Here is a 72,089-nt window from a genome sequence, read left to right as displayed (position 1 = left end):
GGAGGCTTAGAAGTATTTTAAGAAAATTACGTACCTCTGCTAATTTAACAACTTGTTAATAATGGCTAAAGAATCAACATTTTTTATATTACTTAATGGTTTTATAACATTTGTTTTGGTTCCATTATTTATTTTACCAATGTACGATTTTAAAATTGGGAGTCTTAATGTTGCCGGTTGTAAGAGCCCTCTCAAGATAGCGAAAGTGTGCGACTTCCTGAGAGGGAAGCATCTGACAATGGCTTACCTGCAGGAGACGCACAGCGAAAATGCTCTCGAAATTGAGTGGCAGAAATGCTGGGGAGGAGATGTGTTTTTTAGTCACGGGTCTACACGTAGCGCTGGTGTTGCCATTGGTATATCTAAACAAATGTGTCCGGCATCGGTGTCTGCCTACGAAGTAATAAAAGGGCGGCTGCTTAAAGTAAAGGTTGAAGTGGACAACAGCCGGTTGGTTTTTATTAACGTTTATGCTCCAACAATTGGCAGTGAAAGAGTGCGATTTTTTAAATGTCTTGAGAGTACTTTAGCAGAGTGTGACCCGGATGAATGTGTGTTTTTAGGTGGGGATTTTAACTGCACCCTTACTGACGCATTGGACAGAAACCATGCAGAACCCCACCCGCGATCTGCCAGAGAGCTGAAAGCGCTCATTGAGCGATATGAATTGAAAGATGTGTGGAGGGCACTGAATGAGGGAGACAGGCAGTACACGTGGGCACAGGTGCGAGGTGGCACTCTTTCACTTGCCAGGCTTGATCGGTTTTATACTTTTAACCATCATCTTAACCGTTTTAATTCATGTGTCATTGTGCCTACAAGTCTTTCAGATCATGCATTAGTTACCTGCAATGTTCTTATGTCATCTTTAAAGTCAAAAAGCTCTCATTGGCATTTTAATGAGCTTTTATGTCAGGACTCCCATTTTAAAAATTGTTTTAGGTACTTTTGGACACAGTGGCGGGAAAGGATATGTCAGTTCTCTTCTCTGGGTCAGTGGTGGGATGTTGGTAAAGTGCAGATTCGCCAGTTTTGTCAGCAGTATACTCTGAATGTCACAAGGAGTTTGAATGATTCTATGAAAGAACTGGAGGAAGAGATAACAGCACTCCAGCAGGACTTTGACTCCTCTAAGGGCAGTGAGCACCTGGACATGTTGAAAGTGAGAAAGGCTGCCCTCGCACAACTGACTGATTATAAAGTCCAAGGTGCTTTGGTTAGAGCCCGTTTTCAAGCAGAAACTGAGTGTGATGCTCCAACCAAGTACTTTTTTGGACTGGAAAGAAAACAGGGCCAAAGCAGAATGATTCATTGTTTGCGTGACCCCTCTGGAAGTGAGATGACAAGCTCTTCTCATATTAGGGCATTTGCTGTTGATTTTTATTCTAAACTTTTCTCATCTGAGCTGGTGGAACAGGACACTGCTTGTTCGGGTTTTACTAAGGGGCTGCCGCAGGTGCCAGAGGAGGAGTTACCAGCTTTACAGAGAGGGCTTACCCTTGAAGAACTCTAACGGGCATTGGCAAGTTTAAACACTGGGAAAGCTCCAGGTATTGATGGACTTACTGTCGAATTCTACAGGTTGTTTTGGGAGTTCATCGGACCAGACCTACTTGCGGTTCTTCAAGAGTGCTTAGATAAAGGTCTCCTCCCCTTGAGCTGTAGAAGAGCTGTTGTTGCCCTCATTCCAAAAAAAGGTGATCTCTGTAATATTAAGAACTGGAGGCCAGTAGCCTTGCTTTGTACTGACTATAAAATATTTTCTAAAGTGTTGGCTACAAGAATGAAGGAGGTGTTGGGGCATGTCATTCACCCTGATCAGACTTACTGTGTGCCAAACAGGTCCATATATGATAACATCTTTTTTATCAGGGATACATTTGACATCTGTAAACTATTTGGATTACGTGGTGGTCTAATTTCCTTGGACCAGGAGAAGGCTTTTGATCGGGTGGAGCATCAATACCTTTGGCGAGTACTAATGGGATTTGGTTTCCCTCCCTGCTTTGTTTCCATGGTTCAGGTGCTCTATAGTGACATTCAGGGTGTACTGAAAATCAATGGTGGACTGAGCGCTCCTTTCAAAGTAGATAGAGGGATTAGACAGGGTTGCTCCTTGTCTGGCATGTTGTATGCCCTGGCTATAGAACCCCTGCTGATCAAATTAAGGGAAGTGGTGGGTGGACTGACTGTCCCTGAGTGTTCAGTGCCTTTGAAGGTCTCAGCATATGCAGATGATCTCGTAGTATTAGTTGCAAAACAACAAGATGTGGATGGGCTGGTATCCGTGCTGGATGAGTTCCAAAAGGTGTCATCAGCTAAAGTAAATTGGACCAAGAGCTCTGCAGTACTATTGGGTAACTGGATGGGTCCTTTTCCTTCATTGCCATCTGGACTGAAATGGACAAGAGATGGAATTAAATACCTGGGATTACATCTGGGAGGCATAAACAGTGACATTAAGAATTGGGAAGGCGTTGCAGAAAAGGTCAGAAACCGTTTACAACGCTGGAGATGGCTACTTCCCCAACTGTCATATAGAGGAAGGACGCTAATCATAAACAACCTTGTTGCATCTGCTCTGTGGCACAGGTTGGCATGCCTGGAACCCCCACCAGAACTGATTACTGAAGTGCAACGGGAGTTGATTAGTTTTTTTTTGGAATGGGAAGCATTGGCTGTATCAAGGTGTTTTGTACTTGCCCAGGAGTGCAGGAGGACAAGGACTGGTGGACATCTGTAGCAGGAAAAATGCGTTCAGACTACAAACTCTGCAAAAACTGCTCTATGGTCATATGGCTGTGTCTTGGAAGCCACTAGCATGTGCTCTCCTGCGCCAAGTTGGCAACCTGAAATTGGACCGAGCACTTTTCTTAATGGACAGTGATTCCTTCCCCATTGGTAATGTGTCAGACTTTTACCGGAGTTTATTAAGAATCTGGCAACAGTTGAACTGTCGGTTAGAGGAAAAATCGTTGAATTTATATTGGAGTTTAGAGTTGCCAATTGTCTCTACCATGGCAGTAGAGTCAACATCTCTGAAACAACGCCTGATCAGGGCTGGTATTCTACAAATTAAAAATTTGATTCAACCACAGCTACTCAGTTGGCTGAGCCCAGAGACGGTGGCTGCAGCTTTAGGACTGAGCTCTGTGCGCACAGCAGAAAGATTTTTGCAGCAGATCTTTTTGAATATACCTTCAACAGCTAAGGATTTCTTGAAAGACTTTTTCAAAGCTACAGATTATCCAGAGCCTTTGTCTGCATTTCCAAATTTGTTAATTAATGCCAATGAGAACACGATGGAGGAAAACAACAGGAGAAGAACTAAATATCTTCCTTTTGACTCTGCGGAAGGGAAGGAGCTTTATAATGTGTGTGTCCAGGCTCGATACCAGTCCCAACTATGCAGATACCCGGATACACCCTGGAGGGATAAACTGGGAGGGGTGGAGGGTGTCGGCCCCATTTGGGAAAGTCTGTACAGTCCACCATTGAATAAGAGAACTGGCGATCTGCAGTAGAGAATTGTTCATGGGATTGTGGCAGTTAACTCTTTTTTGTCTTTACTTAACTCCAACATCTCAGAGATGTGTCCTTTTTGCCAACAGAGAGAGACTGTTTTTCACTGTTTTCTTTACTGTTTTAGGATTCAACCTCTTTTATCTGTACTTGGCAGTGTTTTTAAGGTTTTGGGTGTTTATTTTACCAATCAGGTTTTTATATATGGTTGTGCTAATGTGAGAGCTAAAAAGAATGTTAGTAGATTAGCGAATTTTTTATTGGGCCAGGCTAAGCTTGCCATTTATATCACCAGGAAGGAAAAAATTAAGAGTGAAGGGGAGTCTGACTTGGTGGGGTTCTTTAAAGCACAATTAAAAATACGAATTTTATTAGATTTCAAGTTTTATAGGATGACCCACAATTTGCAAACATTTATAGAAAAGTGGTGTGCAATGAATGCAATCTGTAAAATTGTTAATGAGGAGTGTGTTTTTGTTTTGTGAATTACTTATTATGAATCTACAACAAATTACTCATTACTAGGTTACATAGGATGTTCTATTTTTTGTTGGTTTGTGGATTTTTGTATTGATTGTTGAATGTTTAATAAAAGGTATATTTAAAACTCAAACTCTTTCTTTCTTTCTTTCTTTCTTTCTTTCTTTCTTTCTTTCTTTCTTTCTTTCTTTCTTTCTTTCTTTCTTTCTTTCTTTCTTTCTTTCTCCCTACCACACTACCCTCCTCCACTCAAGCATTGCTCAACTACCTTCCAGTTTCGATAAGGGAGTGCGGCCCCTTTTATTACAGACACAGGAGCACTTCTAGTGCCAGGACGATTGCCCGATGGAAGCACACGGAAGTCCATTATAACAGAGAGCTTGTCTCCCTGTAGCACCCTCTTGTGGCACCCCTGCAGGGTCTCCATACCGGACTACATTTCCCAGTCTGCCCTGCTGGCTTCCCACTGGGCGTGGATATCTGGGACTGCTGCCATCTAGCATGCTGGGGAAATAAAAACTCCCCAGCGATATCTCTTCTTTTACAGGGGCTGTCCATCCATCTCTTCCTTCTGGGTCTGCTTCATGTTTCCTTCCCAGCCAGAGTGCCCGTCCAGCCCATGTGACATCTACAGTGCCTAAATGTAATCCCAAATAAGTACTCAGAAACATCAATAGATGGAATTTGGCAGAATTTCAATGAATTGAATTCAACTTCCTGAAATTCAGTTCCAGTTCAATTTCATGTAGATGTTGTTGAATTCAAATTCGAATTCAATTTCTTTATTTTAATTGGAATTGTTGAGCCCATTCCTGAATTGACCCCAACCCTGCAACAGACATTACTGCAACTGATGATTTTCTTTCCATGTGAGCACCGTCCAACTATTTTGTGGGTCAGAGTAAATAAATATAACTCAAAACTTCATTTTTCCATTTTAAAATATTTTTAAACAGATATTGTAGGATGGACACACAAGTGAAAATGGAATCAAGTTAGCTGGTCACCTGTTGGCTGGCTTTCCATTTCATTATTGCTTGGCTGCTTATTAATGAAAAAAGAAACAATTAAGGTCTCTGAATCTTAAAAAGCAAGTCAATTAAAAATAAGTTATAAAGAAGTCTGTTGGTTACTGATTTCATTGTCTAATCACATCCAACAGTTTCAATGTGCATGGCTCTTATTGTTAGAGGGGTGTAAAGTATTTCATACTTGATTAAATTTTGCCCTCTTTAGTGAATCTGTCTCCAAGTCTCAACATCCCATCTTGCACAAATGGATCTCCTTTGAAGATTTGACTGTTTTTCATTAACATGAACATTTTTCTATAAAGCTTGTATTTGTTCCGATTATGCATTTAAATGATTGACACAAGTAAGCTCTCTTTAGCTTTAGCTATATCTAAAGCTGCTTTGACTTTATTGTGAACTTATAGTCTTCATTTTCTGTGTGAGAGCACCTCTTGTCTTTCTGGATGAATTACAGATTGTCTGATCTTAAGCTCAAATGCATTTCCTTTATCTTTCAAGATTAGCAGTTCTTCATTTAGTCTGAAAAACTCGGCTACTGTTTTTTTTCAAATGCAATTATTCTGAGTAGTAGGTTATAAGCTCATTTATGGGTATGGCTGTCTCTTTCACATGTGTCAAACTAACTATGCTATTTTCAATTATTAGATTATATTCAGTGAGTGAATTAATCTGATCAGATCTCTTTGGCCACTCATTCTCTGATTTAATAAGGAAAACTAGACCTTGCATTCATGACTTCCTTTGGATGAAGCCCTAAATCCCCTTGATGTTTACAATACAGACATGTCATACTGTACCTCCATTTTGAAGGCTGTGAAAACTCTCTTAATACTGAGGAAACACAAGTACTTTTATTGGAAATGTATCTTAGCATTATGGCACAATAAGTATAAAAAATTGACTGTTGAAGAGACATTTGATGCAACCAAAGCCAATTATGGAATGGTGACATGTTTTAGTGGTGGCTCTCTTGACTTCCCCATTAAGAAAGAACAATGCCATTTGCTTTCTTTGTTAATCAATAGGACATAGGTAACAGTACCATATCTATCTTCACTGACATCTGCTCATTTTTAGAACATTAGAACAATCTAGTGTTCGGCAGCTCAATCCGGTTGGGATGTCCCAGGATGGGAAGAATGGACAAGGGCAGCCTTTCCAGGGCACTGCCTCCCCCAGGATGCTAGGTGGCAGCTCCCCTGGAGGATAAATGTACCCTGGATTCCCGCAGGGCATCATGGGATGTGGAGTCCATTTTCTCAGTCCTGTTGGGTACCGTGGGTGCCGCCAGGGGGAGTTCCTAAAGGACCTGGAGACTCTTATAGGGAGTCACGAGGACGGAAACCCACAGTACCTCCGGGATATTTGAGGACTGATGATGTGGCGTTTGACCCAGAAAAAGAGAAGGAACACTTCCAGGTCAAGGAATATAAAAAGGACTGCTGGAGATCCAGCAAAGGGATCCGGAGTTGGGTGGTTAGGTGACGAAGCTGCTGGGAGTGGAGGATTGTTATTGATTATTGTTATTAATTATTAAGTATTGGATAATTGTGGAGTGTGTGGTGCTTTGTACACTTTATTTGAAGAAAATAAATAAAAATTCTTCTTGGTGCTTTTACAAGTGTGTCCTGGACATCTGTCTGTGGGGTTTCACGGGGCAACAGTGCCCCTAGCATCCACACTAGACAATAACAAGCCATTCAGTCCAACAAAGCTTGCCAGTCCTACCCACTTAATTCCTCCAAAATAACATCAAATCAAGTTTTGAAAGTCCTTAAAATCCTACTGTCAATCACACTACTTGGTAAATCACTCCATGCATCTATGGTTCTCTGTGTCAAGAAAAACTTCCTAATGTTTGTCCAAAATTTACTCTTAACATGTTTCCAACTGTGTTCTCGATGACCTCATTTTAAAGTAACTATCTTGATCTACTGTACTAGTTCCCTTTATAATTTAAACACTTCAATCATGTCTCCTCTTAATTTTCTTTTGCTTAAACTGAAAAGGCTCAGTTCTTTTAACCTTTCTTCATAATTCATTATCTGTAGCCCTGGAATGAGCCTAGTCACTCTTCTCTGGACCTTTTCTAGCGCTGCTATGTCCTTTTTGTAGCCTTGAGACTAAAGCTGTACACAGTACACCAGATGAGGCCTCACCAGTGCGTTATAAAGCTTGAGCAGAACCTCCTTGTACTTGTACTCCACACATCATACTGTATAACCTAACATTCTGTTATCCCTCTTAATGGCTTCTGAACACAGGTAGTTGACAGTCTCGAGTCCACTATGATGACTAAATCCTTCTCATAAGGTATACTCTCGATTTTTGTACCTCCCATTGTGAATTCAGACCTAACATTTTTACTTCCTGTGTGTAATACTTTACATTTTCTTACACTAAATTTCATCTGCCACAAACCTGCTTAAGCCTGTATGCTGTCCAAGTCCCTCTGTTATGATTCAATGGATTCTATATTATTCACCTAGCTTGGTATCATCTGCAAATGTAAAAAGCTTATCATTTATATATATTAAAATAGCAGTTGCCATAGTACTGACCCCTCTGAATAATGTATCTGTATCCTGCATGTTTAATGCTTTTGCTTTCATTATAACCTGCATGTACATTCAGAGTTACATTTCTTCCTCTTCTTCAACCCATCTGTGTTTGTCTTTGACCAGTTCTTTGTTGGGTGCATTTGTGGCTTAAGTCTTGTCCTTTTGCTCAGTAGATATGTACTATTTTTCAATACATCAACACATCTACAAGACTGTGCTCCTGTTGCTAACCCAGTTGGTCAGGTGGAAGTCTCTGGAACACAGAACTTGGTTGTCACTTCTCAAATGTATTTTTTCTTCTTCTGTTGTCAATGAATTTAAACAGTCATCTACGTAGATATTGTGAAGCACAGTATTGACTACTCCTAAAGAAATTGTTTCTGTTGCATCTTTGGGTGTTCTTTGTAAAGCATAAGCAGTACCACTGGCAATGATGTAGCACCAATAAGATGTGCTGTTATTTGTAATTCTTCCAATTCTTCATTCAGGTTACCTTCTGGCCACAACAAAAATGATAAAGATAAGTGTTTTAACTGGAGGCCTTTATTTGACAAAAAACATAGATGACATATTTGCCATTAGTGCACTGCGCTCTTCTAAATCTTGAAAGTATGCCAGTGAACGTGTTGGTTAGGTTAGGTTTTTTAAGCAATTTCTCATTGAAAAAAGTCAGTGGAGGGGTGACTAAAAATCACTCAAATCTTTGTTTTATAATTTATGCTGAATATATAGGAATATAGTGTTTACCGCGCTTCAACTCTTCTTTGGGGACATTTTAGGCATAGACCTTCAATACTCTACCATTTATGAAGGTTTTGTAGTCTTTTTACTGCCAATGTAACAATTCTAAGATTTCTGGTAGTGGATTAACTCTATGCTTCTGCTGCTTTCCACTGTCTGCCTCAGAATCCTCTCTGCCCTTAAGAAGCAATGATGGCTCCAGCTTTTTTGCAGCCATGCGCAAAAGTGAAAATGTTGTGCCCAGACCACAGAGTCTTGATGGCAATTGCCATGCATATTATCACAGATCAAAGAGCCAGGAAAGTCCTTCAGGATTTGCGCAACTCTCACACAGATGTTTGATAAAATAGACAGGTGGGTCCCCAGGGATTTTCAATTGAGTCATACATGAATGTCAGATTAAAGAGTAGGGGAGTCCCACTTGCAGATCAATGCAAGTTGTGCATGGATGTCAGGTCAATGGGGGAGTTTTCTTTTGAAGTTTCATGTGAGTTTCATGTGAGTCGTACATGCATCCATCAAATAGTGGGGGGCGGCAGGAAAAATCTTCTCAACACCAATGCCAACTTCTTTTTTAGCTGACAAAATGCTGCCCCTCAAAAACTTGCTATGTTTAATGGATGGGTAATCAATGTTTGAAGGGCCATTGATTAGCAATCTGAAGATGGTTTTCACAGCAGAAGGGTCTTTACCTCTCTGTGTATGACTTGCCATTGCTCCATTGCTTTATAGATGTACTTACCTATTAAAATATACACCTCTGTTTCTATATATGTGTGACCGGTCTCAACTGCATGCACTGTACTGCTGCACCCTGGCCTTGATACCGGTTAACACTCGAAGCTTCTGCATTGTGATTTGTAATGTGCCGTTCAAACCATCACAATGGAGTAATGCAACCACAATGGATTCCTTTGTTTATTGATGTTTTTTATTTTTATTAGCAGGCTTAACTGAAATGTTAAAACAGAGAACATAAAAAGAAATAACCGTTAAAGTGCTGCAATTCCTCCTCCTCCCACAGTAACACAACGAACAGTGGGTGCAATCCTAAATTCCAATAACATACATATTCATGCACCGCTCAGTATACAAATACAACAAAAAAGAAAATAACAAACTGGAAATAGGTGGGATTTCCTAAGAATGGTCTGCAAGGGATTGAGAGAGAGAATTAGTACATTTCGCCACCCCTTGGCCCAGTGTGGAATTACATCTATTCAAGCCCTTTAGCTTGTCTCCTAAACACACGTGTGTGACAGGGCCCCCCTCAGCCCAGACCCGTCGGGTAGGGCGACCTCCACAAAGAGGTCGTGAACGTGAGAGAGAGCATCGGCGTTGGGATGGAGACAGCCATTCTGATGAACAAGCAAGAACTTATAAGGTTGCAGATCAAGGAACCACCTAGTGACTCAAGGGTTGGACTCCTTGTGTAGGGCCATCCACTGTAAAGGTGCATGGTCCGTGACAAGTGTAAACTCCTGACCCAGGAGGTAGTACCTCAACTGTGTAATCACCCACTTGATTGTAAGAGCCTCTCTCTCTGCATACCTGGTCTCTTCGATCCAGCAGTTTCTGGCTCAGGAACATGACGGGGTGTTCAGCACCATCAACGCTTTGGCTCAGCACTGCTCCTAGGCCTATGTCTGAAGCGTCTGTCTGGAGGATAAAAGGAAGCGAAAAGTCAGGTGCTTTTAAAACAGGTGCTGACGTCAGGGCCCTTTTTAAGCCACGCAGCTTCTGTCGTATCGGTCCATACCACAATGTTGGGAGCCCTTTTCTTTGTTAAATCACTCAAGGGTGCAGCTCTCTCCGAAAACCGTGGTACAAACCGGCGGTAGTACCCGGCTAAACTGAGAAATGCTTGGATATGCTGCTTGGTTCGGCGGACAGGGCCATTTCAAAATGGCAGCTACTTTAGACCACTGCGCTTCACAGTACCACAGCCCACCAGGTAGCCCAAATATTTGGCTACTTTCAACCCAAAAAAACATTTTTTTGTATTGATCCGAAGACCGGCCTCACCTAACGTCCGTAATACTGCTCACACTTGTTGTATGTGTTCCTACTAGGTGCTGGAATAGATGACGACGTCATCTAGGTAGTCAGCACTATACTGTACGTGTTATGGGGTCAGAGCACTTTGTCTACCAGACACCGGAAAGTCGCAGGAGCTCCATGTAACATGAATGGAAGGACACAATACTGCCACTGTCCACTAGGAGAGCTAAATGCAGTCTTAACCTTTGCGGAGTCCATTAAAGGAACCTGCCAGTACCCCTTGGTCATGTCAAGTGTGGTCAAATATTCTGCCTGTCCAAGCATCTCAAGGAGGTCGTCCACTCGAGGCATAGGATAAGCATCAAATTGGAAGACCTGATTAAGTCAATGGAAGTCATTGCAAAACCTCCAACTTCTGTTGGGCTTAGTAACCAAGACTACTGGACTGGACCAGGGACTATAACTCTCCTCTATGACTCCTAAGTCCAGCATGCGGTTGATTTCAAGCTCCACTTCAGCATTCTTTGCCTCGGGAAGACGATAGGAGCGCTCTTGGACTATAACCTTGTGTTCAGTCACAATGTCCTTCTGGGTTTTTCATCTACCACCTCCGGGACAGACGAGATAACTGCTTCGAGCCCTCGCCTCTGTCAGAATTCAAGTTAGATCCGAAGTTAAGTGTGTTGGTCTGAGCAAAGAATGAGCGGGGCTGTCCGGAGGAGGGATCAGGGTCCCTTTCCTTCCATGGTTTCAGAAGATTCACATGATAAATACGCTTGCTCAGCCGACGATCGGGCTGTTTCACCAAATAGTCTGTTTTCACCCAAACAGTTAAAAAATCTTCTAGCATTGTTATAAAATGGAAGACCCAAAGAGTGTCTGATTTAAAGAGAACATGCCGTAGAGCTGAGCATAAATGGAGGAAAACTAAACTAATTATCCACTATGAAATATTAAAGGTTAAAATAACAGAATACAATAACACAGTCTGTCTTGAGAGGCGCTGCTATTTCTCTAAGAGTATAAATAACAATGCTAATAATCCCAGAGTCTCATTCTCAACGATTGATCGTCTGCTAAACCCAGGTAACTCAAAGGGATGCCTCCAAAGTACTTCCAGTAAAACCTGTGAGGCTATTGCTGTATTTTTCAAACAAACGTTAATGATATTAGAAATAACATAGTATATCTCCCCAACACAGAGGATCCTCCTAAGCCCAAGTACTCCGTTACAAACAAATTAAATTCTTTCACCCGGATAGATTTACCTGATTTACATAAAATAATTTCTCAACTGAAACCCTCCACCTGCATCCTTGACCCAATACCAACAAGTTTTTTCGTATCGGGCGTGCTAATTGATAATATTCTTGACATAGTAAATTCGTCATTAGATACGGGGGTCTTCCCAGACTGTCTTAAGACTGCTGTAGTTAAACCCCTACTTAAGAAAAATAATCTTGATCCCTCTGCTCTTGAAAATTTTAGACCTATTTCTAACCTGCCTTTCTTAAGTAAAATTCTAGAGAAGGCAGGTCATTATGCAGTTAAATGACCAACTCAATAAACATGCTATTCTTAATAATTTTCAGTCAGGTTTTAGAACAAATCACAGCACAGAAATTGCACTCGTTAAAGTAGTAAATGACTTGCGGGTAAATGCAGACAGAGGCCATTTATCTGTTCTCATCCTTCTAGATCTGAGTGCCGCATTTGACACCATTGATCATAATATTCTTAGAAATCGCCTTAGTCAATGGGTGGGCCTCTCTGGCAGTGTCTTAAATTGGTTTGAATCCTACCTGGCAGGGAGAAAATTCTTTGTTAGTTGTGGTAATTACAACTCAAAGATACATGATATCCTATATGGTGTTCCACAAGGCTCTATCCTGGGTCCGCTGCTCTTCTCAATCTACATGTTTCCGTTAGGTCAGATTATCTCAGGGCACAACGTGAGCTACCACAGCTATGCTGATGTCGCACAGCTGTACCTATCAATAGCACCTGATGACCCCGATTCTCTTGATTCATTAACACAATGTCTGACTTGTATTTCTGAATGGATGAATAGTAATTTTCTAAAGTTAAATAAAGAGAAAACTGAAATTTTAGTGATTGGCAATAATGGATACAATGAGGCTATCAGAAATAAACTGGATACATTAGGATTAAAAGTCAAGACAGAGTTAAAAAGCTTAGGGGTAACTGTTGACTTTAATCTGAATTTTAAATCGCATATTCATCAGACCACTAGGACAGCATTTTTTCACTTAAGAAACATAGCAAAAGTTAGACCTCTTATATCATTGAAAGATGCTGAGAAATTAGTTCACGCATTTGTTTTCAGTCGACTAGATTACTGTAACGCACTCCTCTCAGGACTACCCAAAAAAGACATAAATCGTTTGCAACTAGTGCAGAATGCAGCTGCTAGAATCCTAACTAGGAAAAGAAAATCCGAGCACATTTCTCCAGTTTTGATGTCACTACACTGGTTACCTGTGTCATTCAGGATTGACTTTAAAATTCTGCTTATGGTTTATAAAGCCTTAAATAATCTTGCCCCATCTTATATATCGGAATGTCTGATATCTTATATTCCAAATCGTAACCTTAGATCCTCAAATGAGTGTCTCCTTAGAATTCCAAGAGCAAAACTTAAAAGAAGTGGTGAGGCAGCCTTCTGCTGTTATGCACCTAAAATCTGGAATAGCCTGCCAATAGGAATTCGCCAGGCTAATACAGTGGAGCTCTTTAAAAAACTGCTGAAAACACATTACTTTAACATGGCCTTCTCATAACTTCACTTTAATTTAATCCTGATACTCTGTATATTCAATTCATTATAATAACTATTCACTATAACTATAATAATAACTATAACTAATAACTATAATAACTAATCCTGCCGACTACGCCACTGTCACAAGAATGACAAAAAGACATTGCGAAAGTTTGGGGCAGCCACCTGTATAATATTTCCTGGCTGCAAAAATGATTAGCATGAACAGACATGTTCACACAACTGAGTCCTAAACAAAACTGATATACTGGAAGAAAGATGGCGGCTTTAAAGGCCAGTAAAGGAAGTGATGTCATCAGGTCCGCAACTGGAAGTGATGCTGTTGGCTGCCCCAGAAACAGGCAGGATTTCCTGAGAATGGTCTGCAAGGGATTGAGAGAGAGAATTAGTATGCTTCGCTACCACCTGGCCAGAATAACAGGAGACAATATTTTGTGGAATGTTAACACAAGTTTTACTGTAACCCCATTTGAGTGATGTTTACACTTTGCATTAAATCAGCACTTAGCAATGCTTTCAAAGCATAGAGTTGCAGTAATGCTGCTGTATTCATTGTTAACATGTATCATTCCGTGACTGTATTTCCTATGCTACACCAATTTGAGAATTATTATTATTATTGGCATTGTTATTGGATTACTGTCTAAGTTGTAACCTGTAATTACTGTCCCCCCACATTTATGATGAATCTTTGTTTTATAAACTGCATTCAGAATGGTGCCCCAAAAACAAATCTTTCATACCTCCTCAAAACAACTTGTTGCACTATAAGGAAAGACTATAATTGGTAGCGGGGTGGCATGGTGGCACAGTGGTGGCGCTGCTGCCTCACAGTTAGGAGACCTGGGTTCACTTCCTGGGTCCTCCCTGCATGGAGTTTGCATGTTCTCCCTGTGTCTGCGTGGGTTTCTTCTGGGTGCTCTGGTTTCCTCCCACAGTCCAAAGACATGCAGGTTAGGTGCATTGGCGATCCTAAAATGTCCCTAGTGTTTGCTTGGTGTGTGGGTGTGTGTGCCCTGTGGTGGGCTGGCGTCCTGCCCGGGGTTTGTTCCTGCATTGCGCCCTGTGCTGGCTGGGATTGGCTCCAGCAGACCCCTGTGACCCTGTGTTAGGATATAGCGGGTTGGGAAATGACTGACTGACTGACAATTGGTAGCTGAAACGTATGTGTATCGAGAAAGTGATGTGGAAATAGTTTCCTTTTGTAGCGCTGATCATTCTTCTAAATTAAAGCAGTACTGTATATCCTTGTGGGTGAGAGCAAATTTCAATTCCTAATAACACCCAAATCTGTTTCAATAGACCCAAATGATGCTCCCTACATACTCTTTCAAAGTAAACTGAAACAGTATAGAAGTGATAATATTTCTCACTAAATTTAGAGAAGATTCTGTTCTTTTAAGGAAGAGTTTGCAAGCAAAGACAATAACATCTCTTGATTCTGAGCATAGGATGATGTACATAATCTCAATGTACCATCTCTACTGTAGAGCAGTGTCACATTCCTCGGGCTATGTGGATAATGCAATAATGATATTTTGGTAATCTATTAATAGATGCATAATTTAAATTGACAAGGAGGGTTGAAAGAAACCCTAAAATAGAGAAGAACTGGACCCAGGCACAAGCCCTGAAGAAACACATGGTTAAAATTTACTTAGATTTAAAAAAGGATGTTGAAAGTGCTTTGGTCATTTTTGTGTCCATCCATCTATCAAGGGGTTCAATAGAACTGTTGAGTTGAGCTGAGATTTTAAAAGTCTGAAACAATTCAACACTGCATCAATGACAGTTGAAAATGATGTAACTGTAATTAAGTTTTCCCTTCTATTGTTTCAATTACCAAACTCCAGCGTCTGGTGTGCTTTCCCCACCTTCTATGCTGTGATAAAGACTGTATGCACACCTTCCACAGTTTTAACTTTAGGGAAACTGTTTTCCATTGAAACTTCTCCCTTTTTTAGATCACAGAAATAACTGTTTATATTCAAAAGTTTATTTGCATTTTCAGTATAAATATAACTTGGATTGCGGTACACTACTATCTGGATAATGTACGTATATTGAGACAGTGATGTGGAAATGATTTACTTTTGCAGAGCTGATCATTCCTCTGAATTAAAGCTCTCCTTGTGGGGAGAGCAAATTTCAGTTTTTAATAACACCCAACTCTGCTTCAACAGACCCAAATGACACTCTCTACATACTCTTTCAAAGTAAGCTGAAACAGTATAGAAGTTATTAGAGAGTCAAGGCTGGGGGCTGTCAAAAGGCAGGGCCTGTTAAAGCCTATTGCGGCACTTCTTGTGTGATTTTGGGCTATACAAAAATAAATTGTATTGTATTGTATATTTAGTAAACCACCTCCTATTGTCTTTAATGATGAATGTGTATGTTTAGTGTGTTTTGTTTTTTCGAGTATATATTTTGTTGGCTTATGATTGCCCAATTGGAGTCTGTACATTCTCATTGCGTATGCATGGAATTTTTCCCACCAGGTTAATTGTCAATTCCATATTGGCTCTGTATGAGTGCTGATGGAATGAGCACCATCGCCCTTTTGAATCAAATTAAGTAGACTTGAGAATGCTATTTATAAGATCATTGGCCAATTTATGTATTTCTGTTTTCTAATGTGTTTGTGTGGCTTAATTTCATAGGGAGACAGGTGGGGCCCAACGCATGGTACAATGGTGACCCCTAATAAAATATAATTAAAGCAGTAATATAGTCTAGACTACTGTGTTGGTAGGTTTCCCAGGTGTTGGTGAAGGTAGGGCAGTGCTGCTTGGTTTGTGTGCCTGGCTATACAGTTTGCGCTTCGGGTTGCTGGAATATTTTATTACAACAGCATTTGTTACGGAGCTATAGAAATGATACTAAGTGACATCCTGTAGTTCTTATATGCAAATGATACAACCAACTATTTTGTTTTTTATGTCTTATGTATTAAAGTTGCCATGCCCTAAGTCAGGGGTCGGCAACCCGCGGCTCTGGAGCCGCATGCGGCTCTTCAGCCTCCTTGTAATGGCTCCTTTTGGCCTTGACAAAAAAAACAAAAAAACATGAAAATGAATAACGGCAATTTCTTAATTTAATTTGTATATAATATATGTAATATATATAATGTTTATTTACTACTACTACTATTATACACTTTAACATCTAATTTTTATTTTTATTTATAATTTGTCAACTAAAATATGCGTCACATCTACGTCTATAGCCCTCGCCTTTACCTGCAGGTGGCTTCTGGAGTGTGCGACCCCTGCACTAACCATGAATAAATCCCAAAAATGAAAAATCCCAGAAGAGAACAGAGAGTTTAATTCTGCGTGGACAGAAGCATTTGCCTTCACCGCCAACGACGCTGGCTTACCGGTGTGCTTAATATGTGGCGATAAATTATCGAACAACAAAAAATGTAACGTTGAAAGACATTTTCAAAACAAGCACTCAGCATTCACTGAAAAATACCCAAGTGAAGATGAGCGAAAGAGAGCAATTTCGGAACTGCAACGGAAAGCTGAACAGAGCAAACATACTTTCAAAAAGTGGATCACTTCTCCACAATCAACTACAGCTGCTAGTTTTGTGGCAGCTCAAGAGATCGTAAGGAGGGGTAAGCCGTTCACAGACGGAGAATACATGAAAGAATCGTTCATAAAAATATCAGAGCATCTATTCTCTGACTTTAAATGTTTTGGCGTAGGATGTTTTGGTGTTTGAGCGCATGATGACAGTGTTTGCCAGAGATATACAGAAAGGTACACTCTCTCACTTCCCCTCCCTGAGAGAGTTCAAAGCAGTGAACATTCACATAAATTGTGATTATTTCCACCGTACAATTATTGCAATGCAAGCTGCATTTAGAGAAAGATTCAGTGAGTTCAGAAAGAAAAAAAACACTCTCTCCTTCCCTGGACATCGACCCATCCCTGCTGAACACATCCGCATTCACAGGAGTTAAGTAAGCCTGATCTAGAAATTGAACTGGCCGCATAGCGGATAAAGATTTATGGGTGTCCAAGTTCAAATGCCTGACAGCGGATCTTAAAGAAGTCGCCCGTCAGAAGGCTACTCTCACTAAAGAGCACAAATGGACTGATATTGAAAACCTCCCCAAACCCGACAAACTTGTTTTCAATACATGGAGTGCCATTCCCGAAACATATATGAACATGAAAAAATATGCATTTGGAGTCCTGTCCATCTTTGGCTCAACATACTTATGTGAGCAAGTTTTCTCAAGAATGAACTTCATAAAGTCCAAATATCTCTCCCACCTCACACATGAGCCTGCAGTCCTGTGTGAAGGTCAAAGTCACTTCGTATAGCCCCGACATAGAACAACAACAACATTTATTTATATAGCACATTTTCATACAAAAAGTAGCTCAAAGTGCTAGAGATGATCTGCAGCGAACTTCAGAAACAGAAGTCACATTAAACAGGTGAGAACGATAGCATTTAATAGGCTAATATTTAAAAAAAAAAAAAAAAAAACACATTTATTTCAGACCCGGAGCTGATGTAGGTTTTTTTGTATGTTCAGGTGCTTCAGTTGATTGCTGGCTGAGAGGGAAACCTGAAGAGGATGAGAGCACACTGAAATGGAATTTTATGTTTACTTTTTTAAAGCTGCTAAGCTACAGCTAAATGTTTTATTTATATTAAAGTGGGCTAGTTTTTATTTTAATTTTATACAGGTATAGGAAGGACTCAAATAGGCCTGCAGAGTTCAGTTAAATTTATTTCAAAGTAGGCCTACACATGCACACTGCACTTCTGTTTGTTGTATTCCGTGGTTGTAACATGTAAAATCTAAAAAAAGATTAAAACTTTTAAAAGTTTATAAGCTGTGTTATGTTTTGCGGCTCCAGACTATTTTTCTTTGGAGGAAGAGGGAGCAAAATGGCTCTTTTGATAGTGAAGGTTGCAGACCCCTGCCCTAAGTTAATGCCACCAGTCAAGTTTATCTTGAATGCTCAGTTAACTTTTTGAGTTATTAAAATAACAACTACGCTATATAGATCAGTAATTCTTAACCATTTTTGAGTTGCAGACCCCTTTAAGAATCTGGTGAAAGCTATGGACCCCCTTCCCTACAAATATTCACATAAACACAACTTTGTATGCAAAGAATATAATGTACTTTATTTATCAAGATTGATTGTCTCATACATACTGTATATGACATACACAAAGTATTATTAAACTTTAAAGTAAACAATCTACAAAAAAAGTAATGGCCACTCATTATAATTATGAAATACAATCCTCTTGTGCAAATTAAAACAGATCTACTACTACTACGTTTTCTACTACCACTACTACTACTACTACTACATCTATTCTCTCGTTATCCACGTTATTTCAATGAGAAGGTTGTTCTTGTTTGCTTGGAATAAGAATATGAAACTGTGGAGGGGTCTTCGACAAGATGGCACGCATATCATCTTTGACATCTAATCTATTTTGACTTTTCATTTTGATAAAAAGAAATGCCGAAAACCCTGATTCACAGTGGTATGTAGTAGCAAAGGGAATCAGAGCACTCATAGCTCGCTTTGTCAGACGAGGGTAGGCTTGTGTCAATGCACATCAGAATTCTCCAAGACTCTTTGAGTTGAATTCATATATACAGTATAGTATAAATTATATATACGCTATAGGCTGTATAGTGAATATAAATGTTAATTTTTATCTGACCCTCACGGACCACCTGAAAACCTTCCCTGATATAGATTTTTTACATTTATGAATTTCTTTGTTTAAATCCTTCTTAAAATATGATAAAGAGGACAATTGACTTTACAGGGCATGAATGGTCATCTTGGTAAGTGTTTTAAAATTGTAGACTGGTCAATGTCTCCCTCTAATGGCTGAACAAAAAAATCAGTGTTTTGCTTCCCTACTTTAGTGAGAAGTCAAGCAAAATGACACCTTTTATTAGTTAAAAAGTCATTTTGCATGACTTCTCACCACATTCATAATGGCTAACACAGTACAACACCCTAGTACTACTTCCCTACTTTACAATTTTCCAGCTAAAACATCAAACAATAAAAGTCTTAGAGTTAAAATGTTGCTTCAAAACACAACAGTTGAGTATTAAAGGATAAAACTTGAACCCTTTCTAAACTTTAATGCCTTGCGTACTGAGAAAATTAGAAAATCAGTTAAAAAAGATACATCTCCACAAGAACTATTTTAGAACTAAGAATGTCAATAACCCTTGAAATGAACCCAGCTAACTGGGGCTCATCAGGTGTATGCACCTTTGCTTCCCCCAGTGTCACCTGGTAGTTGACCACCCAAATAATCAGATTGCACTTCAGACCTATGTATATAATACTCCAGTCTACACCCTGTCGAATAGGCGAACCAGCTTATTCCGAGTTTCGTCTGAGGTTTGATCCCCGCAAGGGGAAGAAAAGCTGCGTACACCTAATGAGCCCCAATTAGGGTGAAACAAGTGTAGTGTACTCTTTGCATTATTTGACAGGTGCTCTATAACATGCCTATGCCTATGCCTCAACTGAGGGGGTGTACAGACTGACCGACCAACCACAAGCGTTACCTGGTAGGTGACTACTCAACCAAGGACTGTGTTTCAGATACAGATGTGAGCAACACAGGAGCAAAACAAGGAAGAATCCTGTCTCCTTTTCTCTTCATTCTGTACACCTCAAACTATAAATTTAACACCAGGTCATGTCACTTGCAGAAATTCTCAGGTGATTCTGCACTTATGGATTGTATTGATAAGCGGGATGAGACAGAGGAGAGGAGTCAAATGGAGAACTGGAGTTTCTTGGTGCAAAGAGAATTGTCTGCAACTCAACATCAACAAAATTAAGGAACTGGTTATTGACTTTCACCACACTAAAGAGCCCCTATGTCCAATCACTATTCAAGGAGTGGATGTAGGGGTGTTGCAGTCTTGCAGCTACGTGGGGGTCCACATGAATGACAGATTGGACTGGTCTCTAAAGCACTAAAGGCACTTCATATTTTGGGTGGATTATAAGCTACCACTCTTTATCATTAGGCCATTTAGTGAGGCCCCATATGGAAGACAAGGCATTGCTTTGTCTTCTGTCTTTGATTATGCCCAAATGGCATATTTTCATAACATAATATTCTTGATTCTCAAGGCCACTTAATCCAATAGAGATAGATGGGCTGGAACCTATCCAAGAAACATTGGGCACAAGGCAGGAACCAGTCCTGGACATGATGCCAGTCAATTGCAGGGCCCACTCACACCCTTACACACAGACACACACAGGGTCAGTTTAGAATCGCCAGTTATCTCACATGCACTCAGAATACCCAAAGAAAATCCCATGTGTTGTGCTTCAGCCAGGGTTACTCCTGCCTGGGATTCAAATCCTTTTTTTTATGTTGTGTTCATATTTGTTAATAGTATCAATTATGTAGTTTCTTTATGTCCATGTGCATTTTGTTGTGTTTTGTGTGTGTTGTGTGGTCCCCAAAAGGCAGTGCTGCCTGCTCATCAATGCCCCCAGTCCCTTGTGGTTCATTGAACGTGCTTGTGCTGGTGGTGAGTTCTCCCATGTAATTTGCTGTTTGGTTAGTTTTGTGAATTTCTGTATTTTGACCTCTGTGCTGTGTTTTTTTTTACTTTGTTTGCTGGATTTGTGTTTGAAGCTTGTTTGCTTGGGACTGCCTTTGCCTTTTCAGGTGTTTACTGCTGTGCCTTTTGTACTCTTCGTAGCTCTACTGCTTAACAGAGCTTTTAACTGAAAATAAAACTTTTATTTACACAATTGTATGTTGCCCTTTTTGATGGTATGTTTTTGAGTTTTTAATGGGTGTCATGTTTCAGTCAGGGTTTCTATCCTGCCTGGGGTTCAAAGTCTTGTGTCATGTCTTTTTTTGTTCATTTTTGCACCATTTATTTTTGTTAATGTTGCTTTTGCTGATTATGTGCATTATTCTATGTTTCTGATCTTGACTTTAAGCTGCCTGTGTTATGTTTTGTGGTTGGTCTCCCCAAGAGGCAGGGCCAACTGCTAATCACCCCTACAAACTGCCCTCCACCCTATAAATCCAGTGGGTATTCTACAGTTCCTAGTGGTTCATTTTGAATGGGCCATAGAGTTGGGGAGTATATTTGTGCTTTTTTTTTGTGATTATTTGGATTTATATATTTTTCAACTTTTTGCTCTGTTTTTTTTGACAATTCTTTGCTTTTCTGTATTGGGACTTGTTTGCTTTGGATTGCTTTGTGTTTGTGCCATTTTTGCCTTTGTGCTCATGGAGCTTCATAGTGATTGAAATACTTATTATGAATAACAAATCTGTTATTTTATTTTATTCAGTGCTTGCCCTTATTGCTAGTTGGGGTTCCATCTCCCTCTACTGGGTATTTTTGGAAGTGCTTTTGGAACTTATTGGGATTTATGTGCTTTGGGACTTCTAGTTCTTGACAATGATATTTCCCCCCTTGAGTGGGCATTTCAAATATTTTTTTGCTACTTTTGTGCTTTGGGACTGTGAAAAGTCACAACAACATTCAGACATTGAGAGAATGTGCAAACCCCTCAGAGACAGAACTCGGGATTCAAAACTAAGAATCTTTAATAAACCTTTCCATCAGCGTGCCAAACACATGTTTACATACTGATGAACAATGGAAATTAAATATTTTTTGGAATTAGAACATTTTAGTTATAACGAGGATTTTGACAAAAAAATTGTCAATTTGTTTTAGCCTTCTGAGCAGCAATGCAGCTTCAACCCATTACGTGCACTATACTGAAACACGGTCCATACAGAACAGTGTCTGATCAGCTTACTTTTCAAAGGCCCAAACCCAAAGCTTAGGTCATAATGGGACAATAAATGATAAATTTCTTGAGTATTCTTGTGTATTAACTGATTTGTGTCTACAGAAGAATAATGAAAATTATCTGGACACAGAATGTGACAAATGAAGAAGTGATGAAGATGATGGATATAGAGAAGAGAATGGTGAAGGAAATGATGAGAAGAAAGATGAGATTTGTGGGACATATGTTGAAGGGGTCAATTGGTTACAGAAGGAAGAAGAGACAGAACAAAAGACAAAGGAAGACAAAGAAGAATGTGGGGTGATGATATAAAACAATGGTCAGCACTGAAAGAATGTGAAGAAGCAAAAAGAAAGGCAGAATATCAGAGAAAGTAGAAAGCCATGGTTGCGAACCATCAGATCGAAGAAGGCACAAAAAAGATGATACTTTTGGGCATGGATCTCTCTGAAAATGTTCTCTAAAAACACCATTTCTACAGCCTATTACAGTATATCAATATTTAGAAGAATGAAATAAAATCAGAGGATGAGAACCTTATTTAAAATTAACTCAAATGGCATTTTTTACCTTTTATTATTAAAGGATTTATAGTGTTATTATTGTCACAGGTACAAAGTGCAGTAAAAGTCTTACTTGAATTTCCAGTTTACATTGTAGTACTAGGGTGTTGTACCATGTTAGCCATTATGAATGTAGAGAAAAGCCAAGCAAAATGACACCTTTTATTGGCTAACTAAAAAGATTACAATATGCAAGCTTTCGAGGCAACTTTGGCCCTTCTTCACATGATTACATCTTGCCTGAAGAAGGGGCCTGAATTCCCTCGAAAGCTTGCATATTGTAATCTTTTTAGTTAGCCAATAAAAGGTGTCATTTTGATTGGCTTTTCTCTACAGTCTACATTGCAATACATCACCACCCTCTAGTGCCAAATAAACAAGAATTTTTAAAAATACATAACTTCTTCTTAATTAGTAGCAAATCAACTTATCTAATATACTTCTCTTTCTATGCTCCCATTACCGAAAACATTGGGAGGAAATAACCTTGAGAAAAATTCCAGCAACCTTTAATCCTCAAACAGAATAACCTTCCTATTTTGATGTAATAAGAGAAAAAAATACAAATCTAGCAGTGTACAGATTTAGGTTCCTTTTTATAGTATAAAATGAACAATAAGTAATATGTTGATGTCATTAAAGGAAATGCTTTACAGAAGTCAGCAGTACTTAAAGTGCTTCTGAATGAGGGACAATTTTCGGAAATCAAAGATACAACAAGTCAATCATCAGTTCTTTTTATTTGTCCTTAGGGGGAAATTTGGCTTTTTACAGAAGCTGCTTAAATAAATAAATAAATACACATGCACACCTTAGAATGACCAAAAAGGAAGAAAATTAAAGAGAAAGAAAACTTCTGACTTGGCTGTCACAGTCACAGTGAGGCCTTTATGCAGACGTATTACTGTTGGTATAAAGGAGCCCCAGTAGCGTTACTTAACACACTTCTGCTGAATACTTCATTGGCTGAAAGTCCTCAGTGTTAGTGTGTCAGAGAGAGGATGTGCAGCATTTTTCATAATAGAACTCATTTTTGTTTTCATTTTCTCTTTTGCTACGACCTCCAGGGTGTCCAGAGTGTGTCCTATAACTGAGCTTGCCCTTTTCATTAGCTTGTTGATTTGGTGTGCCTCTCTTGAAGTAATGTTATCAGTCCAGCAGACTATAGCATAGAAAATCTCACTGACCATTGTAATGATAATTGATTAGTAAGGTATTTTAACAAACACTTACAGTATGATCAGTAATGTCTAGGTGTGTGGTGTACAGACGCTGATGTAACAGTGATCAGTAGTGTTTGATTAAAGAGCTTGTATTAAAGGTAATGTCTCCAAGCACTGTCAATTAAAATATTATAATCTCTTTTAATGATATGCAATAACTCAACTACAAACTTAATAATATCACCACATGGTGTCAGAAGTGGCGGATTGGAAGAGGAATGTGAGGAAAATAATCAGTTGTTGAATAAGTCTCGAGTCCATGAGTTACCCGCAGAGTACTCGCTATAATAGTGTGGTGCACATAAATAGGGAAGATACAGCCGCCACCAAAATTCCAGCTAATGGGAAATGTAGCTGAAAATAGGAAAAGATTTAAACAGAGTCAAATTGTATCTTGCTGCGATTGAAGTGAATAGGAAAAGTGATAAAATGAATGTGTCTGTTCTTCTACATGTAATCGGTGAAGAAGTGCTAGAGGTATACTGTATAACAATTTTCAGTTTGAAGAGAATGGAGACACTATGGAATTGCAAAAAATAATAGAAAAATTTGAAGTGTGTTGCAATCCAATGTGCAAGGAGACGTTTGGGAGGCACAAGTTTTTTACATGCTTCCAGAAAAGCAGCAAGACAATAGACCAATATGCAATGGAATTGCATGACAGGAGCAAGACATGTGCTGATAGACTCACTGATAAAAGATCTGGTTGTGTGTGGGATTCCAGATAATGTGCTTAGAGAAAGAGACTGTTACAAATGCAAGATCTTGACTTGGATTAAACCGTAGCATTGTGTTATGAGTGGTATATTCTGCAAAAAAGGAAATGAAAAATGAAAAATATAAAATGAAAATGCAATTTTTCTTTTGCAATTTCATTTTCAAAGTCTACATGCAAGAGTGCTGCGAAAAAAAATAAAATGAAAGAACAGCATTTGCCATTTAATTGTCAACCTGAACAGCAATGAAGCTGCAAAATGAAAAGTTAAATGCAAATTAGCACTGGTGCCACCTGCTGCTCATTGAATTTCCATCCTCCACTTTGCATTTTCATTTTCACATTCTCAACATGCAAATAGCTCTGGTCAATGGGCGGGGCTTTGCACCTCGACTTCCCACAATTCTTCATCTTTCTAGCCACTTTGATTGGTAGAATGTTTCTCACTTCAACTGTGTTTAAGTCATGTGATTTTGTTCTTTTCACCTCCATACTGCAAGCTTCACAGCGAAACTGTCTCACAAAATCTGAAGACTACGCATAATTGTATTTCTGAAGTAATTAATGTGCTATTTAATTACAATATTTATCCTTTATTACATCATAATTTATATTTATTTACACTGAAGTGGAAACAGGGTGCTTTGCATTTTTGTTTTTTTGGAGTATAATAATAAATTTACCCCTCTACACCTCCTCGTCCGTCCCATACCCCTGTAGTTGATTGACAACTCTATCAGATTCTTTACTGTTATAACTTTTTAAAATAAGATAGTGATTATTTTATTCACTCTGAAGGCCTTCCACAATCTGTAATTTTTGTTTAATTCATTCTTCCTTTTCCATCATTTATCATTTTTTTAATCTACTTCATTAAGAAATATAAACAAATATGAACTGTATTATCTATTAATTAAATTCATATCTATAAAGAAAAAAAATGAAATTTTAACAAACCGGAATCAATTTTCTGACCATTCTAGACAGTAATGAACAAGTCATTCCAAAAATATAATTCCAAAATATACTTGAATAGGATCTGTGATCACTTGCTCACCTACCAGCGACCGGAACAGTTTGGTTTTATGCCTAAGAAGTCTACCATCGACCGCATCCTGGCACTCATACAGTGCAAACACAAATATCAGCAGAGTTCCTTTGCAGCCTTTGTCGATTTTCGTAAAGTAAGGTCTCAGTCTGAGATATCCTGAAACTTCACAGTACATTGGTACTGTGAGTGCTGTGCAGAGTGGAGGCAGAACCTCTGAGTTTTTCCCAGTTGATTCTGAGTCAGGGGTGTGTTCTTGCTCCTACTCTGTCAAAACTGCATGGACTGGGTGTTGGGCAAGGTCATGAGGACCAACGGCTATGGGGCATTTGTTGGTGATACAGTGATCTTGACTTTGCTTACGATGCTGTGAACTTCACAGAATCAATGGAGGCTCTGTTGGGGGCTCTCAAGACACTGTGTGAGGAGACTGAATGTCTGGGCTTGTGAGAGTCCTGGATAAAAACCAAGATCCAGGCCTTTAATGACTTCTTGGGTACTGCCATCAGTACTGTGTCTGTTTGTGGAGATAGTGTTGACCTTATCAAAATGTTTACTTATCTTGGCAGCGACATTTGTGTCTCTAGTGACTTTTCCTATGAAGTCAGTAGACAGATTGGGAGAGTATGGGGGGTCATGAGGTCGCTGGAAAGGGATGTGTGGTGCTCCTGATATTAAAGTCTTTATAGTCCTGGTACTTCCTGTCTTGCTATATTGTTGCAAGACATGGACGCTTTCCAGTGACCTGAGACCAAGACTGGACTCCTTCAGTACTGTGTCTCTTTGGAGAATCCTTGGGTATCGTTGGTTTGACTTTGTGTCAAATGAGTGGTTGCTCATGGAGTCCCGACTGAGGCACATTACCTGCATTGTGAGAGAGTGTGAGTTACAACACTACAGCCTTGTGGCGTGGTTCCCCAAGGGTGATCCGGTTCACAGGATCCTCATTGTTGAGGACCAGAGTGACTGGACCATACCAAGGGGACACCAATGTAACACCTGGCTCCGGCAGAGAAATTGTCATTTCTGCAGGGTGGGGGTTGCCAACCAGGATCCCGAGCTGTTTTGTCATGTGGTGGGTGCAGCAACATGCTGTACCAGTGCATGGTCCCCAACAAGACCTGACCTGATTGTTTCATACTGTGGCGACCTCAACGTGTCAGGTTTGAAAAAGGAACAAACACAGAAGGACAAAAAAGGGATGGCAGAACAGTTTACTGGAGCAATCAAATAAAAATTACATGATTGTAAAAGGAAAACGAATGACTTTGGACTTGAACTATTTACAACTGTCTATACATCTCTCATTGTTATGGCCCTGAGAGATGCTGTTAATCAACCATAAAAAACAAGACTGCTGATTTCTCCTGCATCACTCCCTTCATGTCCTTTACCCCTCTCTCTCGAACCATCCTGAAAATAAAATCCTGTCTCTGTTCTTCACCTCTCCTTTCAGGGTGCCACACCTTTTCCTCCCTTTAGTGTCAATCATATACCTGATGTTAGTCCTCCACACCATTCTCTGTCCTCCCTCCATTGACCTAACAGTCATTCTCCCCCCAGGCTTCAACCAGGCTGGGATGCTACAATAATATCTTTATATTTGTATGTGTATGTATCAGATAATTGTTTCTATGAAATTATCTTCCTCATGACTGGAATCCCCTTTAATGTTTATAGCTCATCATTCTTAATTATTATTATTATTAATATGATACACAGTACACAGTATAACAATTATAGCAGAATTATTTTAGAAGTGCTACTTTGTGTGTATAATGATTACAGTCATTTAACTTCTTTTATGTGTCAAAATTATTAAATTATTGCAGTCATGTTTCTTGATGGAATTTTCTGTTGTTTTGGTGACTTGATTGTTTAGGAGAGTGAGACAAGAATGAAGAGTGTGGAATGTGTTAAAGTTTAAAGTAAAGCTCCAGTAAAAAAATACTAATGTATCACCTTATTTTAAAAAGATGTACCAATAAAGTTTCTGATCAAGTTGCTGATCAGCTACCAGGGAATGGGATGGAGGAGGAGATGAAAACTATAAAGGGGTAAATTTATAATATCTTTCTACTATAAAAAGACAAGACAAGACTTTTGGGCAACGAGACGTGATCTTTTGAAGAGAGACAGAGAGACACTTCAAAGAGAGACACTTCAGAGAGACACTTTCATGTCCTGCGACACACGTGACACTGTCAAGTCACGTCATACTGACATCCATGCCAGACAGATTTGAAGGGACAGAGAGAGAGAGAGACATTGGAGAGAGACAGAGAGACACTTTAGAGAGACACTTTCATGTCCCGTGACACAAATAAGCATAAAACAAAGAGCAGCTTTAAAAAAAATGATAAGTTAAAGATGACACGTCCACGACTAAGTGAAGCAGAAAAAGTGGCGAGATGAAAAGAAACACAAAAGCGATGGAGAGAAAAGAATACAAGTTCTTAAAAAAAGAATGTAAGCAAAGACTTAGCAAAGAAAAAAGACCTGTGTGTCGAAAAGACACAAAAAAGCGAGAGAGAAAAAAAAAATGCACAAAAAAAAGCAATAAAGAAAAATAATAATCTATATACAAATTCAGAAAATAAGGAAAGTAATAATCAGTCCGGACCAAGTAAATTTGAAAAACAAGTAGGTCCAAACAGGGTTACAAATAAAAGACAATTATTAAAAGAGAAAGTTGAACTTCATAATCGACTAAGCAAAGAAGAAAGAGGAGTCTGGGTCAGTAATAAAAGACAAAGAGAAAAAGACAAAGCAGAACTATAAAAACGAATAAGCGAAAAAGAGAGAGTAAACGGGGTCAGAAATAAAAGACAAAGAGTAAAAGAAAAAGTACAACTTCATAAACGACTAAGCAAAGAAGAAAGAGCTGTGGGGTGAAAGAGACACAAAAGCGTTGGAGAGAAAAGAATGCAAAAAAGAAAGCAAAAAGAACAATAAAAATCTATGTGCAAATTCAGAAAATAAGGACAGTAAAAATCAACCAGGAACAAGTGGAATAGAAAAACTCGACACAAAAGGAGATCTTGATATGCCATTTGTATTAAAATGTTTACAATTTCCTGTGAGAATAGCTTTTGCAATGACAATTAAAAAATCACAAGGACAAACATTCGAAAAATTTGGTTTATTTATAAGAGAGAAAGAAACAATATTCACTCTCGGCCAGTTATACGTTGCATTATCACGATGTAAGACCAAAGAAGGAATCAAAATTCAATGCGATCTTGAAGAAAAGTTAATTCCAAATATTGCTTTTACTGAAGTTTTAAAGTAAAAGTGAATATAATGCATATGTAATAATTACCAAGAAAAAAATAATATCTTTAAAATGTATTTCAGGTTAACCAAAAATGGGGTTTGGCAAGCGAAGTGAGCAGGGGGTGGAGCCCCCTAGTTACTACAAAAAACAAAAATGAAAGTGTCTCATTTCCACTTTGGTTTGTAGAGTGTGGCCGGGGATCTTGCCCAGCCGAGATGCCTCCGCACTGGAAGGACCGAGGGAGATAGCGTGGTCAGAGCATTACCTCCCCTGGGATGCTAAACGGCAGCCTGGGTTGCAGCGGTGCCTCGGACTTCCACAGGGCTTCATGGGAGTTGGAGTTTGGTGCAGCCCTGTTGGGATCAGTAGGCGCTGCCAGGGGGTGCTGCAGCAGGATCTGCTGTGCCCTTTTGGGTAGTTCTTCTGCCACACCTGAAAGTACTGCTGGAAACTAGGTCATCAAGCACCTGGAGCACTTCCGGGTGCCTTATAAAAGGAGCCAGCAGCTACTACTCAAGGAGCCAGAGTTGGGTGGAAGGGGACAATGCTTGCTGGGAGGTGAAGAGGAGAAAGAAAGAAAGAAAGAAAGAAAGAAAGAAAGAAAGAAAGAAAGAAAGAAAGAAAGAAAGAAAGAAAGAAAGAAAGAAAGAAAGAAAGAAAGAAAGACTACTTGGCCATTTGTTTGTGGCTGTGGTGGTGGAGAGCACTGTGAAAGAAGAAAAAGAAATAAAAAGAAATTCAGTGTCTGGTTGTCGGGTTTGAGGAACAACAGTGCCCTCTATTGTCCACAGGTGTAAATAAATATAAATTATGAATAAATGCTAATTTTCTGTGAAAAGATAAAAATCACATTCCTTAAACATGGTTGAAGTAAGAAGTATTATATTAATTGATGGCTACAATTACAAAGGGCAATGAATTGAGGTAAATTGAGGTGCAAAGCCCCACTCATTGACCTGCACTTTTTGCATGTTGAGAACATGAAAATGAAAATGCAAAGTGGAAAATGAAAATTCAACGAGCAGCAGGTGGAACCAGTGCTAATTTGTGTTTTACTTCGCATTTTTGAAGCTTCATTTCTGTTCAGGCTGAAAATGAAATTGCAAATGCTGTTATTTCATTTTTATTTTGTATTTTAAACTTTGAAAATAAATTGCAAAAGAGAGATTGCATTTTATTTTATGATTTTAATTTTCATTTCCTTATTTGCAGAAAGTACCTCCCATATATATAGGGTTGTGGAGACGGTTAAAACACAAGCTAAAGAATTAAAAATGACGGTACGTGCTCCATGGATGCATTAAAAAAGTGAGATGCACACGAGTCAAAGAAAAAGACCACATAACGTGAAAAAAGGCAAGGAGGCAATTAAGAATAAAAATGAATCAGAAAGTGATCAGAAGCGATCATGCAGACAATGTTGTATGTAGCATCTGCCAGAAAAATGCACAGTATTTGGAAAAAACTTGCAATAAATGCAACTAAAGCAATTATTTTGGAAGATGCTGTAAGAATCCATGTAATCCACACAGAAAAGTAGATGCTGTCAAAGAAAACAAAAAGGAAGTATTGTATGTACTGTAGATGCACTATACACAGAGATATCAGAACATGAAAATGAGTGGACGCTCCCACTGAAAGTCAATGAGAAACATGCTAAATTTAAACTAGATACAGGTGCACAGATAAATATTATTTCTGAGTCTGATTTCAAAAGCTTGCAACCCAGACCAAAGTGGCTTCTAACAAAAGTGAAAGTGACAGCGTATGGAGTTACAGACAGACCAGTGAAAGGAAAGTACAATGCTAAAGTGTCATACAAAAACAGGGAACACACTCTGTCCTTTATGGTGGTGCAAAAAGATTTGAAGACAGTTTTAGGCTTGTCAGCATGTGAAAGACTAAACCTAGTAAAATGTGTCCTTACTATAGAAGACCAGAAAGTAACAGACTATAAAAGGGCTGATGCAAGAATATAGTGACTTATTCCAAGGACTAGGTTGTTTGCCAGGAGAACACACAACACAGATTGATAAAAGCATACTATCAGTTGTTCATTCATTTACAAAAGAGCCATTTGCACTCCAGAATCAACTAAAAGGAGAGTTGGAAAGAATCAAAAAACTGAATGTAATAAAGGAGATAGATGAACCAACTGAGTGGGTGAAATCTTTAGTTATTGTGGACAAAAAGAATGGAAACCTGAGGATGTGTATAGACCCGAGAGACTTGAATCGTGAAGTAAAAAAGAGCACTTCAAGTTACCAACATAAGAAGAAATAATTATTACATTTCGCAAATGCTAAATATTTCAGAAAGCTGGATGCATTCTCTGGATTCTGGCAGTTCAAATTGGCTGAACCAAGTTCAAAACAGTGTACATTTAACACCCCCTAGGGCAAACACAGATTCCTCAGATTACCATTTGGCATTGCCTCAGCACCTGAAGTGTAGAATAACGCAATACACATGATTTATGAGCACCTGGATGGTACAGACACATCCATGGATGATACAACTGTATGGGGAGAATCCGAGGAAGAACTTGAATGGAGACTGAGAAAGGTATTAGAATCAAAAAGAAATTGAAAATAAACAAAGAGAATTTACATTTGTTGGAGAAATCATTAGTAGCGACGACATTAAACCTGACCCAAGAAAGATTTCAGGGCCAGGCCCTGGCCACAGTGTAAGAAAGATGTTCAGAGGTTTAACGGAATGGTAAATTACATGAGCAAGTTCATACCTGACCTGTCAGTGAAGATAACCCCAAATCAAAGGTTAACAGAAAGGAACGCAGAATGTGAATCGAACCATGAACATGAGAATGCATGGAATCAACTGAAAAAGCAGCCAACAGAATGACCAGTACTTAAGTTTTAAGATCCCTCAAGACAGATTAAGATCTCATCACATGCATCACAGAGTGGACGTGGGGTAGTTCTTTTGAAAAACAAGGCAATGACTGGCAACTTGTGGTACAGTGATCCCTCGCTATATCGCGCTTCGCCTTTCGCGGCTTCACTCCATCGCGGATTTTATATGTAAGCATATTTAAATATATATCGCGGATTTTTCGCTGCTTCGCGGGTTTCTGCGGACAATGGGTCTTTTAATTTCTGGTACATGCTTCCTCAGTTGGTTTGCCCAGTTGATTTCATACAAGGGAGGCTATTGGCAGATGGCTGAGAAGCTACCCAACTTACTTTTCTTTCTCTCTCTCTCTCTCTTGCGCTGACGTAGGGGGGTGTGAGCAGGGGGGCTGTGTGCAGCTGCTTCCTGAAGGACAGGCTGCACGGAGCTTCGCATACTTAAAAGCTCAAAGGGCACGTATTGATTTTTTTTTATCTGTCTCTCGCTATCTCTCTCTCTCTCTCTCTCTCTCTCTCTCTCTCTTCCTGCTCCTGACAGAGGGGGTGTGAGCTGCCGCCTTCAACAGCTTTGTACCGGCGGTGCTTCGCATACTTAAAAGCCAAAAAGCCGTATTGATTTTTTTTTTGACTGCTTGCTTTGCACTCCTTTGAAAAGGAAGATATGTTTGCATTCTTTTAATTGTGAGACAGAACTGTCATCTCTGTCTTGTCATGGAGCACAGTTTAAACTTTTGAAAAAGAGACAAATGTTTGTTTGCAGTGTTTGAATAACGTTCCTGTCTCTCTACAACCTCCTGTGTTTCTGCGCAAATCTGTGACCCAAGCATGACATTCTAAAAATAACCATATAAACATATGGTTTCTACTTCGCGGATTTTCCTATTTCGCGGGTGGCTCTGGAACGCAACCCCCGCGATGGAGGAGGGATTACTGTATTTGCATCTAGATCCATGACCCTGAAAGGCATTATGAATAAATTGAAAAAGAGTTGCTCACCATTACTATGCTTGTGACAGATTTGATCAGGTTGTGTCAGGACAGGAAATTGCTGTAGAGGCAGATCATAAACCTTTAATTGCATTATTCCAACAGCCACTCAATGACTGCCCTCTAGGAATACAAAGAATGATGATTAAGCTACAACATTATACTCTGAAGGTGACATACAGTATCATCAGAAAAATGATGTACACAACAGAGCAGGAGATCCAAAGGTACCTGTGAACTCTAAAACAGAACAAGATGTTAAAACGTACAGATATATTATAACAGAATCATTAAACCAGCTGAGATGGATAGAGACGTAACATTAAACAAATTGAAACAAATAATACTGACTGGAAGGCGATATGAGAAACAAAACTGTTAACCAGACATAACAGAGAATTGGAGCTACAGAGCTGAATTAACTGTAGTCTTCAAAGGAAGTAACATATAGCAAAGAGTTTGAGAAAAGAAATGTTGAAAAAGATTAGTGAAGGATATCAAGGGATTGAGAAATGAAAGAAGAGGAGGGCATGTAATGTATTGGCCCAGAATTAATGACAGTGTAATGGAAGAAGTATCCAGTTGTGCCACATGTCAAAAGTATCAAGCAGGTAACCCGGCAGAACCACTGAAACCTCATAGTACACCTGCAAGACCTTATCAAAGTGTACAAATCGATCTTTCTACATGTAATGGAGCAGATTATCCTATTGTGTCCATATTTTCAAGCCATGATGTACCAAATGAAGTGTTTAGTGATAATGGACACAGTTTGCTAATGAGAAGTTGAAAACTTTCTGCAAAGATTGGGACGTTATTCATAATACTTCAAGCCCATATTTCTCTCAGTCAAATGGACTGGTTGAGAAGTCAGTACAAATAACGAAGCAGCTGATGCAGAAGGCCAAAGATAGTGGAAGTGATTTCTACAAGAGTCTGTTTGTATGTCGTACAACACCCCTAGACTGTGGTTTTTCTCCAGCACAGCTTCTCATGGGCAGGACATTAAGAACAAATTTACCTATTAATGACAACCTGCTAAGAATGAAAGAGGGGGAGAAGATGAAGAAGTACAAGGAACAACAGAAAGAAAAATGAACAGCACATGGATATGAACATGAACCATATTACAACAGACACAGTCTAAATCATACAACATACAGACAGATGAAAGGGCTGTTCTAAGAAGAAACCATCAAGACATTAAAGGACCAATAATCTCTAATCAGAACACAAACACAAGTGAAACAAATATTATTGAGAAGACAAATATAAATCAGGAAAGAACATCTCAACTGCAATAACAAATAACCAGAGGATCAAAATGTCAAATAAAGCCACTAGAATGACTCATTGAGGCATATTGAAGATGAAAAGGACATTAATAACTTAAAAATGCTGAATTCTTGTACGGTACTTTGAATGTTGGATGTATGCTTGCAATGTTACAGATAGTGTTTGAAATTTTTTAATTTGTCAAAGTAGCATTTGAAATGTATTAAGCTTAAAAGTAATGTCTTACTTTTCTTTAAGACAAGAAGAATGTAATGATAGTTGATTTGTAAGTTTTATTAATGAACACTTAACAATATGATTAGTAATGTCTAGATGTGTGGTGTGCAGACGCTGATGTAAGAGAGATCAGTAGTGTTTGACTAAAGAGCATATATGAAAGGTAATGCCTCAATGCACTGGTTATTAATATGTTATAATCTCTTTCAATACTGTTTTATAATTAAACTACGAACCTAATAATATCACCACAGCCATCATACAGGTGTTGAAGATGTGAAGGATCTCACTTTCCACATTAAAGGAACACAGTCTCCTAAGAATAAAATCGTGAGTGTGCTCCTTTTGGCTTTCTCGTATACTGAGTTAGAAGAAAAGGTCATCAGAACCACTTTCAGTGGCGCAATATTTTCAAATATCATATCGCTTTGTTTCTCATCATAACTAATTGATAATATCAACATACAATCATTTATCTCTATTTATAATCAAACTTTATATTAAAATTATATTTTCGCACTTAGGGAGGTCGAAAAAGAAAGGTGGTGGAATTCTTTCCTGATTACATATTCTTTATCTAGATTACGTGCAAAATAAAAAGAGTTATAGTCACCTAAAAACATAGAAAAAGTGTTAGAATTCAATAATATTTGTTGCATTAAATTGCTATAGTTAAAACTGCATTTAGCTACATTTAATTATGCTAATGATGGCGGAAATAAAAAAAAAGAATTTTAAAAATTAAATGTATTACCAGAAACACGACGGGGACGTAGCAGCTTATTGTTTCCATTACATCTTTATATTTACATGGCATGTTCAATGTTTACATGTTATTGTTAAACTGATGATGTATAAATTAAAATAAAAGTAATAATAGTTATTGAAAAAATATGTGTTATATTGAATACAGTTTTTAATATCATGTACACATTTATATTTCCATGATACGAAAAATTCAGATGGTTGTTTAAGTAAAATACTACTTCCGGTTGAGTCATTTTTCTCAAATTTCATATCTGTTTGCTTTTTATCACTATACATATCTATACAAAATTTGAATCATATATCTTTATTTATAGGCATAGTTTACTTGAAAAAATCTGAAATGTGTTCACGTAAAGTACCACTTTTGGTTGCTGGAAGTGGCTCAAAAGTTGATAGGATTCCTTATTTTTGATATAAAGCAGGTGTACAAAATCTCATTGACCTAGGTCAAAGTGTTTTTGAGTTACCATGTTTACACACAGACAGACATAATTTTAAAAATTGTATTTTTGTACTCAGGAAGGTCTAAAACGTCAAGATTCAACAAAATCACGAGGTTGAATTTGTTCATGATTCCTTTACTTTCTCTATACTATGTCTATGAGAAAGAAAAAGGGCCTGCTGTGCCCTTTCTTATATAAGTCCACTGTGTTATGAGACCAGTCCAACTTGTAATTGATGTGGACCCCCAAGTACTTGTAGGAGTGGACCACCTCTGCATTTGCTCCCTGAATAGTGACCGGACATTGAGGCTCTTTGGTGTGGTGAAAGGCAATAGCCACATCCTTAGTTTTGCTAATGTTACGATGCAGACAATTCTTTCTACACCAAAAAACAACGTTTTTCACCCGACTTCTATACTCTGTCTCATTCCCCCTTATTGATACACCCCATAAGTACAGAGTCATCTGAGAATTTCTTTAAGTGACATGACCTGATGTTATATCTATAGTCTGAAGTACACAGTGAGGAGCTAAGGAAACAGGACTGTTACTTGTGGAGCTCCAGTGTTGCTCACATCCATATCAAAGACACAGTTCTTGAGCCTCACAAACTGTGGTCTGGCCGACAGACAGTTCATTATCCAGTACACCATAGAGTCATATCTCCCGCATGTGTCTGAGCCTACCATTTAACAGGGATGGCCAGATGGTACTAAAGGCAAAGGAGAAATCAAGAAACGTAATTCTCGTCATGCTGCCAGCTTAGTCCTGGTAAGAATAAGCATTGTGGAGCAGATGCTTCCTTCTCGCCAGCCTTTGTCCGATAGGCAAACTTCAGTGGGTCCAGGTGGCCTACTACAAGAGGACTCATGTAATCCAGGACCAGTCTCTCACTGGTGTGTAGTCCTTAGATGAAGTGGTGCCTGCCTTCTTTGGAACAAGAACAATGCAGAATCCACATCATAAATACATTTTACTAAAAGTATTTATGGGAAAATTATTAAAATTTGCATCCAGCCTTATTGGATTTGCTTTTTGAAATCCCCAGATTTCTACCAATGGTCTATAATAGTGGTCCAGTGGTCAGCAACACAGGAGCGCTGCAGGGGACTGTACTTTCTCCGGTCCTGTTCAGCCTATATACATCGGACTTCCAATACAACTCGGAGTCCTGCCACATGCAAAAGTTTGTTAACGACACTGCTATTGTGGGCTGCATCAGGAATGGGCAGGAAGAGGAGTATAGGAACTTAATCAAGGACTTTGTTAAATGGTGCGACTCAAACCACCTACAATTAAACATCAGCAAAACCAAGGAGCTGGTGGTGGATTTTAGGAGGCCCAGGCCCCTCATGGACCCCGTGATCATCAGAGGTGACTGTGTGCAGAGGGTGCAAACCTATAAATACCTGGGAGTGCAGCTGGATGATAAATTGGACTGGACTGCCAATACTGATGCTCTGTGCAAGAAAGGACAGAGCCGACTATACTTCCTTAGAAGGCTGGCGTCCTTCAACATCTGCAATAAGATGCTGCAGATGTTCTATCAGACGATTGTGGCGAGCGCCCTCTTCTATGCAGTGGTGTGCTGGGGAAGCAGCATAAAGAAGAGGGATGGCTCACGCCTGGACAAACTGGTGAGGAAGGCAGGCTCTATTGTAGGCACGGAGCTGGACAGTTTGACATCCGTGGCAGAGCGATGGGCACTGAGCAGGATCCTGTCAATAATGGAGAATCCACTGCATCCACTAAACAGTATCATCTCCAGACAGAGGAGCAGCTTCAGCGACAGACTGCTGTCAATGTCCTGCTCCACTGACAGACTGAGGAGATCGCTCCTCCCCCACACTATGCGACTCTTCAATTCCACCCGGGGGGATAAACGTTAAAATTATACAAAGTTACTGTCTGTCTGTATACCTGCATTGTTATCGGCATTGTTATCACTCTTTAATTTAATATTGTTCTTTATCAGTATGCTGCTGCTGGAGTATGTGAATTTCCCCTTGAGATTAATAAAGTATCTATCTATCTATCTATCTATCTATCTATCTATCTATCTATCTATCTATCTATCTATCTATCTATCTATCTATCTATCTATCTATCTATCTATCTATCTATCTATCTATCTATCTATCTATCTATCTATCTATCTATCTATCTAATAAATCCTTGGTTATGAATATAGTGATCATGCATTATATGTTTTGCAAGCTTCTCATTGTTTTATCATTTGTTTTTAAATGCAAGAATTCTGAAGAAGGTGTCATTTGGATCTTAATTACATCAAATATAAGAGATGAGTATTTGCATACTTGTCCACATTGCTCTTCTTGATGGCTTTTATTATCTTGTTTGAGGCTTCGTTTCTTCTGTTTTACACAGTGCAGCACTCCCATTTCAGCTCTTTGTTATACATTGAAATTTTTAGGTCATGCCAAACACTTTTCATAAATGTTTGCACTTTGTCCGTGGTTCACTACACGTTATTCTGTTTTCCATAAAAAGCAAAGCACATTAAATTAAAGTGATTTTTTTAAACTGGTGCACTGAACAATACAGCTTCAAGTGCAAGCTTCTCATCTGCATGATGACAAGAGCTGAAATCAATTAGTGACCATGATCTTGACCTCATGAATGTGTTCTCTGGTCAGCACCAATTCTTCATAAAAATTAAGGATTAACTGAACCATAAAATTGTGGGGTTGGTTACATGACCCTCCAGACAGGAACCAAACGTATCCTGCTTCTGCCAAACCCATGGTAGTAGTGGACAAACTTTATTTGTGACTCAGTACTTTTGAAGACGTGTTCTTAAAGTACCCCACTGTTGTAAATACCATGAATGCCCAAGAAATTTCTTTTTAAAAGTGAAAGAGTGGTGCAGTGGTTAGTGCCGCTGCCTCACAGTTCCAGTGTCCCAGGTTGGAATCCTATGCCTGGTTTGTGTGGAGACTGCATGTTCTAAATGGGGGTTTCTTTGAGTTTGCCACAACCCAGAGACATGATGTTAAGCTAACTGATAACTGAAAAAGTGTCTCCATGTGTGTCTCTGGGCTCTGCAATGGACTTGTGCTTATCAGAGTTAATTCAGGCTTGTGGCTGTTGCTGCTGTGACAGGATCTGGTTCCCCACCACCCAGAACTGAGGTAAGCATATTTTTCTAACAGAAGTGAGCAACATCAGTCCTGGAGGGCAACAGTGGCTGCAGGTTTTTGTTCCAACCCAATTACTTAAATTGAAAAACACTCCTTGCCAATACTTTAATTTCATGGCTTGTTAGTGTTTTAATTCTGTAATGTCAGGTCATTCTCATAATTTTTTTTCCATTCTAAGAATATCATCCAAATGATCTGAAGCCTGAAACAGTCTTTTACTTTCCTTCTAAGTATTTTATTAAACCAGCTACTGCACGATGAATACACACAGGTGCAAATGGAAACAAGCTAGATGGAGATCTGCTTGTTCCTTTGTCATTTGCATCTTATTGCCAATAAGGAGCAATTCAAAACAATGAATTTAGCTGTTTAAGACTAAAATAAGAAATTAAGGTTTCTGAATCTTAACAACTACAGTATAATGAAGCAGAAAAATGTCACTTGAGCAATAAGTGCTTCATCAGCAATACTGTACATGATTTCTCCTGACGCAATTGGGTTGGAACAAAGTTGTGGGTTCAAATCCTGCTACTAACACTGTGTTGACCATGAGGAAGTCACTTGACCTGCTTGTGCTCCAATTACAAAACCAAAACAAATGTAACCAATTATGTCATAAATATAGTCGACTTAATAATAAATAATAATAATTCATTACATTTATATAGCGCTTTTCTCAGTACTCAAAGCGCTATCCACACAGGGAGGAACCGGGAAGCGAACCCACAATCTTCCACAGTCTCCTTACTGCAAAGCAGCAGCACTACCACTGAGTTGGATATAGGCATCAGCCAAATAAGTAAAAAAACCTACAGCCACTGTGGCCCTGCACGACTAACGTTGCTCACACCTGATTTAAAGAGTCTGAGACTTAAAAAAACTAAATTAATTAAATGAAGCTAATTACCAGCAAAAACTGTTTGCTAATTAAGAAAATGGTTAGAATGAAAACCTTCAGCCACTATGGCCCTCTGTTACTGATGATACTCAGTACTGTTTTATATGATCTAAAAATAAAAAACATGTGCAAAACTGTATAAATTCTGTTTTCAGATACATAAATAGTAATTACAATTGGTTAATTTGGTCTAGTAATATTTCATGGCCAGGCCAATAAACATGGATAACATTGCAAAAGCATGAATCTATTTTAAAACAACTGTGATGAAATTAAATATTTAGCTATTTCATTTAGTCTTCTCCTTTGGCTATTCCTGAACCTGCCAGGGTGCTAGTATTGCTGCCTCCCAACTCTTAATGCATAGGTGGATTTTAATGCACATCCCTGGGGTCAAATGTCTAGGTTGAAGAGATACCATAAATGACATGAATGAGGTTGTAATAGTGGTGCCCCAGCTGTCACTGCATCCTGAATAAGCCATTTCCTATTTACCATTTCAATAATATCTCCATTTCCTCTTCCTGAAGTACCATTTAAGGCCTTGGGTGAAGCAGCTTTAAGCTCCCTTTTCACTATAGTTCTGCTTCCCTCTATAGTGCACCTCAGTCCATGTGCAGTGTAGGAGTTTCTGCCTTTATCTGATATGAGATGTCTTCTTTATATCTTATGTGACCTGTTTTGGTGCACTAATGACAGTAGATATGGAATAGAAATATTCTGTGAAACTGTCCACTTCCATTTTCTGTCAGTAAAAACTTCTTTTCTTGCATTCTTTGCTTCTGTAGATGAAACAGCATCTCATTTATGCTAAATTCAAAGGTAGCTACTTAGATTTATTGCAAGTGGTTCAGTTAAAAAAGCCATTTATTCACATATGAAAGAAAAAACACAAAATAATGTCTCTTAGTATAATTCAAAACTAGACTTGGAAATTGATCCTATGCACCAGGGAGTTGACTTGTAAGTACTGAAAATGTTTCTGGGATACCATCTGTCAGATGAGGATTTGCAGCCTCCTCGTCCTCCACACAGTGTTGACAGTCCATCCAACTTCCCTATTGAATACTGACAGTTAATATGAAAAATGTAAAATAGGCTATGAACAAAGCAAAGTTAGTTATGACTAGGCTGCTAATTCTCAATGCTCCTTGAAATAAGCAGATGATTCAGAAAGAATTTAGACTCCTTGACTTTCTACTCAATTTTTTGAGTTGTAGATTTATTTTAAATTAATACATTTGACATTTATGCCCATCATTTTACACTCAATAATGTTGGAAATCAAAAATCAAAACCTGAAATCTCTAAATACTTTCTGAATCCACTTATTTTGTGTCTGTAAAAATGAATTAAAGAAATCAAATAGATTTTTCAACAATAACATTACTATATGTGTATGTGTATTGATTTCCCTATTTATGAATGTATTAATTTATTTAGAGAGCTTGTGTAAAAAGCCAACTTTTCCCCGGGCACAAATAAAGTTCTATCTATCTATCTATCTATCTATCTATCTATCTATCTATCTATCTATCTATCTATCTATCTATCTATCTATCTATCTATCTATCTATCTATCTATCTATCTATCTATCTATCTTTGTGAGTTCTTCAATTTAGTCTGCTGCGGCTGACTTTAAGAATGTGTCTATGATTTGCTGAGTGTGTACCCCAGGGAACGGTCATTCTGCCATTTGTGGTTATGTCTCTTGTGCTACATATTAATATTTGTCAAAAAGCCAATAATGTATTTATTAAAATTCAAAGGTAGCTATTTAGACTTATTGCAAGTGGTTCTGTTATAGTCTTTTATGCTTCAAAACTAGACACTCCTGTATATTATGTGACGTATTGGAACAGGGTGTAATTATAAATATTTCCCCCTCATTTTCTGTGCAAGCTCCTCATCCTGAGGAGCTTATCGCTTTTATCTACAAGACTTTAGGTAATGAGAGCCTAGAAACTGTAATATGAAGTACATCAGATAGGCTGATTTGTGTTTTCTATTAATTAAAATGAAGTTACTGTATGCTTTTCAATACTGTCTTGTTTATTGGAGAGTGGTGACTTGTTGCATGTTGGTCAGACATACAAGAAACAATTTTATTGCACTCTGTACATCTGACAGTAATTATTATAACTGCCGCATTCTGGCAGCATGTCTGGGAAACAGACAACCTTGGAGATGGCACCAGTCCGTCACAGAATCCACTCGCGCCTCCACTCACATTGGGCTAGTTTGGAGTGAATGTCTTTGAGATGTCGGAGATGACCCTGTGCAGATATGGCAAACAGGGATGAGTTTACTATGAAACCAATGAGGCTTAAGCTACAAGGTCCCAAATCCCACAGGGGCCTCAGAAGTGACTTTAATTTGCATCCCACCATAATTTGAAAACTATAAGGCATAGGTGGCATAGGCAATTTGTATTCACACCAGTGACTTTGACATGTGAGATAATCCAGTACAACATTTTTAATCTAAATCTGAGATGTAGTGGTTACATTTTCATGGAACAACCACATTGAAGAACATAACAGTGGTTACCCAGACTTCAATGTTTGTTGTGAAGGGGACCCAATAACAGGTTAAGATACAGGGCCACAAAAATGTAGATCCAACATGGATGGGGAGCCTTTACAAAACTGATCCAGTCACAGAATTTAAACCCAGCAGCAACCACTCCTGCCTGTTTTAACAGTAACGATAATTATAAAAATAGAAATGCTGTGTGTCCAGTTAGCTGCTAGGGTGGTGTGATTTGCTTTAAATTCTTTTTTATAGTGATACTATATTTGCCTAACATTATACTTCTAAAGCACTACAACGTTGTTTTAGATGCAGGTATTAAATAAGACTTATGATTTTAACTTAGTCATTTAATGTTGAAGTGTATTGTACAAATAATCCTCCTACTGCTTTGTACTTTAACTCACGCTGTGCACATGTAATTTTTCTTTCTCATGAAGTGCTCATTGTTTCTGTGGCAGTTTTTTCTTAATTACTGCCAAACGTTGCACTTTCCACCTTGGTGACAATCATATCATTTAAGTGTATGGATGATTTTTAATAAGAAAAAAAATCTTGAGTATTTTCATCTTTCATATCTTGGTTTATTCTTGATATGGAATATTGGAAGACAAAAACTAGACAATAGAAACTTCAGCTGTACAATTCTTCACGACTGAAGGACTGGAGGGCCCCCAGAGGCGTTAGCTGATTAGATTTTACTGGCAGAAGCCTGCGTGTAATGCTGCCTTTCATCATCCTATAACTGACAACAAAGATTGCTGTATAATGCTGTCAGACAACAGAACTGGTTTACATTCAAATAGCCAAAAACAGCTCTGTGAGGCAGTGGCGGTATAAACCAATACTGTGATCAGGCTGAATAGGAGCGAGTCACTTCTTTTAGTTATTGTTCTCACCCTCCCCCTTCTAAGATGGATGTGTCAGCCATGCTGCTGCTTCTGGGACAATGCCATTAGGGTGTGGTCCTAATCACTTTATCCTTCTGGGTGCTGGTGTTTCTGGAACTGCAAGCATAAAACAAATGTAGAAATCAATGATATAATAGCTTAAAAAATTACAAAGAGATAACTGCTTTCTGGGGATGGAAGCAAGTCTTTACACATAAATTGATCAACTGCATATTCTAATAGAGGGTTGATATAGAAGGCAGTCTGAAACAAATTAAAATGTCCATTCAGCCTGCCATCCATTCACATATTTTTTGGAATCCGCTTATACTACTGTAGGATTGCAGACAGCACTGGGTGCAAAACAGGAACCCCTAAGTCCCTTACTCCCTCATATTAGGTCAATTCCTTGTCATAGCTTTTATACTTTAAAATATCCATTCAGCCTGTCATCCATTTACTTATTTTTGGACTCCACTTATACTATTGCAGCATTGCAGACAGCACTGGGCGCAAACTGGAAAACCAAAGACCCCTGCTTGCTCGTATTTGATCAATTCAGTGTCATCATTCACTGTAACATTCACCTCTTTTGGGTGAAATTGGTTTGTCCGGAACAAAACCCACTCAGATATACTGTATACAATTTAAAATGAATCATAAAGCATCAACATTGATTTTATTTAATATACTTACCTCATTGCATGTTATCCTTCTGATTCAGAGAATACAACTGTAAAGTAGACTTCACGTTATCCTAAATGTAAACTGTCACTTTAGAATATCCATCCATCCTTCGATTTTTGTAACATTTTTACACTAATGCATGATTGTTGAGCTTATTGGGGCAGCATGGGCTGTAAAACAGGAATCATCCTTGGATGGAGATTCCAGTTCATTTATACACCCGCAATGTGTCAGTCAGTCAGTCAGACATTGTCCAACCTGCTATATCCTAACACAGGGTCACGGGGGTCTGCTGGAGCCAATCCCAGCCCACCGCAGGGCACACACACACACACTCGCACCAAGAACACACTAGGGACAATTTAGGATCGCCAATGTGCCTAACCTGCATGTCTTTGGACTGTGGGAGGAAACTGGAGCACCCGCATACACGGGGAGAACATGCAAACTCCACGCAGGGAGGACCTGGGAAGCAAACCCAGGTCTCCTAACTGCGAGGCAGCAGCTCTACCACTGCGCCACCATGCTGCCCCCCGCAATGTGTAATGTAACTTAATATGCAGGAAAAGTATTGCAGGAAACTGGAGAAAATGCAGAAAACCCCATGGTCAATAGAGGGGAGTAGCCAGGAAAAGAGCTTAACGTTCCAACAGCACAGATGTCTCTAGACCAGGATGGAAGCCATATCATTCTTTCAGCACCACTGTTTAGGTGCCACCAGTGTCAGTGTGCTTGTGCACAATTATATTATTCAACAGAGTATTAACTGGGATTTTGTAGCTTCCAATAGCTTTACACAAAGCAAAACTGCACAGTATGGTGCTAACGTTAAATGTATTTCTGTCAATGTATGGTGTCAATGAGAGGGATTATCTACATGAGCCTACGAAGACTATGCCAAGTATACTGTAGGGAACGGTTTTAGAAGAGATTAGATGGTTCACATGCCTGCTTCCTTTGCAATTCCAAAGCTGACAATGCAGAAGAAGATCATCTGGGACTAAAGCATCAATTACACCTCTGCAATCTTTAAAAGAATGACCATCACACTCAACAGCTATCTGTGATGATGTTATGAGACGCAAGGGTTTCGAGGATTATTGTGAACAAAAGCTCCAAAAAGGGACATGAACACAAGAATTGTAGTCAAAAATGTCAGGTCAGGGTCAAAAAATATCATGGAGGTAAATGACACCTAGCAACCAAAGAAGATGGGGCAAAACAAAGTTTGAAAGTTGAGGAGTAAAGAGTTCAAAACCAGAAGATAAAAGCTGACACTAGGACCTACTTGTTCTGAAGCTAACTACCACTAATAATGAGAGTGTTAACTGCAACCACTGAGAAATATCCTGAACACACAATCACTGTTTTATTTAAGCATGTCATTGCATGAAGTCAAAAGAGTGATGACATAGATAGATAGATAGATAGATAGATAGATAGATAGATAGATAGATAGATAGATAGATAGATAGATAGATAGATAGATAGATAGATAGATCCCGAGGGAAATTCAAGTACCACTACCCAAGAATTAATTATACCAAGTTGAATACAAACATTTAAGTACACTTACTCCACAAATAGCAAATACTGTACAAATGATACAATCACAGTATACTGGATTGTACATGCAATGATGCTAGTGCAGTGAGAATTGTGCAAATAATGCTACTACCAAAGTGACAGATGGCACATAATATCAAAGTCAAAGTGACAGATACTAAAGTGACTTAAAGTCAAAGTAAAATAAAATAAAGTGACATGGCTTATGCTGATAGGGTATCAGATGTATGTAGTTCATAGCTAATAGATCTAATATAGCTTATGAGCAGAGAAAGAGTTTCAGGTTCAGAGCTCAACCTTCCCCACCCTTGTTATAAAGAGTTGAACAGTCTAATGGCTCTAGTGACAAAAGATCTTTTGTATCAGTTCGTATTACAGTTCTGTGATAGCAGCCTACCAAACTCCTAAAAAAACTCCTCTGCTTAATTATGGTGGTGTATAAAGGGTGAAGCAAATGTAAGAATTAAATTCTGTAGCAGAAGACTATTTGATCTGAGGCGGCCCCTTTTATAATCTCCCGGATGTGCTCCAGGTGCTTCCCAGAAATCTTCAACCGGCACTCCCCAGTGTGGCGGAAGTGCCGGCTGTGCACCTGGAAGCACTCTGGGTGTCCCTGCTTCTCTTCCCCCCAGCACTTCCTGGTGTGGCGGAAGTGCTGAGGTCCAGGGCTCCAAAGGCATTGGGGCGCCCCCTGGCAGTCCCCATAGGTACAAGGGCGGTCGCTCCCACGTGATCTGGGGAAGGTGTAAGCCCTCTTCTGGTCCTCTGGTCCGGGTCACCTCCCCAGCCACCTGCGACAATATATATATATTTGTGTTTAAGGTTTATTATTATGTTTGAAAATGTCATCTTGGCTTTTAATGGGCACCGTCATTTTAGGTCATAGTTGTTGTTTTTTTGCTCATTATTCTGCATTTCCAGAAGTCATGCCATGTGATGTTATCATCACAATGACTTCTAAACTAGTGCCATGAATCCTTCTTTGTCTAAATTTATGCATGCTCTCAAAAACCTTTCGTTAGCACTTTGTTTGATTTTCCAGTTACAAACTCTTAGATGTGAATTTTTGACTTTCATTTTTGAAACTTGTTGTGGCTTATGCATATATTTATTTGTCTATTTGGTATCGACCCCCAGTTCGTTTAACCTTTAGCTTTAATTTTTTGATCTCTTCTGCCCTTTTTGACTGCCCGTTCTGACCCCGTAGTATACCAGTCTTTCTCTCTTGGGACTTCCTCTTCAATCCTTTGTGTGTTCTTTACACCAGTTATAAATAGCACAAAATGTCTGCAGGAGTGATGTGCCATTCTAAGTTCATGATTTCAGTCTCTGATTGGATTTGGCTCAGTGTACTGAAACACAGTAGACTAGCAAAGCAAAGTGGATTTTAAAGTAAATGTAATTAAGGTAAAGATGAAGGACACAGATGTGCAATGGGAATTGCATGAGCTCTCCTTCTAACTGCAATATCACGTGAGTCTTACCTCATTCTACAGTGAATCAAAGAAAAATGAACAAGTTGGTGCACATCTATGGATCACCTTATCAGCTCTGATCAGATATGCAATACCACTCCGGGATGAGAGGGTGTGCTGTTGCTAACAGTCTTGTCTCTTTCCCACTGCAGCTCTAACAAGAGTGAGTAACCCCACCCTCATCGCTGCTGAACGTTCCATACCTTCTGGTCTGAAACATATAAAGGCAGCCATTTCTGGAAGGAAGCATCTCAGTCTTTACTCAAGCCTACTGCAGGACAGAGCTACACAGGCAGACCCTTAGCAGACAGCCATCAGAGCCTACAAATTGCATGCTTTATTTTCTGTGCCTGTGCCATTGAGCTCCTCTTGATTTTACTGCCAAAAGCTTTTTTTTGTTGTTGTTTTGTTATTAATCAGGGTGATTTGGTTGGCCCTCCAACATTTCTTTAGACTTTGCCTGTCACTCGTACCTGACAATGTACTCTTCCGGGTATGATCAATAACACCAAGTAAAGGACAACTGTGTGATGTTTCAACATAGTTCCATAATACTTTACATTGCATTAGTGATTCAGATTTTAAGTGTGGTAATTATTTGCTAATATTTAATGGTGAAAGCCTGCACATAAGGCCAAGAAACATAAACATGTCTGGAATTGCACAGATAGTGTGACTTAAAGGACTGCAGCTCTCCTAACTGTGTATCGATAATACAGAAATCAGTTTTTTCAGCATAGAAATGCTATGACCTCACTAAATCAAACAGTTGACTTGATGGCATTAGTTTAGACATTCTGTCTGTGCTCTCACTAACTTGGAAATTCATAGCTTGACTGCATGTTCATCATGTAATCTTCATTCCTTCACTTTGAAATGACTAGATTTATTAGTTTTGCTGCAGGTCTCCTGTTCTATATTTATGAGCAAACAAGCTGCTATATTCACTAGAAAAGCATTTTCTATTCCTAGGTTTTCAGGTACTGTTATTCTTTTAAAAGAAACACTATTGTCATTTGTTGACAATGATGCTTGCTTTGTTCTAGTAGTTAACATCTAATTTTTTTATACAGTCTTGTTCAGAATAATTAAAAAGGATGGTAAACTTCTGAGCAGTGTTCCTACTTTACTCAAGCATAGTAAATCAAAGGGTGACACTGTTGAACAGATAAGTACAAATGTTCCTCCATCCCCCAGTGAGACCCCCTTGTGTGGCAAGCACTGCATGATAAACATATTAATTGGGAATGAGGTGTCAGGATGTATAAACACAGTGGCATTAGCTTAAATGACGCTTTGAATAAATGAAATGGGAGGCAGGAGGACACAAAAGTCAATAATTCAATCGAGCACATACATGAACCAAAGGATACCCAAGATTTCAACATTTTAAAGCACAAACTGACAAAAAACACATGCAAGAGGGCATGTCAAAAAATGTGGTCTGGAAATTCACAAAAACAATTTCCAAAAGTGAAGAAATCAGCAATGTGTAATAAATTTAGAAACTATGGGGCTGCCTTACGATTGAGTGTTGGCTGTTTGAAAGCAGCCTGTTTAAATACAAGGATAATCATCATTAACATGGGATTCAGAGAACAGCTGAATAATTGCTGGCAGGTCAGGGGGGTGGCCAGGGGTGACATGACTGGGTGTGAATAATCAAGCTTGAGGATTGAAGTAGAAGCCATTGAATTAGAGTCTGACTCACTCTCTGATACAAACTGATGCACACATATAACACCCCTAAAAATGCGAGCCCTCAATAAAAACAGTCTGAAAAGACTAAAAATGGGGGGAACAACTCAATCGTTCTAAGAGTGAGGGAACATTGGAAAATGAAGGTTGGGCCGACATGTCCTGCAAGGGGCAAAGCACCACTCAGTTTTAAAAATGTTAATTTAAAATGTTTTTATTGTGCAGAGTAATTTATTTCTCGACTAACACTGCGAATGAATGCACTTTTATCATATGAACACTTTTTCTTTCTTACATCTCTTGATAAAGAATCAAAATTGAACAATCATATTGTCTGTTATATGGGAATAGAAACTGGAAGAATAAAGAAATGGAAATGTGGAGTTTATCAGGCAACCACCACTGGCCCATATGTTACAGGGGGGCTCACTAAACTAGAGAAGTACCATAACTGCAACAAATTACAAGAAAATGAGGTAAGTTGATTTCTTAACTTGGGCTACGATGCAATATGATGTGATGATCGTCTGACTTAAAGACACTCTCACTCCTCCCCAACCAAACTAAGAACACTAACAGCCTCTTTTGTTCTGTCCACCAGAGACATGACAGTGCTCTAGCTCAAACCCCACATGAGGACTCTCAAGTCGACTTGAGATGACAATTCTTTTATTTCAAAGACACAAAATAATATTTCTGTGATAAGTGGAAAACATTCACCATCTGATGGCAAATAATGTGTTAAAATGTAGTGTGTAGATGCCGGATCAGGTGCCAACTGATTTCTGCTGAATCAGCCTCTCCTAAACAAGAGACACGTCACTCCCCTCCTTCCTATTTATCATTTTTTTAGAATAGTATGGTATGTAATATTTATTTATTTATTGTTAGATAATACCATATGTTTAATAATATAGTGTACAGACGCGTCTGTGCCCTTAGCAGTGTAAAAGACACCACCGATGGTACGATGATGCGCAGGGGTGTAGACGGAGCGTTGTGGCCAGAAAAAGTAAATGAAATGAGTTTGCGATCCGCTAGTGCTGCAACACACCCGTCTGGATCCTCAACGCCTTTACAGTGTAAATTAGTTAAAATTGATCGGCTGACTTTAACGCCTCGGAGTCAGCAGGCTTTACAGTACTAAAAAGCCTATATGTTGCTTCGTCTTAGAGCACGACATGTTTGGATTTGCGATGTTTTCATTTGGTGTCCGCATCTTTTTTTCGCTTGTCTGTGTTTCGGTGCTGATGCTGCTCTCTGGCTGGTCCGACGCGGCGCTCAGCCGCAGGGATGCTGCGGCGTTTCGTCCTTTTTTTTTTTTGTTCTCTATCATTTCTTATTGGGCAGCGCCCAGTCTCTCTCTCTCTCTCTCGGGGAAATGACGTCAGCGGCTGGTTGAAAATTAGCATCTCTCTTTTGTGAGGCAGTGCTGCATAAGGAGCAATATAAAAACCCCGAGACGGCAGCTGGACAGCCTTCTCCTGCCTGCTTGGATCAGAGCGCCGCACCCCACTCTCCGCGTTCTTGCAGGACTCAGTCACACAACAGGGGGAAGAATGAGAGAGATTGTTCACATTCAGGCTGGCCAATGTGGCAATCAGATTGGAGCCAAGGTAATATCGAAAAAAAGGATTATTGCGCGTTGATTATTGCTGCAAATTCACTGTGCAATTAATTGATTTTGGCATAATCTCGTGTAGTTTCACACCTTCGTAAAATGCATGAAAGTAGCATATATATTTTGAATTTTAAAAAAGAAGATGGAAAAAAAAACAAAAAAAAAAACTTGTAACATTGGCCGGGCGTGACTGCAACAAATGTAACTGTCTTTACAGGTCTTCGCAGCCTACAATGCGAAGTCCCCTTGACTGAAATGATCAGACCACACCTCGGTGCTTTATGAATTAATTAATTTATTTATTGGTAACAGAATAACGGCGTTGGCCTTATTCACAGTGTCGCATCATGGTCTTCTCATAACTGTAACTCTACCTAAGGGCAAAACGTTAACTTGAATTGTGAACAAATGCTATCATTAGCAAAATAGGCGAATGCAATTCATTTGTCCAGTACATCAGATGATCAAAAAACGCAAGCATTTTAATTTAAACCAAATTAATTTTGCAATTAATACCCCACTGCTGCAGTGGTGGCTTTCAAACTGCCACACCCTCCAAGCGCAGTATTCTAAGAAGCGGAGAATCGATTCTGAAGCAGGAGACTCAAACTGCACGATATTCCTAATTTGCGGTCACTCACGGCATATGACATTTGGGGTGCCAAGTCATACAGAATGATTTGTACACCCTGTGTCAGATAAAGCTCCTTCACAAGGACGGAAGGTGTTGCAAGTTACGCTGTGTGTTTAGATTTAATACATTTTGTACATTACGTTATTCACGCAAAATCGGTGCAGATTTGAACTCTGGACTCTCATGGGCACATCTTTAACAATTTTAGACACCAATTCAGCATTTTGGGCCGGATTGTTCTTTTTCACTTTACGGGATAGCCTCAATAGCCTTAAATAGAACATACCATACTATTTCCAAACACTAATCCAGTTCAGAGTCTTTATTTTGGGGGGGGGGGTTCAGTTGGGTGAAAGGCAGGGTGCCAGTCCATCACAGAGCCCACTCAGGCACACCCCCAAACTAAATGTAGATATGTCATTTTAGTTTCACCAACATCTGGGAGTGTATGAGGTAAACTAAAGAATCTGGAATAATCCTGTTTGGTGAGCCATATGCACTTTTGCACAGTTTTATTTTCACTTAACAGGATTACAATGAAAATTTGCAAAGGGTTAATAAGCTCATTTTTAAGCATTTCATTTATGGATGTGGTTAAAAGACATTTCCTTTCCATTGCTGCCTGGCATGTCCTAATCTGTTCTTCCTGCAGTCTGTCAGAAAGCCAAATGTATCAGCATGCCAGAGGCAGATTATTTGACAATCATGTCCCATCTTCCTGTCACTTATAATGAAGAAACAACAAGCAAATAATGTGCAGTGCCAGACGAACTGTCAACACTAAAACTATTTTTCCTCAAATTTATATTTTAAAAATAGTAAGCCAGTATTGCATTACATTAATGGATAATAGGAAGATGCCAATCAATAATATCTCTATACTAAAAATAGTATGCTAGAAGTGGGATTTTATTACATTACTGTGTAACAGAATGATCCCAAAGAATATGTGATGTAGTTGCAAATTCTAAAGCATTCCTTTTTTTGTTATGAAATTTTTATTAAATTTGGACTAGAGTCATCAATCATGAAAGAAATATAAATCAAACATTGCAAAACCTTTGTTGATGTTTTCATCATATACTATTACCACAAAAGTATGAATGTTCCTAAGTTAGAACCTTTGATCAAAAAATAAAATAGCTGTTTCAAAAAAAATGACTGAGAACAATGAACCATCCCTAAGTAGATCATAATGTCTCCTGGGTGACGGTGTCTTTGTAAGCTGCATGTTATCTGCAGGGAAAAGAAGTCTGTTTTCAGCCATACTGTTTATTTGTTGTTTTGTTTCCTTTGTTCAATCATTGTGACATAGGCGGATCAATCTTGATGAAGGGAATGCATTATTAAAGAACAACAATCAACAGCCAATTTTCCAACTTTAGAGTAATTGGTTTTGCCATTCATGGTGTTGTAGTGTAGCTGTTGCTGCCTCAAATCTGAATTCTTGCCTGGGTCAGTGGCTGTGGGGAGTTTCTCCCCATGTCTCCATTGGTTTTTCTTTGGGTCCTCTGGTTTGCTTCCCACATCTTAACAGAGTTACAGGTTGGGTTAAATGATTACTCAGAATTTTATGACTCTCTGTGTGTGGTTATGTGCACTTAGTAGATAATGGAATGACAACAGCATTTTCAACTATTAATTATTAAAACTACAGACTTTATTTTATATATATATATATGTTTATATATATTATGTATATATGTTTATGTATGTGTGTGTGTATATATATTTGTAATATCATTAATTAGCAATATCAGTATGAATTGGTGGTTCTATGATGGACTTGCAACATTTCTCGGGTTGGTTCCTGCCTTGTGGTCAATGCCGCCCAAATTGGCTGAAGCCACCTGTGACCTTAAATTCAATTAATCGGATATATGCAAATTGTGTTAGTCTATGATGTATGCACACGTGTTTCATCTTTTGACTTAAAGAATGGACTCCATTTTTAGACCTGTCATCAATATATAAACATTCTGCTTAGTGACATTGGAAGTGTGCACAAATTAGTTTTCAAAAAAGGTCCACCAGCTGGTCTGGTATAGTAACATTTCAAATACAGACAGAATGTCTCAGATTAATTTCTTTCCAGTACTAAGATATTGACTTTTGTTTAGTCTCATAACTCATTCAATGTACAGTAGATTCTTGTATATCCATCCGTCTATGCAGAGTGCAGTGACATTATTATATTTTAAAAACAGTGGATAAAAGCAGAGCAGCTGTAAAATGATAGGCAAACACCTGAAATGACCTTATTCTCCCCATGGGCTCAGTAATGCAATGAAGTCATTCTGTCTGACAGTCCTTAAAAGTATTTGTAATATAATGCATCTGTCCTATCAATAATTTATCACCTGATTTCTTCCCTCTGTGGAAAAGAAAAAAAAAAAGATTGAAGGCCTTTATTTTCCTTTAACAATAAATTTCAGCTAGAAATTGGCATTTTAAACGAACAACACCCTCTGTAAAGCTGATGGAGCCTACCCATCCCCCACTGCAAATCACTAGCTTTAGAGATGGCACCTGCTCCAGTTAAAAGACAGGATTTAGGAGAAAGCAGCTAATTAGGAATGTCGATGTCTGGCAGGCATATGTGCAGGGGAGGAAGCGAAAAAAAAAAAAAAGCAAGCCATTAGCATTCAGGGGTTACATACAGAAAAAAGACATGGAGGTGGGGGAAGGAGGGAGGGGTGAAGAGGCAGCTGCGTTCAGTCAGCAGCCAATGAGAGCAAGGCGAGAGCAAAGGGACCACAGCTGAGCCCAGGGATAGGCAGGCAGGGCCTCGTCTTATTCCCTTTTCAATTTTTCATTTTGCCCTTAAGTGACAACCCACTTTAATTGGATAAGTGAAAATGATTGGTTATAATTATATGGGTGTAGCACATCTTCACTGCCTCACTGTAATTTAGGCTTGATTCCTGCTATAAATATGCTTAAAATGCTTAAGACACCTGTTTTGCAGTAGGAACTTGTACGCTTTTATTTTTATTTTGTTCTCTGCATTGGTGCAACATGTAGTTTAGCTGAACTGAACGAGGAGAGCAATACCCACATCAATCTATTTTCTGTATATACTGTATATAAGACTCACAAGGCATCAGCATCACAAACAAACTCAGGGATTAACAATGAACAAGGCAGCAATCACCCTCATGCACAACCACATTCACTTGTGCAGCTTACAGAGTAAAAGTCTGCACAGACATAACAAAATTGTGCAAAATCAACAAAGACAACATCTAGGCCAGGATTCAGACCCAGTCTTCTGAAGCTCTGGGGCAACCACCATGCTAATTCTTTCGTTAACCTGCAGCATTATATTTCCAGATGGATGGCATTGTGGCCTATCCGTTAGCACTTCTGCCTCTTATCTCTACAGATCAGGGTTGTACTCCAGCGTGCCTCCTCTTTTGTGTGGCATTTGCCCAAGCCCACATGAGTTTTGTCTGTGTCCCGATGACAAGCATCTTACCTTGGTTGGCAGGTTTAAATTAACACAAGTGTCTTGATTAGTTTTGGTTTTCTTCCTTTTGATCCTTCTGTGTTAATGCTGTTGTAATGATAATGTGTTATTAGGTTTCACACATGTATTTGACTGGACATCATGGTGAACAACATTTATTGTTTGTAGCTTCAGGCACTTGAGTTCATTTTTTGGTCTGGATGTTTGAATGTTCTCTCTGTTTATATTCTACATCTCAAAGAAGTGCATGTTAGGCCACCTCAGAATGGCTTTCAATGAGTGTGTGAGGGTGTTTGAGTTACCCCATGATGGACTGTTAACCCATCTAGTGCAGATTCCTACATTACTCCCACTACTCTCAAGGACTCAATTTTTTTAAAGTTTTTATGGGAGTGAGCGTTGTAAACTCGAAACATCATATGTCAAGACGTTGTAACTCGAGGACTCCCTGTATATGCTATTTGACTCCTCCCAAAGCTTGGTTATACAAGATATTGAGTGTTTTGAAGTTCCACCTTTAGCATGGTACTAAAGAATGGTGACGTATTGCGTTTTGGTCATAAATGCAGATAAGTATTTCACTGTACTCTGTACGTATGACAATAGTAGTTTAATTACTACTCAGACACAGGACTGCTCAGCTCATGGTTGAAAGTGATCTTGTAAGTTATCAGTCCTTGCCAGGATAGAATGGATTTTATATTTTCTGAACATAAGGTCTGAAAAGAAGATTACAAAGTCTTGAGGCCTTTACACACATATACACATACACAAAGCATAGCAGAAGCAAGAATGTTGAACTTCCTTTGAATTACTTATGAATACTTTGAAACCACTTGTTTTTCCTGACTCACCTGTATGAGAAAACTCCCAAGTATGATATGCCATTTGACTTGTCTTGATGTTAAGTTATACAGGATCTCAAGCTTTTTAGAGTTACTGTGCACCTCTTTTTGCTCCCCTAGACCTGAAAACCCTTCCATTTTTGGCCATTTGGACCATATTGTATGCAGGAAATTACACTCTTATGATAAAGAGTAAACCAATAAGTGTCTTCCACAAAAATGATCAGAAGGACTTAAAGTTATATATGCCATATCAAACGACCCCAGGAGTTCAATCCGTAATGAGATACAAGGGTCAAATTGACTTCTTTTTACAGAACTTTCAAAAAATGGGGAGTATTGATTTATGCTATTTCCTGGTTGCTGATCATGAATTTGATCTTTTTTTGTTACGTGATTCTTTACCCATGGTCCTCACCCCATAAGAGTCACTCCCAGAAGGTTAAAAAAAATGTGGGGTATCATTTTAGACTATTTCAAGTTCAGTGATTATGAATTTGATGTTGTTATTGATTTTTGATCCTTTACTAGGGATCTAGTCCTCGATGATCCTCTTTCAGAGGGTGAAAATGACAAACATCTATTATAATCAAGAATATTTGGACTGAAATATTTAAACTGAAGCATACCTTTTAATATTCCAAATATTTTACAACTGTTATTATTTATTATGTACTTCTACCTTCTAAATACTTCTAATGTACTTCTAAATCATTACATTTCTTATGAACATCTAGAAGTAGGATGGATTATACTTTTTAATTAAATTCCAGTTTGGAATTGTGGGGGAGCAGAAAGCAGGGACTGACCCTGGGCGGGGTGCCATTCCACTGCCGGGGCACAATCTACACACATTCACACTCACACAGGGCCAGTTTGTAGTCATCAAATGAACTAACATAACATATGCATATGTTTTTGAAGGTAGGAGTTAAACTGGTGTACCCAAAGAAAAAACCATGCAGATGATGGGAAAACATGCAAATCATGTATAGCTTGTGACTGGGCTAGGAATTTGAACCTCTGAGCATGGAGCTGTAAGGCAGCAGTGCTAACTGCTGTACCACCTCAAGAAAAAATGACAATAAAAGCCCACAATATATATTAATAATTGCAAATTACAGATTTTTATTACAATGAAAAGTGAAATGTTCAACACTAATCATCAAGACTGTGCCACTTAGGAGCAAGACGCCTTAGGAACACTCAGTTTATTAATTTTGTCTTATTTTTCATACAGTTTCACGCCATTTTCTTTACTGTTTGTGACATACTGATCAGTACATAGACTGGGCTGGTGATGTGCCATCTTTGTTTCCTGTGGATGAGCAGGTTGACACATTGTTAAGCTCTTACTTCATGTTAAGACATGAAACCCTCAGTATCTCAGACAATACATTACTAAACAATATAAAATAATAATTACAGTGAAAAATGTGCTGTAATATCTTTGCAATATTCTGTTAATTTGTGGCCATATGGAATCATTTCAATTTTGTTGAACCTGTTGTTTTGCTTTTTGAGGTAACTTCTACTATATTATATATTTTGTTCCTTTTTAGAATGAGGATTGTAATTTGTTATCTGACTTGATGTCTATAAAACATTTCTAATGGTTACCTGATCTTTACAGTTGGAAAGGAGACATAGCATGATGGATGAAAGTGTGCCATTTTCTTCATTTAAACTTTACCCTTTTACTTGCATATGCTTTTTTTTTTTTTTTTAAAGAAAAGTCAACTGCCCACCACTACTACTAATTCATTTTGTTGTCATTCTGTTGAACAGATATTATCAGTGTCTACTGAGTCTACTTTGATGTACAGAGGTTTGTTATCTGCAATTTAATGATGGATAACTGTGCCCATGTATGTTAATACACAGTTTGTACCCTCATAAGACACATTGCTCCTAGTACACAGCCACATACAGACTTGTTAACTGAAGTGTTAACTTGTGTAATCACAAGGGGGCGTCAGACAGACCCAAACCACAGACACAATAATGCCGCAGACACACTTTCAATTCAAACAGAACTCTGACTCTATTCAAAGGAAGCAGCAGGCTTTCTTGTAAGCCCGACCTAGGTATTGCTTCCTGTCTCTTGTCCCAGTCATCCAGAGCACTTCTGGGTTGTGTGGAAATCAAGGCAGTACCCCCCAACAGCACCCTCTGGCGGACCCCAAAGACACCGGCAGGGTTGCATTTCCGGACTCCATTTCCTATTAAATCTAGTGGGTGTCCTAATTGGGTTTAGCCCTGAGGAACACTGCCACCTGCTGCGTGGGGGAATAACCTGCTCCTGGCAAGTCCGTTCTCCCAGTCCTTCCATTATGGCCTCCTGGCTAGGTATGAAACATTCCGTTATCTCGACAAGGATGCCTGTCCATCCTCCTGGGCACCCACACTTGTTAAAGCCATCTTTCCATTACAGAATTACTTACAGCAAAGCAGAAGGGAAAGGGGGTGGTATACCACAATTATGCAAGACAATTAAGGGAGAAGACTGGGATACCCAAAGGAAACTGACACGGGCACAAGAAGAACATGCCAGTTCCAGAACGACTATGACCTGCTTGGCAACAGAGCTTGTGAGTGATGACCTGTAATGTTAGAGAATTACACTGCATTGTGAGATATGTACCGCTTTTTGTACACCTTTTTATATTAAAAACCATCATGAGAAATATTACTACAATGCTCTATATATGATGTGTTTTTTAAGAACATGGAACACGTAAATAACCCTTTAGTTTATTAAAGCTAATGACATAATTAAGCATAAAATAGCAATAAAAAACTAATTGTACAAAGGGTTGAATTCCAAAGTTAAAGCAACTTCAGAAAATTCTAAAGGTCAAAATACTTTTTCAAACTTAGGGGGAAGAAACACAAAACACAAAATCTAAGACCTTAAACTAAGCAATAAATCTTTAACAAATTCTGCTTAAAATTCTTACAAAAGAGACCAGATATTCCATCATGAGAAGCAAAATCCAAATTCCTCAAAAACCTTAAAGTGTATTAATTAGAGAAAACTAAAATATAACTAATTATAACACACTCACTGCAAACCCGAATCTGTGGACAGCTAAACACAATGAAAACAGAAGTCAATGCCCCAGCCATTAAACTCGGATTCAAAGAGGCTTTAAATAAGGCAGCCTGCATGATTAAGGGGTAATGTCCTTTGAGCTCCCAATCAGGAGACTCAAATATGAAACAACAAATATAACATATGGAGAAAACAATTATAAAGTAATTAAGGAAAAGAAAGAAAAAAATAAAATTTTAAAAGTTACTTTAAAATGCAAATATAAAATAGCAAAAAAGAAAGGAACGAGACAAGTTAAGAATGGAACCCCATTGTTGTCCTGACAGTTGATAGTCATCTTCATCTCCAGTAGCTTACTTACAGTTGTTTCCACACATATTAAAATTAGAACTCTGGCTAAGAATCTCGATCAGAGCCATTAAGTTATTGCTATGTTACATCCCTGGCACAAGTATATTTTTTGTTTATTCAGTCTTTTGTTGAGTTTTCAAATATTTATTTTGTATGCTATGCTGTTAATTTTGGTTTAGGTTATGTTCATTTTATATACAATTTATTAAATATTGTGTTGTTTATAAATCATTTAGCATTTTTATTTTAAGTTAATATTATATGCGTTAGTGTCCATTGTTTTCTGCCCTGTTCCTTTATGTAGACCCTAAGGAGGCATGGTCACCTGATGATGTGTTGGGAAACTGCCCCCAGCAGTATAAACAGGGAATTTGAAGCTGACATGGCAGCATTGACTTTGCTTTGTTTTTTGATTCCCGTATTTCTTTTTTATAATTCTTGATTGTTTTTTATTTTAATTTTTTTGCCTTTTGACCCCTGCATTCTTTCAAGGTACTCTTTTTGGTGTATGATTTGTTAGATTGGTTTGCTTAAAAGACAAACCCTTTTTTGCTTCTTTTCCTCTGCATTACTTTACTTTGGAATTTTTAATTAAATTCTTTTAAGAATAAAGAAACTTTGCACTGTTTGTCCTGAAACAGAAGCTTCCAATGCTCTTCCTCTTCTCCTTTTGAGAACTTTGAATTTTAAAATCCTTTGCTTCAGTTTTGGGCCTGTGCAGGCTTAATCCCTGGCATTTGAGTTAGGGTCTAGTAAAGTGGGCAGGGTTGTGATTAAATATAGCAAAGTAAGTGTGAGGCCTCTGAAAATCCTCTAAAGGCATGGCCATAACCTAACCAGCCTGCCCAAGGAGACTCACCCCAAATTCAGCTACCCTAGCACACCCCAAACAAGTTGTTCTGGCGAAATTACAGGAATGCCCCAAAATATAGCAAAAGCCCCACAAGCAGAAGTGTACAAAAATGACAACTAAAGAAGCTTTATAAATGAAGTATTTATTAGAACACAATAGAAAAATACAAGTAAAACACTCAAAGGAGTACAAATAGGCAAAAAACAGGTGCCTAAAAGGTAGTCCTAAGCAAAAAGATCCAGATTCACATTCCAGAAAAAAAAAACAGAGACAGAAGCAAAATGAATCAAGAAAACCAGAAAACCCAAAGAAAATTGCAAAACTCACAACTCCTTCAAAAATATTGTTCTTTTACTCTTGAGCCTTTTCGGATCTGATTAAATACCCAGAGAGGGGACTCAGTAGTGGTGACGTGAGGGTGGCTTCTCCTGGGGGTCCAGCCATAAAGCACAGGGTATATCACATCATTTAAATTAATTTTCCATTATTACAAATATCACACAAAATACATATAAATATAAAAAATAATAATTCAGGAGCAACACAAATAACAATAAAATGTAAACATATTAATACATAAGGCAGGTCTGGCTTTTGTTGTTAGAAGTGTGCATCCCATTATGCAAGTGGCAGAATTTATGACAGTCAGAAGGGACAGGACAATAAATCTTGTATTTTAAAGGCCAGCATCCTGCCTACTATACCACACAGACTGCAGGGGCATTCTGGGTGCTCATCCAGGGGCCTGTGACTACAAGGGGCCTTTGCAAAAATGTCTCAACTGGCTCAATGAACATGGAGTATACATGCACCAAAATCAAGAGTGAGAAATGCTGCACTGCATTAATGACCCATTGTCTGCATGCTGCAATGTTAAAAGTATGGTCAGAGAGCTAAGTCACCCAAGGGCCTGTGGGAGTCTTAAAATGGTCTTGCTTTTAGGGGGTTAACTCTTACCATGATCTCATTACTGACACTAAACTGAATTAGGCGTGCTGCAAAATAGAATTGGAAAGGAGCATAGTATTTACTATCAAATGGTCCTGGATGAAATTATTTAAATTGAAAGGACTGAATCATTGAATAATGCAGTTTAAATGTAGTCAAATAATTTCTTTAATGAGCTCCTAAGTTTGCAAAGCGTAAAAGATGTCTCATTATATCACTTCCTCTCATAGTGAAACAAAGTAATTAATCCTATTGAACAAAATTATTAAAATAAAGTAGTAAATGTACAAAGAAGTGGAGTTAAAAGGGCAAGTAACAGTAAAGCCATAGAAGACAATATATTGAAAGGATGGAAGGTTTAACAATTAACTATGATACTGTTAGTTTTTTAAATCAAAACAGAAGAGAGTGGTCACTTATTAGGGCAGCTAACTTATAGGTACATGGAAGTGGGTTCAAATCTCAGCCCAACCTCAGTCTGTGTAGAGTTAAACCATTTTTCCCAGTATCTGTGTGAGCTTTTTTCAGGATACTATTGTTTATCCCATATCTGAAAAATGTATTTTAGCTGAATAAGTGGCTCTGAAATCACCCACTGTAGAAGTTTGTCCTGTGATGAACTTCAGGACCATGCAGAGCTGAGGGTGCTGTCAAGATATACTTAGGTTAAGCATGTTCAGCAATTAGATATGCATTAGTTGATTAAACACAAGGAAGCTGCACAAACAGCCAGGGAGACCTGCCTCTTGTGCAGCATTTTCTTCTAGGTGTTCGCTATTCATTTTAATAAGTATGACTTTGATTCTCTTAAAATAGACCTGCTTTGTTTGTGAATTATCCCACTGGCCATTGTTAATGTTAATCCCATTTATTTGATAGTCATTTCTTTACTTACAGAGAGAAAGAGAGAGGGAAAAACAAGCTTTAAGTTGAACTAACTACAGCCCAGTGCTACAATTATTGCATCTGTCTAGTTATAATAATGCTTTAGGGGCTTATTAGTCATAGTCAATAACTCAAAAAAGTTAATAATTACCAATGATAATGCTTATTTAACAATAGTAATGAGAGGTTCATGAACAATTTGTTCTTTTTAAACAACTCTTTTCAATGAATCATATGAACTCATTAGTGAACATGAATTAATTGTTTCAGTGGAGCTAAATGAGAGAGCTAAATCGCATGAGTGTCCATCCTGCGTGATGTCGTCAGTGTGTTTCACTTTATGATAAATGTTTAAAGCGCATGCGCAAGAACTGCCTAAATTATGAGTCTCGATTCATTTGATTCATGAATGAATCACTACCTCACAATTAATGTAACAATTCTCGTTCATTTGATTTGTGAACAAGTCACTACTCGAAAACCAGTCTAATGACACTCATTCATTTGATTTGCAAACAAATTACTATGAGTTGAACAATTCTCATTCACTTGTGATTCTGTAATGAAACATCTTATTTAGATTTAGGCCCTCAAGGGAATTAAACAACTTAAATGTCTGAGAATACAGCACAAATCTCCACAAATCGAAGGATAACCCTCCATGCTAGGCTAATATTAACAGGGCAAATGAAGAATGTTTATAAAGTAGTTTTATCAAAATATAAAGAAAAGCTCAAAAGGCCCAAAAAGAAGCATAAAAGTCGGTACTAAGCAAAAAAGTGCCAGTATGTTAGTGAAAAATTAAAATCCTTTAAACAGAACAAATGAAAACCAGAAAAAGCAGATTACTTACTATAACTCCATCACAAACAAATGATTCCCACTTGTAGGCCTTCTTAACTTACTTACTGTATATAGCCAAAGAAGTGGTGATATCAGGGTGGTCCCACTTCTTGGGGGTCCACCCACAAAGAACATGGAACAGAACTCCCTTTTGAAGATACAGTACACTGTTATTACATCACATATTACTGTAAATAAAAAAATAACATAGACGTGAGAAGTAATAATTTAAAATGAACAAAAAAATAACAAAACATAAAATGCATGTAATTTCAACCAATACAAGAGAGGGGTGACTGATAACAGTCACATGATCCATGAGATTTGTTGTGTTAAAAACAAAAATAAAGACAGTAATAAAAATTAGCTCAAAACACTAAACAAGTAGCAGAATTAAACCCAAAATAACTCATAAATACACATATACAAATGTGTAAATACTACAATGTGCTTATACATGTGGTTCCTGCCTTGTGCCCAATTCTACTGGGATAGGCTCAGCACCCTACAACCATTAGCTGGATTAATTGGGTTTGGTAATGGATGGATGGATAGACAGTATACTAAAATGGTATGTGCAGGACTTGTCCAACTGTCTGATGAAAAACTGAAAGCAGATACTGCATGTTTTGCTTAAGAATGTAGTTTAATTAAAAACAGATTTCTCATTAAAACATTAATATGTTCTATATTTTTGCTTATCTTTTATTTTGTTTTATTTTATATCTTAGATCATAATTGCTTTGGACAGTGTCACAGAGCCCCATACCTCAGTCACAACTATACCAGTCCCGAGTTCAAATAAAGTATTTTTATTTTCACACAATACATATTCACAGGCACTTCACAGCAATTTTCCCTCCTTGTTAATTCTATCTTTGTTGTCTTTGTATTCCTCTTCTTCCTCTTTCTCCTCTAATTCTCCCAGGTGAGCTTTGCCCAACCCCACACCTAACTCTGACTGCCCTGGGGAAGGTAAAGTGATCCTTTTTAACCTGGGGGTACTTTCAGCATATCAGCACTGTAACCAGGAAGTGCTTCCGGGTCAGGTGGAACTACTGACCCCATTAGCTCAGTCTAGCTCTGTGGTAACGTTTTGAAAGTAAATTTACCCCCACCTTGTTTTGTTCAGTAATTTGACTTTATACTTCTGCCATAATAAAGCAATCAAAAAAGGGAAATTTTTAAGATACTGCTTTTAACATTTTTATTTTAAGTTCAAATAACAATAACAATAATAATAGCACATAATAGTGCTGTTTCACTTATTTAAAATTAATGAGCAGATACTGGTATACCAGAATGAAACACGCTGTGTCGATGAGAACACATGAATCAGTGAGATGCTTGTTCTTGCTTTTCACCTATGATTTTAGATATTCTGGCATTGTTGTTGAAAGAGCAAGTCCCATGTCATCTTTGGAAACTAATCAAGATCTTCACAACTTCAGCTTTTTAAGTAAATTTATCCCCTATGTAGGCAAAATATATTCCCTAGGGTAAATTTAACCCCTGTTATAAACCCCTGCTCTAGTGGTACGCCTCCAAGGACCCCAACAGGGCTGCTCTCCAGTACTACAACACACATGCAGCTCTGGGGAAGTCCAAATGGGAGCCATACCAGAGGGATGTTGCCCCCCCCCCCAGGGTACTTGGGGAACACAAGGTCTCAGGAGGCAGTCCCCCGCTGTACTTAAACTATGATGGCTTCCCAGCCAGGAAAGGTACCACTTGTACCTTGGGGTTGGGATGCCTGTCCATCCACATCCTCCATTAGATAGCATATAGCATGTTGAGCTTATAAATGGCTGTGGCCTTTATATTAATAAGTTGATTTGAATTAATCAGGAATAAAACGTAATGTTACATGGCGGTTAAACTTGAGAGCCATACGCTAAGATTTTTATAATTATTTTAGAAAACAATTTATGCATTTAAAAGTAACTTTAATTTTTCCTGTAACCATGAACTGGGTTTTGTGGTTTTAATAATGGATATAGCTGCTCACTAACAGAGAAATGACCTGTTATGCCAAGCATTGAAATAAAGTACCTTTCATTTTCTGCACTTTGGTACCAACAAGTACTATCTTAATGTTATTTGCCACAAAGCAATATAAAAATTAAAAATAATGATATAGGAGTAATTAATGTGGTAATCTTAAATGTAATCGTTATAAAATTAGCACCAGTCATTTTTATTTTAAAATGGGGACAAATCCAAAAGAGATTCAGGAAGAGAATAGTATTGGAAGCACATGCAATGATAATTCTTAGCATTGGCCTTATTTTCATTTAAAATTAAAAATATGTGAATTGGATCACACAGTTTTAGAATTAAATTCCCTTTCTGGAACAGGAGCATGCAGCCTTTGTGAACTGGTTTGTTCAACAAATCCTGCTCTGTTACTGTCAGGCAGGACTAGCGCATAAAAGGGCCTTTGTTAGGAGCGAGACAAAGTGTGAATTCGCTTGGCAAGACTAATTCTCAGTGGCAGAAAGGGGTGGGAGTAGACAGGGATCTTACAATATGGCATTATCCTGGAATGATAATATTGTGATTTTTTTATGTTTTGCAATATAGTAAGGATTGATTATGAAATATAATGCAATTTATTTCCATTCTTATTTAGCTAAAAGAACTATCAAATCTAAATCAAAAATTATATCCCTATTGCCAAAAATGTCAATGAGGGTAGGAGCAAACAAAGCATCAGAAGGAGCATGTGAGGACTTTCAGCCAGGACTAGCTCTTGCTTTGCTGCTCAAAGCAAAAGTGGAAATGTTGCACCCAAACCACAGAGCTCTTGAAAGCAATTGCTATACACATAGTTGTAGATCGCTTTGAGGTTTTGCACAAGTTGTGCATGGATGTCAGATGGAAGATCAGTGGAGACAGGTCCCAAAGAGTGATTTCACCATGCGAACACACAAAGTTTTAGTGAGTGGGTGCCATTGGTAATTTTGGTCTACTATTTTTATCTACTAGTGGGGGAGGGAGAGATTGCCATCATGAGCCCCTGGGCACTTTCCCAAAACACCCTTATGGCAGATCTACCCTGATTACAGTTAACTAAATGCCACCCCCCAAAAACTAAATGCCACCCTAAGCAATTGCCTAGTTTGCCTATATAGTAGAGCCGGCCCTGGTTTCAGCTGAGATATCTTGCTTGTTTGTGAATTCTAAATTCAGTTTAAATGAGCCTGCAAATGCTGCAAACAGCTATAGCTGGAGAGATGGTCGTAAACTGAAGTATTTTATATTAACATGGCAATGTTTACAAAACTCACATTTCATATGAAGTTTTTTCTTCACTTTAACATTGTAACCCTAATGCTTGACTTGAATGTGAACAAAGCATTTGGTGTAGGAATCTCTGCAGCCGTGCAAACATTTATGGTATGAGATTTGTTGGATTAGATCTTGCTAATCATCCATCCATCCATCCATTTTCCAACCCGCTGAATCCGAACACAGGGTCACGGGGGTTTGCTGGAGCCAATCCCAGCCAACACAGGGCACAAGGCAGGAACCAATCCTGGGCAGGGTGCCAACCCACCGCAGTCTTGCTAATCATGTACTAATAAAATGCAGTGGTTTTTAATGCCAGTTTTCATAACATATACAGGATGACACAAAAATGCAAACAAAACATCCTAATAGACTGTTTGTATATCAATGATACATTCAGGCAGTATTCTACTGTATGGATTTTCTTTTTCCAGACATCTAGTGGTGAACATGTAAAAGGCAGTCAGATTGAAAGAACACAGAAGTCTAGTGATACTGATTGAAAAGTGGGGCTTTAGCTATTCAGGAGTGTTAAGATGAAGTTTTATATTGCAGGAAGTGTATTTGGTGCAATCTAGTACTTTCTCACTATGCTGTAAATAAAATGATCAATTCTTTTCATTGTAACTTATTGGTTCATTTTAATATGTGGTGCATCAGCCCGTGTTGCCTCCTTGTATACGATCTCTATGAAGTGGACATGTTTTCCTGCAGTCCAAAGACATTAAATTGTGTTGAGTGACAAGATTAAAGAGCAGTATCACGGCTCTCTAAGTTATCACTGCAGCCTTACAACTCTGATTTTTTTTATTTCTTGCCTGTCTGCTGTGTATGTATGTATGTTTGAGTTTCTCTATGGGTACTGTGGTTAAGATGTGCAGATTAGGTTAACTAAAAGCTCTTTTACATGCCAGTGTGGGGGGCTGTCCACAGTTTATTTTTGACTTGTGTGCAGTGCTGTTGGGATAAGCTTCGGCACCCCCTCAACCATCTGAAGCAGCACCACCATTAGATTTGATTAAGCAAGAATGAAAATGGGTGGATGAAAAATTCTAAACGCGGGTTCTACATGAAACCCACAGTGATCTACCATCCTTACCACTAGTGGTTTCTATCTTCACCAGGGAGCCCTTTGTTTCCCGGTAGTGGGTAAGTGGATTCTAAAAATGAATCAACATCAATGAATCAAATGAATCAATGAATCAACATTAAAGTTTAAGATTTGCTACTAAGACTCCAGCATACACTTCACTTTGTAGGTGTTTACTTTGAAATACCTGCTTTAAAAGCATTCACTCTATAGTCTTTGTCATTTTTAAAGGTAATAAAAATGCAAGAAAATTCAATTTATTAGCCACAGTACATTTTCTTTTTATGCCCCCATTACATTTTTAGAAAGATAATCTCTCTATCTTGTGAATAAAGTTGTGTTTTACCTGTGAGGAAGTAAATTGGTTGAAATTCTTGTCATTACAGTTCTGGGAAGTGATCAGTGATGAACACGGAATCGACCCCAGCGGAAACTACGTGGGCGACTCAGACCTCCAGTTGGAGAGAATCAGTGTCTATTATAATGAAGCCTCATGTATGTTGGGTGTTTTTATGCACACCGTCTTTATTCTCTTTTAATTTTTTATTGTATCATTTTCCTTATGAGATAGTAGATTTTGAAGACTTTTTGATAAAACTCACTGAAGGTTCCCTTTATTTAAACCATCTTGAGCCACTTAGTGGAAAAAGCAATAAAATGTCAAAGGATTCTACATTTATTTGAGTAATTTTATTTTCTGTAGTATCATATATGGTCCATGTTATCTGTTACGTAAAGTGTAATGCCAAACAGTCATGGAAGAGTTGCTTATGGTCAAACACCAAGCTAGTGAGGCACTCCTTACCCACTACACTAGCCCTGTTCATCCCTTTTCCTGCTTTCACTTTGCTGATGAACATCAGTATGAATATTTTGTTGTTAATATAAAGACATATTTGTTACCATGCAGTATAGTAAGTAACTATTTTGGATTCAGCAATATCAAAATACATAGAGTAGCTGGTAAGGGCTATTTGAAAGAGCAGCTATAAAGTATGTATGACTCTAATCATTTTTTAGCAGTGGAAATAGTCAGTCATGAAGGTTTTGTTTGTGATACCCATGCTCCTGTGCCTTATCCCCTAAAGCAAGGAACACACATTTGAAAGCAAAAAAAAAAAAGATTTTCCTTTTACAAGAAATGATCTGATGATAGTTAATTTAACCAGTAAAATTTACAGATGTATTTCTAACAAAGAACAGATTTTTTATTTTTTAAAAATAAATATCTACATATCTGTCTCTTTACAGCACACAAATATGTGCCTAGAGCGATCCTCGTGGATCTTGAACCTGGAACCATGGACAGCGTTCGCTCAGGAGCTTTCGGACACCTTTTCAGACCTGATAACTTCATCTTTGGTAAAGACAATTTTTATGTCTCATCTTTTTGTTCTTCATTCTTTTCAAAATCCATTTGCGTCACTATGTCCTATGGGAATTTCTAAAAATGTCTTTCATTCTGAGTAAAAGCTGACCCTTTACTTGAACTGTGTTATGTGAAACCCTTCAATAATTAAATGCATCAAATGCTTTAAAGTCTGTACATATTCTTTTCTCATTCATTTTACATTAGCTGTGCTAATTTCAGCCTAAACATCTTAAGCTTTCTAATATGTCAAATCCTTTGAGATCCAATTTAGCATATCAAGTGATTATTACTTACATAAGTGAATAATAAATTATAAAACAGTCAATTAAAAAAGTAATACCATTTGCAATATTTCAGCATATGAGAAGTATTAATTTCTATCAAAAATAATAAAATGTGTTGGTGATTCCAAACTTTTGAATGTTAGTATGTATCTATATATATATATATATATATATATATATATATTATAAGAGAAAGAGGAGGCAACGGAGTTCTAATGAAATGTTGGGGTGCCAACCGAGCCACTTCATTTACTGTTAAGGTCCAAAAAACTGAATGAAAATAATCACACAGTGGCGCAACAGAAAAGAGACCTACCAATTGCCTTCTTAGCCTATTTGGCTTTTAAATCGATTCAGTTCTCTTGAACAGGAGTATATCTAGGAGCCCCAACACATGGGTCTGCCTTTCCAAAGTGAGACACCATCTTCCATGAGCTCTCGGCTTTATATGGTCCTGAGCGAAAGAGGCTGGACTTATGAGGTAGTGGGCGGGGTTTAGGTGCCCTCAGAGGAAAAAAAGATGGTACTCTTCTCCTCAGGGGTATTGCTTGCCTTATTGGAGCCCTGAAGATGATCCTCAAGACATCCATGCGTGACAACACAGACACACACACTTACAAACACATACACACATATACAGTATATATATGTTTGCGTGTGTCATTCTTGCTGCATGATTTGTAAAAATATGAAACTTTGCCTATTCATTTGTATGGGTAACTAACGGCAAAAAATAATTTTTACATTTTTTTCCCCTGCCCTGCTCCCTGTTAGTTGACCTCAAAGATGGCAGCTGACACCAGTTTTAGCATTTGGAAGCTTCGTGAACCAATAATAATGTCTGAAAGACTAGGGTGAGGACAGTAACCATTGTTGGTGGGTAGACTATTATCATTTAGATGATGTTACACCAAAAATCAGATTTTTATATCTTACCCCACTAGAGATATAGGACCTCAAAAATTATGTAAATTTGATTTTTCTCACCTTGGATTAATGGGAATCCATGAAGGGGGAACCATTATCTGGATTTCATTTTTTTATGCTTTTCATCTAACAGGGTCTTTACAATATAAATAACATCTTTGTGCGTTGCTTAAAAAAATCTCAAAGTTAGTGAAAAGCAGTATTTGGTCATCAATTTCTAATGTGCATAAAAGAATAGAATGTGATCAATTTCAGAGTTTATGCTGAGAAAAACATTTTTGAATTATTTAAATATCTTTAGTGGTTTACCTGATATTTGACATCTTGCAAATGCTTCCGAATGCTAAAAATGGCTGCAGCCCCCATCTGTGAAGGGAGCTAGTGAGGTGTGGTGTATGGTAGAAGTAGAAACATTTGTAGAAACACACGAGTACAGTAACACTTCAGTTCAGGGTTTTAGTTTGTAATCAGAAATTTCATTATCATGGATAGATTTAACTTATATGTGGGTATGTGTTGGTCATGTTTTATGAGTTTTGGACTGGTGTTGTGGGGCTCAGCTCATGCCATCTGCTGTCTCCTTCTTTGGCTGCCCTGCCGCCACAAAGATTTTCTATGGCTAGCTCCACATGCTTTCATCTGCCTTGTTCACTGTTGAGTCATTCAGCGCATCTCAGGAGAGAAGTATCTCTGACTTTCAAGGAAATACTCTCTATTCATAACTCCTTTTCAAGGAATTGCAGCAGCTTATCCCAGTGATTCTGCTGTATGGGATTTCTTTTTATCTAGCTTGAACCCTCTTTATAATCTACATTTTAATTCCTAAAGATATTGCTTTGATTTTTGTGACATTACTTTATAAAAAAAATATCAATATAAGTACAGCACAAATGAAATAATAATAATAATAATAATAATAATAATAATTCTTTGCATTTATATAGCGCTTTTCTCACTACTCAAAGCGCTCAGCAATTGCAGGTTAAGGGCCTTGCTTAAGGGCCCAACAGAGCAGTCTCTTTTGGCATTTGCGGGATTCGAACCAGCAACCTTCCAATTGCCAGTGCAGATCCCTAGCCTCAGAGCCACCACTCCTCCTGCATAATACATAAGCACTTGCGTATGACAACTTTGCATTCTACAGTGCACACATTATTTACATGATGACTATTCTGTGTAAGGAAGTTGCCACTACCCCAGTACTCTAGAATGCTAGAATCTGAACAAGTGCAAATGTCATAGCACATTTTATGCTGACTTCATTATAAAGGAGCTTCACTCTCCTTAGGACTTGTTAACAGAGGTATTAATGTAAATGTAAGTGGAGATGCCCTTCAACTTTAAATTGATATAAAATTTAATATTGTCATGCATTTTAATAGATTTATATTTGTTTATGATTAACAGGCCAAAGTGGAGCTGGTAACAACTGGGCCAAAGGCCACTACACAGAGGGTGCCGAGCTTGTGGACTCTGTCTTGGATGTGGTGAGGAAAGAGTGTGAGAACTGTGATTGTCTGCAAGGATTCCAGCTGACTCACTCTTTGGGAGGGGGCACTGGCTCAGGAATGGGTACTCTTTTGATTAGTAAAGTGCGTGAAGAGTATCCTGACAGAATTATGAACACTTTCAGTGTAGTGCCTTCACCCAAGGTGTCTGATACAGTGGTTGAGCCATACAATGCCACCCTGTCTATCCATCAGCTTGTGGAGAACACCGATGAGACCTACTGCATAGACAATGAAGCTCTGTATGACATCTGCTTTAGAACCCTTAAACTGGCAACACCCACATATGGAGACTTGAATCACCTTGTATCAGCAACAATGAGTGGGGTAACAACTTCCCTTAGGTTTCCTGGACAGCTGAATGCTGATCTCCGAAAACTTGCTGTCAATATGGTGCCATTCCCTCGCCTTCACTTCTTCATGCCTGGCTTTGCTCCACTGACCGCCCGAGGAAGCCAGCAGTATCGTGCCCTTACTGTTCCAGAGCTCACTCAACAGATGTTTGACGCCAAGAACATGATGGCAGCCTGTGATCCCCGACACGGCCGTTACTTAACAGTGGCCACTGTTTTCAGAGGCCGCATGTCAATGAAAGAAGTAGACGAACAGATGCTAGCCATTCAGAGTAAAAACAGCAGTTATTTTGTTGAATGGATCCCAAATAATGTTAAAGTGGCAGTTTGTGATATCCCACCCCGTGGTCTTAAGATGTCCTCTACTTTCATTGGCAATAGCACAGCTATTCAAGAGTTATTCAAGCGTATCTCAGAGCAGTTTACTGCCATGTTCAGACGCAAGGCTTTCCTTCATTGGTACACTGGAGAAGGTATGGATGAGATGGAGTTCACTGAAGCGGAGAGCAATATGAATGATCTGGTATCAGAATACCAACAGTACCAGGATGCCACAGCTGAAGAAGAAGGAGAAATGTATGAAGATGATGATGAAGAGTCTGAAGCCCAGGGGCAAAAGTGAGCATTTCAGCAGCAGACAACAAAAAAATGGTCAAGCATTCTAATGATCTCTTCAAACCCTATGAGTGTGAAGCTTTTTCATGTCTTCTTTATTTTCTTATCCTGCTCTTTATTTGCTAATTGGTAGCGCTGGTTCTAGATCACTGGCACTAATGTGGCTTCATATAGTTTCATAAGCTGGTAAGAGAAATAACCCCCAAGGAAATCCAAGTGTTTTCAAACAGGTCAGACAAATTTAGAAATTTAGCAGCTCTTAGCACATTTATTTTGATAATGTAAAGGTCCTAATTTTTATTTTGTACTGGTTTGCAATTTTTTTTCAATATTTAATAAAATTATTGCTGTCAAAGGAGCTCTTTTGTTGTTGTGAATTTTATAAAGAGCACTGTTTTGTAGTATTATTTATTATTACAAAAGGGGAGGGTCTTTGTCCATCTGCTATTACACTTAGTCTAGCCTTTCATTAACTGAGAAAATTGAATACCTCTTGCAGGCCACTAACTCTGTTTATAAGATTGAATTATGGAAGTTTGTTACTTAAGCCAAAATTACTGTATAATTTTGAATAACATCCTTAAAAGATATAATGGCACAGTGGGTAGCACTGCTGTCTCATCAACTCAGTGCCCTGAACTGTAATTATGTGGGGTTTGTACTTTCTTCCTGTTTCATGATGGATTTTCCTTCAACATCCCCAAAGAAGTGCAGGTTAAGCAAATTTGTATTTCCAGATTGGCTTCTTTGTGAGTTTGTGTTTGTAAAATATGTGAGTAGGACCAGTGATAGAGTAGGGCTACTTCTCACCTTGCATGCAATGGGCCATGATAGGCACAGCCTTGTTACAACCCTAGTTTAAGAATA

The 72,089-nt window shown here is 38.4% G+C and overlaps 1 protein-coding gene across 1 annotated transcript; it reads left to right on the top strand.

Annotated features, from left to right (window-relative positions):
• The first annotated feature begins 49,654 nt into the window (after nt 1–49,654).
• LOC114657896 (tubulin beta-3 chain) lies at nt 49,655–71,580 on the top strand. Its single transcript, XM_028809851.2, has 4 exons — nt 49,655–49,894; nt 66,550–66,658; nt 67,415–67,525; nt 70,154–71,580. The coding sequence occupies exons 1-4, from the start codon at nt 49,838–49,840 to the stop codon at nt 71,227–71,229; spliced, it is 1,353 nt and encodes a 450-aa protein (XP_028665684.1). The 5' UTR covers nt 49,655–49,837; the 3' UTR covers nt 71,230–71,580.
• Nucleotides 71,581–72,089: the final 509 nt, after the last annotated feature.

Source organism: Erpetoichthys calabaricus, chromosome 9 (genome assembly GCF_900747795.2).
Source record: "Erpetoichthys calabaricus chromosome 9, fErpCal1.3, whole genome shotgun sequence".
NCBI classification, from domain to species: Eukaryota; Metazoa; Chordata; class Cladistia; order Polypteriformes; family Polypteridae; genus Erpetoichthys; species Erpetoichthys calabaricus.
This window is presented reverse-complemented; position numbering and strand designations above follow the sequence as displayed.

Excerpts from the sequence above, each read along its gene's own strand:
- LOC114657896 (XM_028809851.2), top strand. The coding sequence starts at position 49,838 with ATGAGAGAGATTGTTCACATTCAGGCTGGCCAATGTGGCAATCAGATT. Across the intron at positions 49,895-66,549 it reads GCAATCAGATTGGAGCCAAG|TTCTGGGAAGTGATCAGTGA; the intron begins GTAATATCGAAA and ends TTGTCATTACAG. Across the intron at positions 67,526-70,153 it reads ACCTGATAACTTCATCTTTG|GCCAAAGTGGAGCTGGTAAC; the intron begins GTAAAGACAATT and ends TATGATTAACAG.